The sequence below is a fragment of the Zeus faber genome, assembly GCF_960531495.2.
Source record: "Zeus faber genome assembly, chromosome: 7".
NCBI classification, from domain to species: Eukaryota; Metazoa; Chordata; class Actinopteri; order Zeiformes; family Zeidae; genus Zeus; species Zeus faber.
Window position 1 is genome coordinate 33563182 of NC_137203.1, and position 72089 is coordinate 33635270.

Consider the following 72089-nt stretch of genomic DNA (forward strand, 5'->3'; position numbering starts at 1 on the left):
ATTGAGCACGTATCTTCCCTCCTATTCGCTGGCGCTCGGCGCTACTTATTTGCATAGAGTTGAAATTTGCTCAACTTTTTTTTGGCGCCGTGAAGACGCCAGCTCGTCGCTCCGCCCCCTGCAGCTGGATGACGCCGAGCTCCGTTTGCTCCCCCGTCGCTTTGCAGCACCCCGTCGCCGGCGGTGTGATGGTACAGTCATGCTAGGGTCCCGCCGCCGGTGACTGGGCTGCAGCGTAAAGCCGAGCAGCTGGTCGCCTTTATGGTCACGCCGGCGACGTGGCACCTATGCCCTTGGCGTTTGTAGGCATTTTGTCTCAAAATCCACTGCCTATTGAATGCCCGCCAAACATTTCAGACCTCCCTCCTTTTCCATATTCAATATACATTACATAGATAGTAGTTTACTTAACGAAATAACCTATTCTTAACAAAATAACGTCATCTTGCCATCCGTCCCTTTAAAATGAAGTATTGTCCTTGTTGAGGCAACATAAAATGACGTGTTCCTTGTTTTAGCAATAGTTTAAGTGACTTTTCATTTCAAATTATAGGAACAATGCAGTGGTCCGAGCGTCCATTTTCCAAGGAGCAGCGCCATAGAGCGTATCTTCCCTCGTATTGGCTGTCGTCCAGCACTGCTCATTTGCATAAATTTGAAAACCACACATCGTGGGCCTGATCACCGACTGCTACGAGAAGGCCTACCGGGAGGAGGTGGTTGACCTGTCACTGTGGTGCCAGGACAACAGCCTACACCTGAACTTTAGCAAAACTAAGGAGCTGATTGTGGACTTTAGGCGAGGATTACAGTCGAGGACGCACACGCCCTTGGTGATTAATGGGTCTTCTGTCGACAGTGTGAGCAGCTTCAAGTACCTGGGAGTCCACATCACAGAGGACTTAACATGGACTTTACAAACAGACACTCTGGTGAGAAAGGCGAGGCAGCGTCTTTACCACCCCAGGCCGCTAAGGAAATTCCGGGTCTCGGTGAGGATCCTCAAGTCCTTCTACTCTGGAGCAGTGGAGAGCATCCTGACAGGCAACATCACTACCTGGTTTGGGAACTGCACTGCTCAGGACAGGCGGGCCCTGCAGAGGGTGGTGCGTTCAGCTGAACGTACCACTGGAACTACACTCCCCTCCCTGCAGGACTTATACACCAGGAGGTGTAGTAGCAGAGCCCACAGGATCATGAAGGATCCACATCACCCCAACAACAGACTGTTCCAGCTGCTGCGGTCAGGCAAGCGCCTCCGCAGTCACACAGCAAGAACAGAGAGACTGAGACTGAGTTTTTTCCCGCAAGCCACAAGAACTGTCAATGCTGACCTCACCAGGGGTCCTCACTGAGCCACACACATAGGCTCCACTACCTTCGGCACTGTATGTAGCATACTGTCACTGTTCTGGGTTGTTCGGTGATACCGTGTTGCTGCGCCATACTGTTGTATACTGTGCTGTCCCACAAACACTACCTCACTTTATTCACATGCCACTTTAATGCACATATCTGTATATACATAATTGCCTATCCCATATACATAAGCCTATTTCCTTTATCTATTCCATTTTATTCGATATATTTTTATTTTATTCTATAAGTATTCAACTTACTGTATTACATTTTAGGAATCAGTTAGTTGGTCTAAAAGAAATAAATTATTATTACCAGGTGCGTTGCATTACATTTCACTGCATATATGTATGAAAGTATGTATATGTATGTGACGAATAAACCTCTTGAATATTGAATCAAGGTTAGACTATGGGAGTGTGGTATATGGATCAGCAGAAAAATTTGTGCTTGTGGGGCTGGATGTAATACAGGCTCAGGCTTTGAGAGTGTGTTTAGGGGAAGTGAGAACACTGCCAGTGTATGCACATCAAGTTGTGTCAGGAAAAATACGTCTTTGTCGGAAACTGCTGCTTGTAAAGTACTGGATAAATCTCCAAAAGTGTGTTACAGGCCAGTTGGGAGGAGAAAGCACAAAAATTAAGTTTTGGCTGGACACAAGAGGCAGCAGCAAAAGACCTAGGAGTGCATTAAAAAAGTTTTGTTCAACGGTAATATGGCCTATGATCACTGTGGATACTAGAAACTAGTGGTAGATTTGAAATTATTTCAAATCAAGACAGGAAATAAAAGTGCAGATTTGGTGACTAAGTCTTATGGGTATGAGGAATCTAAGTATCAAGAGTATGCACTGTTGAGGTGTATTTCATCTTTATGGCTTTAGAATGGGTTGAACAAAACAAATCACAATTTGTAGTGACTCAGTCTCTGCTCTGTACAGTATCATGGCAGGTATGTCCAATAATCACCAGGAATTACTTTACGAAATAATATCGATACACGCAAGAATAAGGCAACAAGGCGCTGAGGTCATATTCATTTGGTGCTCATACAGGCATTCTGGGTAACGAAAAAGTGGACAAACTAGTCATGCAAGCTGTTAAAAATAAAACATACACAACACACACCTATTAGTCTCTCAAAATCAGAAGAAAAGGGCATTGTATGGAAGGAAATCATTTAAGAGTGGCAGCAGCACTGGGATCAGGAGATAACATGAAGACTTACATTCCATTCAAAATATAGTTGGTGTTGTAAGAAGTAGGGGAGGAAGTTGGAAGGGGAGACAATCATGACTAGGTTTAGAATAGGACACAGTAATCTGTACACTGTACAACATTATAGGGAAGCATCCAACCGGTTTTTGCGGCAAACAGATCCACTTCTGTTCATTGTCAGAGACCGGAAACTGTAGAGCATGTGCTTGTTAATTGCAGGAAGTATGTAGCAGAGAGAAAGGACATGATGGAAGAAATGAAAAGATTAGGGCTAACAGGAGTAAGAGTAAAGAGTATACTGGAGTGTGGTGGAAGTGGACAAGGCAGAAGATTCTTGGTCAGGTGCCTAATGAGGACAGGGCTGATGAGGAAAAGCGTACACACTGGCTATTGTAGGAATTAACTCCAGAAGATGGCAGTAGTGCAACATTTAGGATGTAAGCTGCCGTTAAACCCCAAAGAAGAACTGGCGCTGCAAAGCGACAGGCTGCAGTGAGGTGGATTGTAAATGCAAGGGGTGGATTCTCCAAAAGGGTCCAGCTGCAGACCTCTCTCCTGCAAGAGGATCCAGCTCTCTTGAGACCAGTTGTCCCTCCTGAGGCCCCTGGTTCTGTGAGCCAATGGGGTTTGAGCATCGCCTCCCTCCTGAGGCCCCTGGTTCTGTGAGCCATCGAGCCATTGTATTTTCTGCTTCCATGTCATAGGTCACAAAATCAAATTTAATTTTAAAAAAAAAAAAATTTAAACCTGTGCATTCAGCATTCTGGGCATACAACACAGAGTTTTTGTATGCCATTGCATCTAGGACAGAGTTAGTCTGCAAGTGGAGTTTGAGTTCTCAACCTGCAATGCAACTCTTTATCAATTCTTAAATTGTCAAGAACTGCTGCAACAACTCTGTCCTGTGGATGACCTGTAGAATGACAAGAGCACAGTTTTTGGTCATAGAGAACCACCACCAACTCCCCTCTTTGTAGAACTACAGTATTTATCATGTTTGAGTCTATAAACCATTGATCACTACTTCAAGAGGGGGAGAATCAGCACGGGTGAGAAACATAGAAACAAACAGCAATTACACAAAATCAAACATTGGACAACATGTATTGAAAAACAGTTATTTAGGTCCAGGAAAACTGGAGCTACAACTGGTCACGTGGCCTCTTCCTGTCAAAGTTATGTTATGACCGCCTGTGTGTGGGGGTGTGTGTGTGTGTGTGGGTGTGTGTGTAAGATGTCCACCAGTGAGTGTACATGACTTATCCCCATTGGTACTGGTGTAGAAGGTCGGCATAATGTCACAGCGACCTCGAAGCGGAAAGGGCCCCGAAGCCCCCCGAAATCGGTAGCCTTGTAGACACCCTACGGCTGCAGGAAAGCCCCAGTACCCTGCCATGCGGCCACAGAAGCCCCCAGAGAAGCCAGAGGGCCGTGGAGCAGTCCCCACACCCAGCCCCGAGGAGCATTACCCAGTCCCAGGGAGCACAAGGAGGCCCGGCACCCCAGGGGCGCACACATACAACCAACCCCCAGGTGCATGCACAAGATGCAACCGCAGGCACAGAACCCGGGCCGCGAGTCAAGGCACGGACCGCAGGCCCGGATCCTGGCCCTACAGCGACAGACTGACACCCGGTCCGAGCCGCCCGCCATGACGCAGGACTCCCATGCCCACCCACGCCCTGCCGCAAGGGGGAGGCCCGCCCCACCGCAGCTGACCAAACGCCCCACCCAGCATGAGCACCAAGTGACTGTACACTTTGCAGCGTGTGCTCAGCGTGGGGCACTTCGATGTTACTCCCTCCACCGATGCCAGCAGGCCACCAGATATACAGGCCCTCCACCACCCTCAGCATCTGGGGCACCCGGCGCAGAGAAGCCGCGCAGCAGAAGCAAAAGGTCTCCCCCCCACACCGGCAAGCAGTCCCCCCAGGAGCCCCGGAAGGCACCCGGCGGCGGTCTACGCTGCTCCGCCAGGTCGGCGCACGCCGTATGCCACCAGGCGCAGGGGCCCACCCGACCCGCCAGCAACCGGCCACCCCAGAAAACCCCAGTGCTCAATGTGTGCTGTTGGTAAGTGCAGTTCAAATGGCGGGGGTTGGGGGCGCGAGTCCTTCAGGCAAATCAAACCTGAACCACTCGCACCCCTCCTGCCCCGCAGACCCTGGTCCAGTGGAGTGTTGTTCGGAGTAGGATTGGTGTGCGAGTGTATGTGTTCTAAGTTAATATGAGTGGGATTAAAATTTCAGGATGGACGAGAAGCACGCTTGGGCAGGAGCGTGACAGGCAAGATGGCAGCTGCCTGCAGCATCCCCACCTACATGGCTTGCACCCCGCCCATCCTGGAAGCTCGGCCTTGTGTGGTGTATGTGCTGAGTATGAGTTTTGGCACTGGGAGAGATAGGTGAATCGCGACTGGATCGATGCAGAGGCTCAGCAGGCCGGGGAGCAACCATGCGGACCCCCTCCCCCCGGAGCCGACCATGCCCTTGCACGCCCACCTCCCATACCTGGTGGCAGCCAACCTACAGCAATCAGCCACGGGCACAGAGCGGTCTGCCATGCGCCTCCGCCATGCCAGCTCCGCACCCCCATCGGGCCCCTGGTCAGCCCCTGGTCAGCCCCCGAGCATGCGACCACAGAACAGAGGGCGGCAGGCGATACCCCCACCCACAGCGACGAGCGCCCTGCACACCGAGAGCGCCAGAGGACAGGTACCCCGGCAGCCCGGTAGGAGAAAATATAATGATATAAAAACAATTTATTAGAAATCTAATTATAAACATATGAAAACGATATACTGTAATATATATTACAAATAAGAAATTAATCAATATTAGTTATTTAATAATTGATCGCAAAAACAAATGTATTAATTTCATTAATATAGTTATATGTATGAGTGCCTTTTCAATCATTCCAAACTACAGGGGATAAGTATGAGCTCTGAAGCTCCACAAACTTCCATTACATTGATAATTGTCACCCAGTTATTTAAAACCTACCAGATTAAAAAAATACAAATTCCACTGTAGCTGCAAGCAGTGATTGTAGGGGTCCAAAGAAAAAACGTTTTCAACACAGTAGGTAGGCTATTGATTCCCAACAATTTTATTTTATGGCCTTTTAAAGCATGTGCACACGGGAATGTCAAGCGTTTCTAACGTCAGACATGAACAAATCAGTCATCTTGATGTTCAAAATCAAACAAAAAATTCTCCATTGCCCTCTGACCTTCTTCATCATGTTTTCAAGTAGTTTTTCTATGACTTCCTTTTGATGTCTGGATCCCATCATAAGATAGAAGAGTTCATCTACTTTCCCTTTCACCTCCGGATGAGGTTGTTTCTCACCCACTCAGCTCCCAGGAATGTGCTCTTGCATAGTCTACAAGACAAAAACAATTTGAAGTCCTTTTACAGTGTTCCATTGCAACAGTTCTACAGCTCTAAACATTTCTCACCAAAAAGGTTTTTTCCCTTTGGTTACAATTTTCATGCAACCTTTGACCTACGGAAAAATGCAAGGTCACAGTTTTCATATAAAGTGCTATAGACAGAGTAATACAGTACTGGTGAAGAGAAACATACCAATGTTGTCTTGTTATCCCATGTGAGATGGGCCTCATCTGTGGAATGAAACGTAAATAAATCATTCATTCATTCATTAATCTCTGAATATGATATATCAATACATGCACAATCATCGACTATATAGCATAACAAAGACTACGTTCACATTGCCTAGGTGTCGCAAGCGGCTGGACGCGAATGAGTTCTGAGAGATGAACGCCTGGAGTTGTTGGAACGCTTGGACTTATACTGCTTTCCAACTGCACCAAAAACCCGGTAACACCCGCTAACATCCAGCATTTGTCATCAGTGGGAAACAAAAAACCCGGGTCTCAGTGCCGGGTTAAACCCGGCAATTGACAAGTTTTAATCAGCTCCACCTCTGATTGGCACTGATGTGACCAGGACACCCAGGTCAACCCACTAATTTTGGCCCCTTTACCCGCGCAATACGACACACGTTGAACTTCCGGACGTTAGCGCATAAATTCAAATAAATAAATTCCCCTTCCCGACATGTTCGTGACATCAAACATGACACAGAAAACTGCATTTCTCCCGGCATTTCTCCTGGCAATGGGCAAGGTGTCATTCGGCTATTGTTAGCGGGTAAAAATAAAATTAAATAAATAAGGGGTTAACCCACTCACTTTGGTGTGACAACGGTATTATATTACTTCGGATGATGATGTCACAAAGCCGCTCACTACTGAAACTCATCAAATTACGTCAAATTAAATTTGTTCACTAATTTCTACTCCAAATATAGATCGATATTGATCAAACTCGAACGACAAGACCGCAGCCCCTAATAAGAACAATAATTATAATGATCAGGAAAAATGAAGAAAACCGTATGGTGTTTTAGTTATATAGTGAGTTGCTGATCACACATTGTACGTTTATTAGAACAGCATTTGTTGGAAAGCTAATGCTGGCGGCTAATGAGCTACCACAGGCTGTATACAGTAAACGGCAAGCTAATGTTAGCTTACTCGCTGACCTCAATGGGAAATTATAATAGTACACTAACAGGCTTACAGTCGGAGTTAATGCATTTAACTACAAAGCGTTCATTCTGAATACAAATATGAATCAATTACCAGCATTATTGTAATATTTGATTACATAAAAGTAGTATTAGACTAAAGTTACTTAGACGTGTAGTCGTTTGGGGCTTTGCTGCTTCGCTTCAGTGCCCCCCACAAGCTTGAAGCACGACCACGAAAGTCGGAACTAACTTTTAAATTAGGCTTTGTTGATCTAATTTGAGGGAAGATTCAGCAACTGCATTGCTAATTTCTCACCTCAAATTTGTTCAGAAACGTTAGTTACCTACTGTAACTCCAGATTCTATGACTATAAGCGCAGCCATTTAAGGCTATCGTTGGGTTTAGCCCTCTCGCGCACCCGCAGCACTGAAATCTTTTAGTCCACGCCCACCTACTGTGGGCCTCACTTACGGACGCACCTTGCGTATAAGTAGTGGGTGCGACCGTCAATCAGCTCCCATAAAATAGCTTTTTCTTCAACCATTTTCCGGGGCTAGTGAGACCCAAAGCTTAAAGGGCTGCACTTATACCCATAGAATCTGGAGTAACAATAGATAAATAACGTTTTCTTTTGTATAAGCTCCGCCCTTTAAGGCTATCACTAGTTTGTTAAAGGCAGAGCAGGATATAGTCTATGTCTCACTGGGTCCGCCCGGTATCATAAGCACAATCATACCTACTCCAGTAACAAATCACGCTCCATTCCCAGCCACTGTGTCATGCGTAATGACACACCACAGGACTCATTTCAGCAGAAGAATAACTTTTCTATAGTGGTATACCGGCTGGGAACAAATAATCCTCCTGCTGTGATGAGTGGAGACGAGGGTTACGTACTGTAACTGTAAGGAGAGCGCACAAAAGATCCGGGACCAATCACTCTGACAAAATATTCAGTCCAGAGTGAGTCGTAGAAAAACGGGAGACATCCTGCAAATAAAAGAAGAGGTACAGTGCAAATGTCTTCCAATGACATTCCTCCATGCAACACGTGGAGGATGAAATTCCCCTGGGGGAGTGTGCTCTGATGCTCTCCGTGGGATCCGTCCCAGAGGAGAGAGATGCCTGTGAAATAGCCTCACACAGTAGTGTGTGTCTCTGTAGTGCAAGAACAGGCTCTGTGAATGGTGGAGGTGGATGAGGGTGGGGGTGATGTGCTGCCAGGGCTTGGTGTGAGTGAGAACCCTGGGAGCTGAGTTCTGCACATACTGGAGCCTGTCCAGGGCTTTGCTGGAAACCCTGGACAGGACTCTGTTACAGTAGTCCAACCGGGAGGCGATGAAAGCATGGATGAGGGTTTCTACCACAGAGAGTGAGGGACGGAGACGGGAGATGTTTTTGAGGTGATAGAAGGCGAACCTGGTGATGGTGATGTGACACTGAAAGGAGAGGGTAAAGTCCAGGATAACATCCAGTTTACGGACCTCGGGAGATGTTTTGATGGAACACCCGTCAACGAGGAGGAGGAGCTCTCCAACCTTCCGCAGCAGCGGCTTTGGGGCCACAACCATGAGCTCTGACTTTTTGCTATTGAGTTTCAGTAGGTTAGTTGTCGATCAGGTTTTTATGGCATGGAGGCAGATGACCAGAGACTGTGGGGGAGCTGAGTGGATGGTGAAGTGCTGAGATAAAGCAGTGTATCATCAGCGTAGCAGTGGAAGTTGAAACCATGGTAACGAATGATCTGGCCGAGGGGGAGCAGGAGATGAAGAGTACTGGACCGAGCACAGAGCCTTGAGGGACACCATGGTTGACTGAGGCGTGAGGGGAGGAGGAGCCGTTTATTTTGACAAACTGAGTTCTGTTTGATAGATATGATTGAAACCATGCTGTACCGGTGACGCCAAGGAGGTCGGATAGGCATTTGAGAAAGAACTGTGTGGGAAACCGTGTCAAAGGGAGAGGTCCAGGAGGATGAGGATACTGATGTTACCGGAGTCTGCAGCGAGGAGGTCATTGGTGATCTTCATTAGGGCGGTCTCTGTGCTGTGGTGTGCTCTGTCGGCTGACTGCAGGGGTTCGTAGAGCTCATGGTTGGACAGATGTTGATGGAGCTGGGCGGCCACTGCTCTTTCCAGGACCTTACTGAGGAATGGAAGGTTAGAGATTGGCCAGTAGTTGTTGAGATCGTCAGGGTCCAGACCATGCTTCTTTAGGATGGGAGTGATGGAGGCAATTTTGAAACCGGGGGTAACTGTACCAGATGCGAGGGAGGAGTTGATCATGTCTGTGATGGAGGGACAGAGGGTAGAAAGGCAGGATTTCACCAACGCCGTTGGCATAGGGTCCAGGGAACAGGTGGAGGCTTTGGCTTTGGTCACCAACCTTGAGACTAGTGAAGCATCCACTAGGGAGAAGGAAGAGAGAGGGGGGGGGCAGCTGAGGGCACACTGCCCAGTGTCTGGGACACGTTGGGAGGAGAGGGGGCAGGGACCAGGAGTTGTTGGTGAATAGTGTCTACTTTAGCCTGGAAAAAGTCCAGGAACTTTGGTGCAGAGGTCAGGGGTGTCGGCATTGTGGGAGGCAGCAAGGGAGTGTATATGGTGGTGAATAGTGTTCTGGGGTGGTTTTGCTGTGAGCCAATAAGGGTGGAGTAATATTTGATCTTGGTCTTGGAGAGTTCCTCCTTGTAGGACCGCACATGGTCTTCAAAGGCCAGACGGGCGACAGTTAGGCCAGTTCGGTTGTAGAGCCGCTCCAACCGACGACTGGTGGCCTTCATGGTGCGGGGGTCGGTGGTATACCAGGGGGCGCGGCGGGTATAGCATACAGTCCAGGATTTAAGGGGGGCCAGAGTGTCCAGGCTACTGGATAGAGCAAAGTTATAGTGGGCGACTAGGTGTCAGGGGGAGCCAGGGCCATGTAGGTCGCAAGCAGGTTAGATAGAGCTGGTGCACCCACTGACAATATTCCTGAAGGTGATGGTACGACCAGGGTGCTGCATGGGCAGGGGGACACGGACGGTGAAGAGGACGTTGTGATGGTCCGATACTGCCAGGTCCAGGCACCGCAGATGGGGGGGGGGGTAACGGTAGAGCAGACTAGGTCTAAAGTGTGACCTTTAACGTGGGTGGGGCCTTGGACATGCTGCATGATGTTAAAATAGTCCCAACAGTGACAGGAATTCAGCGGCGAAGCTGCAACTGGAGGAGTCGACGTGGATATTGAAGTCTCCCAGCAGAAGGTTAGATGGAGACTTGGGGACAATAGCTCCGTAAGCTCAGACATGAAGGTGGTGGAGGCCTTTGGGGGGGGGGGGGGGGGTGTATATGACGACAATCTGGAGTTGTGGAGACCCAGAGAGTGAGAATCTAATATACTCAAAAGAGGTTCAATTTCGGTATGGGGATTTCTGTGACCAGGATGTCAGTTCGGTGGATGACAGCCAGCCCTTGGCCCATGGCCTACGGAGCGGGGTTTCTGAAAGTACACATATCCTGGGGGAGTGGCTTGGTTGAGTATTACAAAGTCCTTCTGATTTTGCAATGTCTCAGCAAGACATAGAAAATCAAGTTCTCTGTCAGTGATAATATCACGAATAAGTTGTGCTTTATTATTTAAGGAGCGGGTGTTGAGCAGCATGAAGGAAACTATAGAGGAGTAAGGCAGGATGGGAGAAGTGATACTGTCAGCATAGACCAAGGGCTTCAGACAGCTAGTGCACACGTGATGTGCTGCGCTGTGTTGTCGTAGACGTGCAACACGGAAATGCGCAGGGGATGATATTACAGGAACAGCGTTAGCGTTATTGGAATCCGAATGAATAAACTTGTGTCGGAATGCTCTGTATATATAGCAGGGGCGTTGTAAGAGTCTGAGTGATTTAATAACGTCCAGACAGATAGGCGCAGCTGAACATGAAAACATCCGAAGGATGAGAGAGGAGTATTTGAGCACCATATCGACAGCAGCAGATAGCCAGCAAGCTACGAGCCGAGAACGAGAAGCCGAGCCTCGGACAGCCGCAGCCTGCAGTGCAATGACAGGAGTAGGAGAGAAGTCATGAACAGTCCAGGTAGTGTGCCAAAAATCAATCCATTGGGGGATAATCCAAGTGTGGAGGGAGGAGGAAATCCGAGCTGAAGACCCAGGAGATGAAGGAATCGTGCTAGCTAGCAGGGATAGCTTGATAGCTGGGCTGCGGATGCTAACAGCTGATAGGCAGCTAACATTACCCCCTGACAGCTGATCGGCAGAGAGGGTAAGTACCGTAACGTAAAAACAGAAATCCACGACCTTCATGCTGTTGTAACAGGATGGTGGTATGAAGTAGTGAACTAGCATAGAAAGAACTTTAGGAAAGCAGCGAAAATACTTAAATTAAACCTAAATGAACCGACTAAGAAGCGGCGACATAAACGCCAGCATCCTCTCAGACCGGAAGCGATTAGATTAAGATTAACCACTAACTCGCTTCCCAGATGTCAGAGCTGCTGCAGGTGTGGGAACCATGATGCGCCCATGCACTCCGGGGCTATCAGAATAGCCTCCAGCCATTCCTCTTGCACTCTGTCATAGAATCAACGGGACCGGTGGGAAAGTGTAAAGGATCATAACTGGGTCATAACTGATGCGCAAACGCGTCCACTCCCAGCGGAAGATCGTCTCGCGGGCTCAGTGAGAACCAGATAGTCCACCGTGTGTTTCTGCGTGCGGCAAACAGATCCACGTCTGTATCAGCCCTCTTGTTCAGTACGGCCGGAATATACACTGTTCTTATGGAGAGTAAGTGTGTGTGCGTCCACCACAGCAGCTGTCTGGCTGTGTTCAACAGCTGTGCTGAGTACACTCCTCCCGGAGTTTTATGTACAGTAGGCTGCCATCGCTGCTGATTCTGCAGCAGCGAACTGAAATGCTGGATCACTTTCCACACTGTGAGGAGTTCCAGTGTATTTACGTGGAGAGACATCATACCTCCCGTCTTTCTTGGGATCAGGAAATAACGGGACTAAAACCCCTGATTTCCCTCCATGGGGGACCCTGTAAATTGCATTTTTCCAAAAGGAGTTCCCGTAGCTCTCTTTGAAGAGCGAGACACTCTTGGGATGACAGAACTGTTTCCAGAATCCCATCGAGGCGAACTGCAGTGTGTAACCTCTGCTGATCAGCCTGTCCATGCAGTTGTCCAATATAAATAGGCACGGCCACTGTGAATAATGCGCTGAGAGTTGGCGTGCATTTATTTGATGCGCAGCGGTTGTTACTGAGACGAGCCAAGCTAGGGCCCCTGCCGCCGTCGCCTGTGTCGGAGTGTTCTCCAGAGTGACCCATGGGGAACTCGGACCAAAAGGACTGAGCAGAAGTCTCTGGTGATCACATTATGCACAGACTCCCTGCCAGGGAGGGGTCACTGACATCATTAAGTTGCCGTGTAGGAGGGGGGTGATCATAAACGTGACGCTGGGGGGCGCTCATACTCTCACACACCAAAGAGAGAGGAGCGCACACTGTGTGCGTTGTCCACACGACGCTTAATGGCACTCGTAGGTTCATCACTACACATATCTTTTGCAGAGAAATGTATGTGGCGGAGATTTGACTGAATGGCAAGGGAAAACTGTTGCTTTGGTGCCGTGAATCCGCGTTGCCTTTTAACTGAAGGGTCAATGGCCGCCAGCTCACACAGTGTGGGGGATGCATGTACTCTATAACAGCTGTGGCTGAGTCGACAGACTGAATTTCAACGGGAAGACAGCTTTAAGTTGATCTTTGTGTTTTTTATCAAAACAGTGTACACACAGAGCCCGAATTAATACAATCAGCACCCTCCAAAGAGTCACTGGTGCCTCCTTTGCTTCCTCGGCGGCTCCTGGGGCGGAATGGACCAGGTGCAAGCTGGGCGGCGGCTCTTAAAACCCCGCCAGGGAGCTGGCTGCTTCGCTGGGAGCGCTGTCCACGGAGGCGACGAAGGAGGAAGCGGAGCAGGAGGGCAAGACGCGGCCGTGGCGGTTGCCGGGGGGTGTCTGTGTGTGTCGTCGGCCCCGCCAATGACCAGTAGAGTGTTGAGGGTGCGCCTCAGTTGTATCTTCTCATCCTCTTTCGACGTCCTGTGCATTTGCTCGACCAGTTATTGAAGGTGGGACCCGATCATGCCGTTCGGCTCGATGGGGCCGTCAGGGAGCTCCTTTATCATGGAAAGTGCATTGGTGAGACCGGTCCAAAAATCTGGACGCCGCCTGGTTTCTGCTGGAGGGACGGGTTGGTCGCCGCCCACCAAACATACAAACGTTCTCACCCCGAGTACCGGCGGCAGGCATGGATTTAACGGAGGGAAGGGAGGAAAACCGTGCTCTTTAAAGTCTTCCACTTTATCAGTCCACATGGACTGATAAGCCCCAAGCCCCATTGGCTCACAGAATAAGAAGCTGTGGGTGGAGTCAAATGCAGAATTAAGGCCATGCTCAAACCCCATTGGCTCACAGAACAGGGACCTCAGGCTGGAGCTCATACTCAACCCCCATTGGCTCACAGAACTAAGGGTCCTCAGCAGAAAGGTCTGCAGCTGGACCCTTCTCACAAAAAGGTCTGTGGTTAACACAAGCTTAAGACATTTTCACTTTTTATCCATTTTTGCAGTTAATGGGGAAAGCCGGTGATTTCCTCGAGCTGAAAGACGGACACTGGCTTTGTGATTCAGCATTCGCTGTGGACATATTGGCACACATGAATTAGCTGAACGTGAAGCTACAAGGAAAGGATCAGTTTGTATACGACATGTAATCGAACGTGAAAGCCTTCAAGGTAAAATTGACTTTGTTCTGTAAACAAATGACAAACAAATAATTTGCACATTTCCCCACGCTTGCGCCGCTGAAAGAAGCCCCTCAACATGCGAGCAAATAAAGTAAATCGCTGGACGACCTTCATGGAGAATTCTTCCGTTGACTCTGATTTTGAAGTTTGAAAGGTCACTTAAGCTGCCGTCATGCTCCCTGTCTTTCGATTATGAGGCAGCACCGCAGACATTACAGTTGGAGCTGATTGATCTTTAGTCTGACTCTGTACTAAGGGAGAAGTTCAACTCCGTCAGACTGGATACGTTTTATGATTCACTGAATGAGACAAATTTTTCAAACATCCGACAGTTGGCACAGAAGATGCTGGTGTTATTTGGCTATACCTGTGTGTGTGAACAGATGTTCAGTGTGATGAACATAAGCAAAACAGGCCAGAGCCCAGCTTACTGATGAACACCCGGGCACTGAATTTCCACAAAAAAAAAAAAAAAATGGTACCAGATTTGGTTGCGCCGGCAAAACCAGGTGACCAGCAACAGTGTTCTCATTAAATCCATCAATGGTGAGTTATTAATTAAAAAAATGGGATAAGAAGAAATCAATTTCACATATATTTTACACTTTATGCTTGCTCATTCTTCACCTCATCTACTAATGGTCTGGTCCACCGGTCAGTTTTAAAAACAAAATGTGGCCCTCAAGCCAAAAAGTTTGCCACTTGTGGTTTATAGCCTAACCTTAGCTTTTTACTTCTGGCGATTGCATTTGCGCTTCAAAAATCATAAAAGTGGTGTTCATTTGTGAAGATTATCTTGCTGAAGGAAACGTGTGATACTTACACATTTCTAAACTTTTGTTTGCCACACAGCTTATTTTCTGCACTATTCCAAAATCCAGTGGAGTTTTTCCATTGGATTTTGGATTATTGCAGAAAATAAGCATTTTGTCAAGGGAACCAGGGCGATGCTAATTTCCAGGTTGGCCTACAAAAACACGTCATCCCTGCAGCACTCTATTAGAGCAGTTAGTACAGCCTTGCAATTTTGATCTGTCAACACAAGATGTTATTTCCCTTGTAATTATTTTAGGTGTGAACACTATATTATAACAAAATTATGATTATGTTATTAGGAGGATGGTGAGCATTAGTATTTTTTTAAATTTTTTAAGATAAACACCAGCTACTTTATTAGGTACACATTGCTAGTAGCGGGTTGCCTTTAGAACTGCCTTAATTCTTCGTGCCATAGATTCAACAAGGTGTTGGAAACATTCCTCAGAGATTTTGATCCATATTGACATGATAGCATCACGCAGTTGCTGCAGATTTGTCGGCTGCACATCCATGATGCAAATCTCCCGTTCCAACACATCCCAAAGGGTCTCTATTGGATTGAGATCTGGTGACTGTGGAGGCCATTGGAGTACAGTGAACTCATTGTCATGTTCAAGAAACCAGTTTGAGATGATTTGAGCTCTGTGACATGATGCATTATCCTGCTGGAAGTAGCCATCAGAAGATGGGTACACTGTGCTCATACAGGGATGGACATGATCAGCAACAATACTCAGGTATGCTGTGGTGTTTAAACCATGCTTAATTGGTACTAAGGGGCCCAAAGTGTGCCAAGAAAATATCCCCCACACCATTACACCACCACCAGCCTTGACACAAGGCAGGATGGATCCATGCTTTCATGTTGTTTACGCCAAATTCTGACCCTACCCTCTGAATGTCGCAGCTGAAATCGAGACTCATCAGACCAGGCAACGTTTTTCCAATCTTCTATTGAAGAAGAGGAAGAAGCATCTTTAATTGTCACGCAACACACCACACTACATGCATACACACACACACACACACACGCTTTGGATGGTGGCCGGTGAAATGAGGCCTCTGCATTTGACCCATCCTGGCTTGTCCTTCCTCCAACTGGGCAGCCAGGAGCAGTGGGCAGCATTCGTCTACGTGCCCGGGTACCTGGCACCAAGTGTCCATCGCTGGTCAGACGATGATGTGTGACCAGCGGAGCACGGTGCCAACAGCGCCCCAGGCGGGTATCGAACCGAGGACCTTCTTGCTGTGAGGCAGCAGTGCAATGCACCACACCCAGTGTGGTCTTCTGCTGCTGTAGCCCATCTGCTTCAAGGTTTGACATCTTGTGCGTTCAGAGATGGTATTCTGCATACCTTGGCTGTAAGTGGTTATTTGAGTTACTGTTGCTTTTCTATCGTCTTGAACCAGTCTGCCCATTCTCCTCTGACATCAACAAGGCATTTTCATCCACACAACTGCCTCGCACTGGATATTTTCTCTTTTTAGGACCATTCTCTGTAAACCCTAGAGATGGTTGTGTGAAAATCCCAGTAGGTCAGCAGTTTCTGAAATACTCAGACCAGCCCATCTAGCACCAACAACCATGTAACATTCAAAGTCACTTAAACCCCCTTTCTTCCCCATTCTGATGCTCGGTTTGAACTTCAGCAAGTCATCCTCACCATGTCTACATGCCTAAATGCAATGAGTTGCTGCCATTTGATTGGCTGATTAGCTATTTGTGTTCACAAGCAATTGCACAGGTGTACCTAATAAAGTGGCTGGTGTATATCTCAATATACTCTTTGTGCTATTTTTCTGTATTCCATTGTCTATACATACTGTATATATTCCACATCCACTAACAATTATTGTCATGTATGATCTGGAGGGCCAGATTAGTTGAAAGTGACCTGGAAAAAAAAAAGAGAAAAACTTCCAAGTTGAAGTTCAAACTGACTGCACCAACTATACTGAAGCATTTGTAGTTGATTTGAACATTCACAATCGTATACATTGTTTTCCATTACGGTCCGTGGCACACCCTTTTGGTAGACATTCCATACTGGAGGAGCTGGAGACCATGGAGGAGGAGACATCCTTCAAATGTAAATTTGGCAAGTGTATTAACATTATACAAATAGGAAATATGACTGTTGTGATGTTGACTATTTAATATAAAAAATTGTATCATAAATCTGGAAATTTGTCATTTAAAAAAATGAGTATAACTCTGAAAATACATGGATGGCACAAAATACAAATAAAAAAATAATTTCAGTAATGGGACGGCAAATAAGACAGCAAATCTCTTCCATTTAATATTTTACTATTTCCAAACAGTAAAACATAAACACATTATTAAAAAATAAAAAGCTGCACACTTACACAAAGTAAGCAGCGAGTGCGGCCATTTTGTCTTTGGGCTTTTTGGCGGTGCCCCGGCGGCCCCTTCCACGGCCCCGCCCGCCGCGCCTGGACACCCCGCCACCGTGCATGGGGTGCCTCATGTTGGCATGTTTAAGCTCCACTAGGTCCTGAAAAACCCGGTCGCAGAACACGCAGCCTGCGTGTTGTGTCTCGCCTGCGGGCAGCGGGCTCCGCGTCTTGTTGAAGTCTACCACCACCAGAGAGGCATCGCACGCCTCGCAGCTCTCCTGTGCCACCTAGTGGGGGGTGGGTGGGGTGGTGGTTGAAGCATGGGGGGATATTCACCATAAATTGAGCTGTTTTTAACTTTTTGAAGCAATCTGCTCTACCAAAAAACAGTCAGAGATAGCTGTTTAGCTGTTGGTCATGGGATTGTTGCTGAAAAGTAACAGTGGCTGGGATTAAATTCAGTTACTGGGGGCAGATACAATCATATTCTTACATTTACTACCATGTTAAAAGGAAGAAGTTATCATGCGCGTCTCATATTAGACTTTAATTTAAGTATTGAATATTTTACGAATTTTAATATTTTATTTCAACATTTGACATATTGAATGTTGTTTTCATTTAAGGCCATGGGAAAATTCCTTGCTTTACTGAATAAATGGAATTTTTTCTCTTTGGTGATCTGAACAAAGATTCGATCAGTGGTTCAAAACTGTGATACGATCCGAACCGTAAGTTTTGTGATCCGTTGCACCCCTAGTAAAAAGACGATGGGGGAAATATCAAGACTGTCATTTCTGACTCAGTAATGGACACACTTTTGGATAAAGCAAGGACGGGTGATCACAGGGAATCACACATTTTGGGATTCCAGCCGACACTGTAGGAGCTAAGACTTGAGATAAACATTTGGTTAAGTTTCTCTTCAATAATAAGTATGTATCTCAGTTAGTACATAAGTTAGAATAATAAGTACTTTGGCACACACTAGGGATACAAGTAATGCTGCCAAGAAGCCAAAAATCCTCACATGCAACGGACAGACAACTAAATTGATAGTTTTATGTGCTTACCTGCACCCTGTGTGCGTGCTCGAAGAAGTGCACCACCACGTTGCATTTGTTACAGGCCATCCTCCACTTTGGGCCCGAGGTTGGGTCCAGCACCAGGATGCCACTCTCGCACTCCACGCACTGACCGATGCCCAGAGAGTTGAGTGAATGTTGGCAGGACGGATGGGTGCATTCATTACACCCCATGCCTGAGAAATAAGGCAGGTGAACAATTGTACATGTATGTATGTATGTATGTATCTTTTGTAGAGCAAGAAAACACACACACACACACGCACACACGCACACACACACACACACTATCAGATCTTCAGATGTTTTGTTTCTGACAAAGTGTAATTAACTGATGTTATATTTCTGGATCATACTGTGAGTAAATAATGTACGATTTAAACATGTATGTTTGCGGTGAAGTTCAAATAAACTTGAGTAAGGAACAGTTCTCATTTCAGGTTCATTCATGTCTTATGTCTTCCCCAGTCTCCCGAGTGAAAGTAATTGCTGTGCGGTTCAGATAATAAAGGGTAAAATGGTATTTATTTATATCAAATATGTATATATTTAAAGCAAGAGCAAGTGTCATACTTAGGCGCACAATTATGGTTAATGCACAGCAGTAGTTAAAGCATTGATATGTAACGATATGTAACAATTTTAACCATAGACTACACATTGTGAAGGGGTGTGCCTAGAAGTATTTCTCCATTTTTATAATGTGAGCTCGTTCTCATCTAGATCAGTCAGTCATCAACAGTACAAAGGACTTATGTCTGTTTACATAAACCCTTACATTGAGTGCAATAACAAAAAAAAAAACCTTTCTTTTAACTGCTTATATTTGGATAAGGAAAATAAACAGTTCACCAGTTAATTTACAGCTTATTACATGATTTTGCAGCCCAGCCACCAATTCACATAATCTGCATGACCTAATATAAACTAAGACCCACTTTCACACAATGTCCCGTACCTTGGGCATTCAATGAATAAAACCAGCCTGGTATAAATAGACCCAACAGGTCAGTCCAGTGTGCATAAAGCCCAGCAACGAATGCACAGTTGACAACTTTTCTTCCCACAATCCTTCTCTGATCACTTCCATTCTTACTCTCAAGCAACTGGTGCAATTACCCCAATATGCACGGGAGACTTGGTAGAGTGATCTGGCTAGAGAATAGATCAGGACCGTCACACATCCCCACCCCTGAAGGAGGTAGACCATTGCCATGGAAGGCGTAACTTGAACGGAAAATGCAAGGAAGCTCTCATTTACAGTATCCAATTCCAATACATTCATTTCAAATCTTTAATACACTTTTTTTCCCCCTCAACTGGTAACGTAACGTAGATTGTGGGATTTTGGCGTCAGGGGACCCAAAAAAACTCTCCACATTACCCTCCAGAGCCAAGGTCTTCATAACTTTTTTTCTGCTTGTCAGCCGAGGGGCAACGACCTTTAAATTTGAAGACTTTAGGGCTGGAAACTCAAGTCTTCTCATTACTCTCCTCCCGTAGAATGTCTAGGACTTTGCAGTGCTCAATTTCTTCCATTTCCTTCACCGAGGGGCAGCAGGCCTTAAGGTGTGAGACATGGACAAGGCTTGTGTCCTCACTAGTGGCATCCGTTATCGCTCGGTAGTTCAGAGGGCCCAGCTGCCCAACCAACCTATATGGTCCCCTCCATTTGGGGGCAAGCTTGGCTGAGAAAGCTTTTTCTGCTCTTGAATATGGATGGGAGTGTACTCACACCCGATTACGGACCTGGAACTGCAGTTCTCGTCTCCCCTTGTCATAGTTCATCTTTTGTTTGACAAGGACCTTCATGAGGTTCTTACTTACGAGGGCCTTCAATTCATAAAGCTGAACCTGATCGTAGGATGCAGAATCAGGAGGAACCTTCTAGGGTTGCAGAACAATATCCAAAGGACATGGAACTGGACGACTCAGGTGCAGGAGTGACTCCTGTGGTCTCTTGCACTGCAGAATTCAGGGCTGGGTCCCTACGTAGAAAGCAACCATTGTCTTCAGGGTACGATTTACCCTCTGTGAGATTTTTTTGTGGGTGATAGGCTATCGCCAATTTATGTTAAGGTTCCATCTTTGACAGGTCTCTCTAAAGATATCAGAAATAAAGTGTACACCCTGGTCCAACAGGATGTAGTCTGGCACTCCCCAGTGGGTCAGGATCTCTTTTTTGAGGATGTTGGAGACTGCCCTCGCTGTGGCCTGGAGACTACCAAAAGCTCCACAGACTTGGAATAGTAATCTACAAAAATCAGTCAGTACTCGTTCTGATTCAGGCCCCTAGAAAACAGTCCCATCAAATCCACACCTAACATTTGCCCAGGTTGGGAAACCAGTTTGTTGTAGCATACCTGCAGTTTTTCGGCCTTCAGATTTGTATAATTGACACACCTGACAGTTATGGATGCGTGCCTTAACATCCAGGCAGGGATTGGTCAGTACAGCAGAGCTTGCAATTGCTTGTCATTTTTGAACCTGCCCAAGTGTCCAGCTATTGGCTCTTCATGGAAGTGTTGTTTCAATTTAAGTCGTATCTGTTTGGGTATGTACACCTTAGCGTTTTGTGGAGTAGCTGCACTGCATGGTAAACGTTGTCCTCAATGACAGTCAACTTTTTGGAAGTGTTGATTTTCTTTTCTCTCTCTTTCCAGGATTGTCTGGTACGAAACCTGCACCTCTGGATCATTCTGTTGGGACGTTTGGGGTGAATCTCAGCTGCTCGACAGGACAGTAGCATATGTAGGATCCACAGGCCATCTGGACAATGCATCAGGGACAGTATTGTATTTGCTCTTTCTGTACTCCACCGCAAAGGTGAATTCTTGCAGACAAAAAGCCCATCTGATTAGCCTGGTGCTGGGTTTATTAATTTTGAATACCCACACAGGGGAAGAATGATCAGTGACCACAGTGAAGTACCAACCTTCCAGATAGTACCGCCAGTTTTCAAAAGCCCAGACAATAGCAAGACAGCCTCATTCAATCATTGAGTAATTTTGTTCTGCTGGCAAATGCCAGCACCTCCACACTCCAGAGTCCAGTCCGTTGAAACAGCACAGCACCCAGTCCGACATCACTTGCATCAGTATATACCACAAAAGGCAAATCAAAGTTGGGGTGTCCTAGAATGGGCGAAGCAACAAGATTTGCATTTAAGGGTTTTAAAAGCGGTCTGGCACTCAGCTGTCCATCGAAACAGGGCCCCTTGCGGTCAAGTCATTCAAGGGATCTGCCACCTGTGAAAAGTTTGGAACAAAATGGTGCCCGCCTTTCCCAGAAACCTTTGTAGAGCCTTGAGATTATTTTAGATTATTAGAAAAAGGGTAAGTCCAGTGCGCATACAGTCCAACAATGAATGCACCGCTAACACCCTCCAAAATAGATCAAAATTAAATCCTAAATAATGAATCAATATACAAGAAAAATGAAACAAAAGTACCATAAAATAAAAGGAGATTGGTCGGTTAGAGTCCAAACTTCAGTCATTTGATTACTTTCACAGAAGTTGCGCAGTCACATCAGATTGTGGAGTGGTCCAGGGACCACAGACAGCGTAGTCACACAGGAACCTTAGACAGCAGACACGCAGGAACCTCAGACAGCGGAGTCACGCAGTGACGTCAGACAGCGGAGTCATGCAGGGATATCAGACAGTGGAGACACGCAGGAACCTCAGATCGCCGATCACTCTTTTTACTCTTCTTCTCTGATCACTTCCACCTTTTCTCCCCACCAATCTTCCGTTCGCTTCCGTCTTGTCTTCCCACAATTCTCTGATCACTTCAGTTTTTACTGTCACACACCTGGTGCAATTATCCCAATACGCAATGTAGTCTTGGTAGAGACAGACGGCTAGGGAACAGAACGGGTCAGTCACAGTATAACAGCACAATATCCCGTTACTCTGTGTTATTGATGTACTGTATGGTTGTATTATTGGTGCATTGATGTTGTATGTGCCTATAACATGTTTTCCCCCCCAACCTCAAGGTCCAACCTCAAGTGGCCCTCGCTGCTTGCCAGGCTGCCACTTGAAATAGGAATTTAATCTTAAATATATTTCTGTTGCAATATATTTCTGTTTATCGTCCCTTTTAATGAGCATGGAAATGCAAGCGTTGCATATGCAGGGGTGAAATAATAACTGCTAAAACAAAAGAAACAATAAAAATTAATATTGACAAGTAAGGGTAGTGTTCTACATTTTCATTTTGACCCGTCACTCACTATCACCCAAAATCAATGAACGTGGTAAACAATTAATGTGTTCCGACTGGACTTGAGGAGCGGTTATCTTCATACGCTTGTAGAGGGTAAATTGTTATTTAATATTATTCACTCACCTGGTAAATAGCTACACTAGGCACACTTACACAGTGCTTCTTTAACCCAGAAAAAATAATATAGAACAATCACACACACCTTTTTTCATGTCCCTGAAGGGGGGGTTGCTGAAGCAGTAAGGGCATAGGGGGTAGCTCTTGCCCCGGGCCCCTGAGGTCCACAGCAGCAACTCAAAGTCATCCAGCGGACAGCGCAGCTCCTTGTACAACTTGATCACTCCGTTCTGGGAGAGGCTGTATGTCTCGTCGCAGTGCGAGCAGTGCAGCCGGCTGGGTTTGGCCTGGAGAGTGAGTGATGGTGGTGATGAGGAGACGATGTTGAAGAATTGGTTTGCTGTTATTCAGCCCAGACCCTCATAGCACAACCTCAGTGAGCACTTAACAATTGAGAAACTTATTACCACTCTGCTGCAGTTTCTCACTGTACATAAATGCAAAAGTTTAACCCTTAAAAACATGTTAAAGTCCTGTTAGAAAATGGGAAACTCAAAATAAAGCATTCGGCATGGTTGTGCTATGCATGGTTATAAATGATGGGAACAAAACTTTTAATAAGGCCTGGGTTGAACATAAATGTTAAGCCATTGAATTTAATTGGGCAGCTGTCAAGATTCCGCCTCACAAGTGAGTAAGGTTTTAACATTTGCACACCACAGCAGAAAGACACGCTTACACTACACTTTCCCCACGCAAATCTATTCGACATCATGACGTTGACATGATGGCAAACGTCCATGAAATATGGTAAAAATAAATATTGAATATCCATAAAAATTGCAATTAATTTAGGATCTATAAATACTGAATATAAAAATAACAATTTCACCATAGGTATAATATGAAGGAAAAACTACACCGTTTAGCCACAACATTAAAACCACTGACAGGTGAAGTGAATAAAATGTATCATCTCTTTCCAATGGCACCTGTCAAGGGGTGGGATATATTAGGCAGCAAGTTAATAGTCAGTTCTTAAAGTTGAGGTGTTGAAGGCAGGAAAAATGGGCAAATGTAAAGACCTGAGGGACTTGGACAAGGGCCAAATTGTGATGGCTGGATGACTGGGTCAAAGCATCGCCAAAATGGCAGGTCTGGTGGGGTGTTCTCGGAATGCAGTGGTTAGTACCTACCAAAACTGGTCCAAGGAAGAACAATCAGAGAACCCCCCCTCAAAAACATGCACACATCATCGTCTGACCAGCGATGGACACTCATCACCTGGTCCCCGGGCGCGCACGTATGCTGCCCACTGCTCCTGGCTGTGGCCCCGGAGGAAGGACAAGCCAGGATGGGTTAAATGCAGAGGAACCATTTCACTGGCCACCATCCAAAGCGTGTGCGTGTGGGCAAGCATGTGTTGTAGTGTGGTGTGTTGTGTGACAAATAAAGATTGTTTCTTCTTCTTTCTACTTTGACACGTACCATATACCTAAACATGGTTGCAGACCAAGAACATCCCTTCATGGCAACGGTATTACCTGATGGCAGTCGCCTCCTTTCCAGCAGGACAATGCGCCCTGCCACACTGCAAAAATTGTTCAGGAATGGTTTGAGGAACAGGACAAAGAGTTCAGGGTCCTGACTTGCACTCTAAATTCCACAGATAGCAGCTGTGGGTTGTGCTAGAACAACAAGCTTGATCCATGGGGGCCCAACTCACAACTTGCAGGACAACAAGCTTTGTGAGAGAAAAATGCATACGATCCTTTTGAATAAGGACAAAGGCCTCTACCTGTAGAAGAGGGGTTTTAAAACATTGTCTCTGTTTTCCCAGGAGCCCCCCAGGGTTTATGTAAAGAGAAATGTTCTTTCTCTTTACAATGTCAATTCTAACATGGAAAAACCAGATCACATTTTGTCCTGTTTACCTCGTATGGAGATGAAGAATAACCACAGGCGATCCATTGTAAGAGATTGTAATTGTGGTCTGCCAAGTCAAGTTTACAAGTTCCTGTGAATTCACTGTCTAAGGGGAACATCCAGGGAAACAGTTGGGGGGCACAGACTTGTAAATGACTTCTGACCCAGGCCACACCCTCTGTCTTTGTATAAAGCCCTCTTCATCAGAAATAACACCAGACTGGTCAGAACACTGCTTTGGAGCAGTCCTAAACCTTTCTCTTTATTCTGCAGAATAAATATCTTGAATATTCTCAGTTTGTATTTTCTTGTAGCGGGCAGATTAACCTCACTGATCTCTGCAGAAGAATTTCTTCCACAGCTTTGGTGTTGTCGGCAGGATTTCTGCTTGGCTCTGTTGGACCTCTTCATGCCTAGGTTGTGTGCACAACGGCAGGCAGGAACCGATCGTAAAGACATCCGAGAAGGAGTCATCTGGTCATGACGGGCAGATCCAGCGGAGACAACACAAAGTCCCAAACAAATTAAGGTGAGGACTAACTGAGATATTGTACCGATCAGAGAAGATCGAAGTAAAAGCTATTGTGGAGGAAATAGCTCTGTGTAAGCTTCTTTGTTGTTAAAATCCTCCCCCCTCAGATAGATGTTTGGCCTGTTTGCATGCGGTGCAAGTAGGAAGGGTAGTGGAAGTGGCCAATATTGCATCGATCAAGAGAATCATGGTTTTTGTTTGTTTATCTTTATTTTATATATATATATATTTTTTATTCACTAGTAAGTCAACATTATTGTATACATAATATTGAACAGCATTGTTGATCCTACCTAGCAAAGCGTTGGGAATAGTTTAAAAACTAAGTTATTAGTCAATAACTTAGTTAAGAAACTGTTATTGTCAAGATTACATTAGATTAATTAATAAATTAAGTCAAAATGTTTCTCTCTCTTGTTTCTCTCTCTTTCACCAAACCTTGGTGAAAAACTTTTGACGTTGTAGAAATACAATAAAATTAATTAGAGTAAAAATTATTATAAAAAACAGGGAATAAAAATAAACTCAAAAACAATAATAATAAGTTATTATAATGATTCTAATTATTGTTTTGTTTATTGTTTTTACTATCTTTGTTTTTACATTTTATTTTGGAGGTCTTGATAATCCAGCTATGGGACTTACTTTCCAACTAGTTTCAGGAAGTTTTAAATAGTTAGGAAAAGGACAGAGTTCAAGGGCCCACTGTGTGACTCTATTTGCAGTATAATACACTTTCACATGAATCCTGTGTGATCAAATTGGTGTGTGGCTGATTGATCACTCTGGAACATGTATGGATGAGATGAGTTCAGAGAGATTCTACCAGTTTCTTGGAATATGTTTAGGCCCCTGGCTGATAAAAATCTCACTCTCAAGTAGCATTATAATCTAAAACATCTGGTAGGATTGCTAGAAAGGATACTCTAAGGTTTTAAATTGATTTTGGGAAAAAAATATAAAAATATTTTAATATATGACAAGGCGAGAGAGAACTGTAAAGGTAATGATAGACTGAACAGATTAGGGAAGTTGAGATGTGTAAGACAATGACAATGAAAGTGGGAAAGTTTGCCCATGATGCATCTGGGATTCTTTGTTTAGGATGGAACTTGGAGCAGAGTGAGTGTAAAATTAATTTAGTAGGATATTGGTTCCGCAGAGGAAGCTGCAGGACTGAATGATTTAACTAATTGTCAAATGGTGTACAACAGAGGTCTCTGCTGTGGTAGTGTGAATAGATATTGAATGGTTTGAACTGTTGGATTGTGTTTAGAGAGATGATTGTGATATTGATAATAGTGTTGTGGTGAGTTGAAGCAGGTTTTAGTTGCTGGAAAGTGTCTTTGGTTCATTTAAAGGGACTTTGGTTAGGTTAGGAGTACGGTGAGTTTTTGTTTTTTTTAGCACTATAGTTTGTTAATAGATTCTATGGCAAAGCATTCCAAATTTATAAAAACTAAATTGATCAATATAAATTAAAAAAAAAATTGCTTCCAAAATATGTTTTAAGACATCGCGGAGAGCAGATACGATGCATAGTAGCAGCAGAAATTTATTCGTTTTTGGTTTTTGAAGAGGTATTTTTTTTCCCTTTTGTGTTCTTGTGTCAAAGTGATCTGCTGGTTGAGATAAGATAATCCTTTATCTATCCCACAGAGGGATAGTCTGCAGTGTTACAACAGTAACAAATTGGCACCATGGCACAAAGCATTAGTACATTGGAAATTCTAAATCAAAGGATATGATAAATAACTAAATAGTATAGATTAAACACTATACATTAAAACATGCTGTTGCATGAGTGAATTGTTAGTTTTGGTGTGATATACAACTGTGTTTGTATGTTTCAAATCCTTACCGGTTACTTTTTGTTTTTCTCAGTAAGGCTGGTGATTGTTTAAGTATAATTAAACAAAATTATTAATATTATTAATTTTTATTTTTGTCTTACTCTAGAAGCAATCTCGTTTTGACATTGAAGAAGGTAGATGTTGATATACAGTATAAAACTTAAATAGTTTAACAAAGAGGAATAATTGTTTTGTTTTGTATACAAGAGAGGTAATGGATTTTGTACGTCCACTTACTAAAAATTTAAACACTTAAATAAATGTGAAATACGTTGGCCATTTAGATGTTTATTTTATTTTTTTTATTTGGATATTCAAAAATTTTAAGTTTAAACTTGAAAGTATCTTTTGATTCGATTAATGTTGTAATTATGTATTGATGAATTAACCAACCCATTTATTCAGTGTTTTATTGCCGCAGTTTTAAGCAGGAATCCACTGACTGCAGTTTTGAACAGTGTAGATGTGACTGCGTCTGATTGGGAAGACTGGGAGGACTGACAAAGAGATCAGATCAAAGAGAATTGCTCTACAATTGAGGCCATAACATGACCAGCATTCAAAGGTCCTTGTAAATTATTGATATTATTACTATTTGTATTTAACTGATTTGCAAATTTTATTATTTAAAAGGCTCAATTGGAATTATTATAGCTCTATATCCCATATTGAGCTCCATTGTTAAAATGTATAAAAGCATCAGATATTATAGAGTGCATTATAGAACCAGAATAATTCTTGATTAGTTCTTATTTTAATATGACATTCTAGTTGTCTAGTCTAGTTGTTGAAGCAATCTTCAGAAGCTGAGTTAAGGATTAGTGTTAACACTGTTGTCAGAGCACCCCGGAGTGATTATCTCTATGATACTGCTTCTTACAGTGGTACACCTCTCCTTTCATTTTATGATAATGTATGAGAACAATACATTAAGCACCTTAGGGTTTTCCACACAAGCCCAAAAGAACATTCCTATTTTACTGATATCCTGCTGAGAGACATGCCAACTCCTGCAGGTCTGTGAAAACCTTGTATACAAGATCCAGTTTGGCCAACATCAGGCTGAATAACTTGGGACATTTTCTGAACAACAAAAAAACTTCTGTTATGGGAAATCAAATGCAAGCGTTGACTCCTGCTGATCCTTCCCTCCACCAATGAACATGAAGTACAGCAAACACACAATCGAAAAAGATGTGCACAGTTGAGGAGCCTAATCAACTGTGCTTCTTTGGACCTGCATTCGGTGATGTCACTGCATCAGATAAAACATGAAACTGAATGACTGCAATTGGAATTTGTACTCCAACTAAGAGCTATGGAATGACTGACCACCTGAAGTCCTGCTGGAAATGATATCTGTGTGCTTACCACTGGGACTGCTTCTGTGTTTTCTCAGCCATTGTTTTATCAATCTGTTTATCCTGATAGTACACAGATTATAGATGAAAGTGATTGCTTCATTGATTGACAAATATTTTATTAATATGGTTTATGATATATGGTTTTAGATGGTCTCAATTTGAATGCTGGCTATGTTATTGTCATTATACATATATATTTGTTTTAAAAAGGTGTTAACTTGATTGGAATGCCAAATAACCTCTCCATTTTTCTGTAATCAGGCTGCAGAATGATGGGACTTATAGTTGAATACTCCCTGTCCAAAAGGTAAGACTAGTATTTCAAAGCTTAGCACATAATAAATGTAATTTTTAGGAGTTGAGTAACGTAAATTGACGGTGAGATAATCGATAGTTGATCAAATGTTATTTATCAACGCCAGTTAGGCTCGTATTAGATTGATGACGTTAGGGTTCTATTAGATTGATGGCTGCTGACATCTCAGGCTTATTGTTTGTAGTTATTAATTGTACCTTTAAGGGTAGAAGTAAGAATTATACAAATAAATAAATAATACATTACAATAGGAATATACTATTGAACGCTAAATATTAAAATGTTTTCGTATGTGAATCACATTTTTCCCTACCCTCTCTAGTTGCTTAACTCATTGTTGAAGTTATGTGGAGCCTTCGGTAAATGTTTTCTTCTGCCACATTACGGAAATTTATTTTGACTGGTTTTGAATTTATCAATGGCAGGACACTTATAAGAATATTGTAGTTTATTGATCTGCTTCTGTCGTAGATACACAGGAATTCCTAAAATAGTTAGAACAAGATGTTTACAGTTTATTTTTTCCCTTATAACTCCAGCCGGCACAAAAGAACGTTCACTATTTGAGTCATGACATTTATTTTGTCTCCTCAGGGTCGCACCCTGGCATGGCCTTTCTTGGCTGTTGTGGTATTGTTGTTTTTGGATCATGGAATGAGGCAATGCTTGCCCAGCCATTAGACGGTTAAACCTTTTGTTGCTTTTCGAACAAGTTTTTTGCACCAGCTCCATGTTAGGTTTGCTGGATTACTTTAACTGTGGGTGAATGAGATGGTTTAATGTTAGCTGTGTTGTTGCAATCTTATGGAAATTGCATATGCAATATGCTTGGAAACTTGGTACCGGGGTCATTGGGTTGATTACATGCTGTAGCCTTTATCTTGCTACGAAGCAAACCGGCCTGTTTCTCTCAGACATCACCTCTCCATCATCAACATGTGCAACTTTCACTTTGCTTACACCAACTTCTCTTCTTCACTGACATGATTGCTTGACAGCGATAGCCGTTGTGGCTTCGCCCCTTGCTATTGAAGTTCTTGAAAAGTTCAACTACAACGATTTAAACTCATGAGTACAACAAAAGCAGGGTTTTTGTTTGGTTTGTTTGTCCGTCATCTGTTTTTGTATAAAACAGTTTGTGTCCATCGTTGTACAACTGGTTGTGTTCAGTTTTTCTAAACTGTTTTTTGTTTATATTTTTGTTTGCACGAATATGTACAGGCAAGTATGATACAGTGTGGTGTAGCGGATTGATGAGACGTACAAAACATCTGTTTAATGTTGTGATGTCATAACCGCCGCCCCCCATTTTGATCTTCCTATTTGTGTTGTTTACATTAATGTACTTGACCCCATCTCTATAGGAAATGTTGGAGCCAATGCAGCCAACAAAGTCGCCGGACCCAGTTTTTGCTCTGTCTAATGATGGTTGTCTCCTCCACAGATGAGGATACAGGTTCACTAACTTTGTTTTTTCCTCTACTCAAAGGCATCCTGCACTGAATTATTGTAGTGGCAGAGCCACTTGGTACTGTATGTACTGAGCTGTATATTTCCCACTATTTTTTTCATTGTTTTACTTGTTTGACATATGGTAGGTACCATTTGTCAAAAAGGAGGGATATAGTTAGAGAATTAAGTAAAAATAATGATTGTGCTTAGAACAATGCAGGAACCTCATGATGGATTTATCAAGCTGACGCTTTATCATGATTGAAATATTGTTTGGTGAAAATTTACATGTTTTCGCAGTCAAGGTAAGCTCAACTGAGTTTCATTCCTGTCATTAGTGATGACGGGAATGCGAGGATGATCACATGGTGCGACAGGACTGTCCAGGCATGAAATTTGTCTGAAACGTGGCTAACGGACTCATCACCTAACACTGCATACCTAGTACCAGATATAATGTCTTTAGAACAGACTGAAAACTGGGCAGGAGCGGTGGACTGTTTATGTACGTGAAAGACTGCATAATCTGTAAAGAAATTGAATTCAGCAGTTCTATGGATATGGAATGCATTTCTGGAACAAGTATTGTATCCCAACGCATGTCCTTCACTGTTGTTGGTATATACAGACCTCTCTCATCAAAAACCATGTTCTATTAATGTCTAAGAAACACCATGAAAGAACACAAATAAAGAGTTAATTCCGGTTGGGGATCGAAATATTAATTTGGCTGAGAAGTCAAATAGGAAAAAGCTGAAGGACATAGCAAGGAAGTTTGACCTAAGCCAAGTAATTCAAGGCCACTCGAATCACCCCATCATCTTAAACCCAGACTGATCTAATATTCAGCAATAGACCAGAAAGAATAACCAAATCACTAAATTTACTGACTGGGCTATCATATCATAATTTGACATTGGTAGCAAGAAAGGTAACAAAACACAGGTTCATATATGGGTTTATATTATTTTATTTTAGTTTATTTATTAATCCCTCTGGAGGAAATTAGTTCTCTGCATTTGACCCTTCCTATACCTAGGAGCAGTGGGCAACCACAATACAGCGCAAGTGGGGGTGTGGTTGGTGCTGTTTTCCTTCATTTTTAAAAAGGCCTGTGATACAGTAAATCATAATGTTCTTTTATCGAAATTTTGGATTTCACAACTAATGCATTAACATGGTTGGAGTCATAACTAAACTCAAGAAAACAGTGCACAAGAATCTGAATTCTGATCAATCCTTGGACCAATTCTATTTAGCTTATACATTAATGAACTGCCCTTGATTTGCCCAGAGGTCCACATCCAGATGTACACAGATGACCGTTATTTACACCCGTGCTAAAACAAGAGAACAAGCTACTTCCAAACTCACTGCAGTATTGAACAAAGTATCAGACTGGTTAACTCACTGTTGTCAAACTCTTAACGTGAGAAAAACTGTGGGCATGTATTTTTCTATCGCGAGAAATGACGCACATCAACCTGAATTCAAATTGTTCGGTGCGGGGGTTGGGGGGGGGGGGGGGGGTTAGAGACCTGTTGTTCGAACCCTCTAGGGCGACCCTTTGTGCATGTGTCTCTATGTGGATTTCTTTGTGTGGGTGTTCCGATGTGTGACCAGAACACAGGAACCGCACAGGAGGTGTGTGGCACAGTGCTGGAGGAGAAAGAAAACACACACACACACGCACACACGCACACCCTTGTTTACCGGTTTATATTTGAAGAGATACGATACATATAAAACATGCTCAGAATGTTGTGGCTCTGGAAAAAAAACAAGCTTGCTGAACCGGGAAAAGGAGGGGATTGAGTGACTTGGAAAGGGAGGTGGAAGTCCGTCCCGTGCCCTGACAACGGCATTTGGACCAATGGCGACAAGGGGAGGTCTCAGAACGAGAGAAAGACGAAAGGCAAAGTTTGCCCCAGGGGCTTGCGCAGAGAACACCGCAAGTACCCAGATCTCACGTCAATTTGTTCTTATCTTGTTCTGAACACGTTCTTTTGGTCAAAAAATTCTACTTCTTTTTAAGTGTACCTCCACCTTTAGACGCATGTTTTTCCTGCAAGATATTGGGCCAAGTTTCATGTTTCTTTTGTGACACGGCATCAGACAACGAAGAATAAATATAGCCGCAAGCAGCAATTCACAGGTTCAAACCTTTTTGCGCTCAACAGAAGGAAGCAGCCCATTCGGCCAAAATTAAAGCCACAAGCAGCAACGAGCAGGTTTCGGGTGTCACAAAGCCGAGGAAAGTCACTTCAGCTAGTTTAATTCTCACACTTGTGTCATCACAATGGATGTAGCGTTTCGATAATCACACACTCTAAGGTCAGCATCATGAGGAGAGAGCTAGCAGGCCCCTTTAGGGTCCCCGAAGGTGTGAAAATGACCTAGGCAAAGTATATAGAGTTTCTGACTGACCACTTTCTTCCATGGTACAAAAAGAAGAACCGTGCCTTCCACAGCAAAATCATCTTCATGCATGACAATGCACCATGCTGCAAAGAATATCTCTGTGTCATTGGCTGCTATGGGCATAAAAGGAGAGAAACTCATGGTGTGGCCCCCACCCTGCCCTGACCTCAACCCTATTGAGAACCTTTGGAGCATCCTCAAGCCAAAGATCTGAGGGTGGGAGGCAGTTCACATCAAAACAGCAGCTCTGGGAGGCTATATGGACATCCTGCAAAGAAATTCAAGCAGAAACTTTCCAAAAACTCACAAGTTCAATGGATGCAAGAATTGTGAAGGTGATATCAAAGAAGGGATCCCATGTTAACATGTAACTTGGTCTGTTAAGATGTTTTTGATTGAAATAGCTTTTGATTTCAGTAAACATGACCTCCTAATACTGCAAATTCAACAAATTACCATTTTCAGTTCTTTACAACCTATAAAATGTTTTGAAACTCTGTTGTGCATAATAATTTGGAACAGTGCATTTTGAGTTTATTTTTGAAAAAAAACTACTTTTACCATTGGGAGGTTTGTTCAATAACATTCAAATTATACCCTAAGGGTTGATGACTTGGAAATTATATTGACTGTCATTTGCATCGACTATTTAGGGAAATCAGAGAAACATATAATTTGCATAATAATTTGGAATGCGGTGTATTCCCTTCCCAAAAATGGACTGAAGATATCTACCAAGATTTATGATGACCGGACCAATGATTAATGATTTAATGATGAGCCAATTTTCTGTTAAGCCCCGCATTTTCAACATTGCTTTGGTTTGGTTGGCGGCCATGTTTTTGGACCTTCTGGCTCATTTATGTTAGAAATGTGAATCTCAGTCCCGCAATGTGGTATACCAAATTTGGTGTTGATACAGTCGAAATCCAAAAAAGGCTACGCACATTAAAATTGTTCACATTATGCAAATTAGCAAAACATCTATCATGGCTGACTTTTATGGTCCAGGAGGCTTTTTTGTAGAGCACATTGAGCTGGACTTGTGTCACATTTCAAGTCAATCGGAGTCACGGTGTGAGCTTCTTCCAGCTCACGGCAATTTGAGACGCGGCCTAAGACAACAAAGACGAACAATAAAGCGGCAAGAAAACAACAGCCCTTCGGGTTTGAACCCTAATGATTAAATGTGCATACATGTACAGTGTGACATGACTCACGGGTTGCAATCATAGGACTGGCTAGGTAAAATCCGGCTTTTAAAATCCTTGACGAAGTACATTCAATTTATTGATGAAAAACAGAATGGATGAGAACACGGTGCGCACTTATGGCCTGAAAAAAAAGGCCGCCATCACACCCACTGACATCACCCACTTAATGGTCGACCACTATGAGCATTAGGCAGACGACGGTCAAAAGATTTATTCATGAGCTAAAGCATCAGACGCTCGTGGACTTTAGCGGATGAAACCTTGTTCCATTGGAAGGCCAATAAACAAGGTCGGAACCAGAAACCTAGCCACAGAACGATTTGGTTTTGTGAATAGTTTCCTAATTTCCTTGAATGTGTTCCTCATTCGCTGTTTTTGTGCGAAACTGAGCAAAATAATGCAAATAGAGAACAGAAAATTACCCATCTTGTTCAATAATTATGTTGCTACCGTATTGTTAACCGTGTTGAAAAAAGCAGCCTGTATGCCAGTTAGGAATTTCTGAAAAAATCTTGAATGATAGTATTTGTAATGAATTTATAGTCAAGAGTAATTCCATTGAAGCCACATTAAATGTACTCGACAAAAATAGCAAACGGATGAGCAACACAACGTAATATCCAATGTCCGCTTTTAATCAAAACATAATCGATTTACAATATGATAAGATGGCCGAAACTTTATCTCAAACCGATTATTTAAGCAAACAAAAGTGTATACCAACAGACGTGACATTTACCCCCCCCAAAAAAATATTTTAGAAGCTGAAAATATGAATTCCCAGGTGTTAACATTGCTCTGATACCAAGAACCAGTACATACTCTTGGCCCATCGTGGAATCTTACATAGTGCCATCTGGTGGTCAACTGAAATCATAAAATGTTTTTATCATGTTTACGGTTGCGTATTTACTACAAGAAATACCGTAGTAGACTAATCTAGCACGGTCAGTTCTTGGTCTGGCCGCTTCCACTCACCTGGATGTACTTCATGAAGCGGTGGCACTTGCCGCAACGGGACATGGGCTTCCCAGTGGCAGCCAGAGGCGAGAAGGAGACTTCCATCAGCTCATCCATGCCTGATGAAACATAGCCAGGGCCAGTATTTATCGAGCGTGCTATGTCACTGTGTTCTTGGTTATGTTACTATTTACTACTACTACATTACTTTTTTCTTTTTGTTTTTACAGAAACTTTACTCGCTTGAGTCCCTTTCACTGTCTCTTAACAGAATGGTCGCACATTGCAAGTCAGCTGCCACAGAAAGTAAACAAAACAATGTGCTAAAAAAGAAAAAAAGTGCTGCGTCAACTGTCATTTAACGCATTAAACATTTCAAATTAATTGCAAAAGTGTATACTCTAAATTTTCCAAGCACTAGTTATTTGGCAAGAATGTGGACAGGTGACTGTGGGATGGACAGATTGCAGCAGGGAGTGCGCCAAAGAAAGAGGCCTTTACTACTTTTGCAGTCTCTCTCCTGTGACTTACTGCCGATGGAGTCAACAAAGTAGTGGAACTTTCTCTTGAAGATATCCAGCGTGTGCTGCAGGACCTGCTGGAAGTTGGCCTTGCCAAGGGCAATGAGGGTAAGCTGCTTCTCTACAGCACTACGTATGGTGGGCAGCACCAACTCCATATCTACAGAGAAAAAGAGTCTCTACAGAATTACAAGCCTGAGCCATTGTCCCTAAATTAACTTTCTTTCCCTCCGGAACTGCCGCAGTGGATCACAGCGGGTCAAATTAAAAACGCCCACCTGTCTTGTAGTAGCCGTGGACAAGCACAACGCCTAGGTTGGTGGGCTTCAGCCTACGGCCAGTCTCCACGGTCACGTAGTTCCTCTGGCAGATATTGTTGATGTGCACAGGTATGCTAGCATCAGTGCCTTGCCATGAGAAACGAGGGATGGTTTAAAGATGTGGGCCGATTTCACCTTGATAACACACACACACACACACACACACACACACACACACACACACACACACACACACACACACACACACACACACACACACACACACACACACACACACACACACACACACCCCCTCCTACCTACCTACGCCGTGTTTCTCCATGAGGGTGATGAGTTCAGCCTCCGTCAGGTAGTCGGGCGGACTGGTCTGCTTCTCTACCAGTTTGATCTCATCTACGGTGAAAACATCCCCACACTCACAATCTGGCAGGGCCTCCTCAAGAGGGATCCCTTGCCATGGCATCACCGTCGTGTAACCTGGTGATCATTTAGGAATTCGGTGTACAGCATGGGTCAGAATCGAGAAGTTTCTGCGATAGGTCATTCATAGTATTGTGATATTCAGCATTTTCCATTTCGGAGGGCGTTCTTCATTCTCAATAGCTTTGTTTGAAAGTGATGACAAAAATATCGGTGTTATTTCCCCACCTTCTTTCATTTATCGAGCTGTTAATGCTAATGTATTGTTTGACGCAAGTTGTGAGGTTATGAGTAAGGATTATGTTATTTTTTTAAATCAACACATAGAATAATGCAGATTTAATTTGTTTGTTTGCTCTTCCTCTCATAAAGAATGTTACCAATAGTGGAACTGATCACTCGTGAAGTTTAAGGATAGCCTTGGTGTGTAGGAGAGAGAAAGAAAAAAAGGCAGTAAAGGGCGTGTCAAATGTCAAGACAAATAAAGTGGGGAAAAAAAATAAACATTTAGAGGGGAACACTGGCACGCATGATGTGCTTGGGCCGTGAAGGCCTGAGGCCTTTAAAGAGGCAATAGACAACTTTTGCGTCGCTGCCGCAAAGACAACCGGATCACTGTACTTTCACTCTGTTCGCTCCGTGGAATTGATCAACACCACTTAATAAATAAGAGAGAAGAAAGAAGCGTGTTCACTGAAGAGGTAAATTGAAACTTTAGTTCAATTTTATTTATTTTGATTGCGCAATCATAGACATATATACATCGCCAACGCATTGACTGCTTCAGCTCATTGGTGCCATATTGGAACGGCCGACAAGGGCATGTAAACAAATACAAGTAAAGGGCGGAGCTGTGGTGTTTCTGGAAAAAAAGCACCAAAACAATTAAAATTCTCAACCGATTTCAATTAGTCGTTTTTAGATTCAAGTGTTGATCTACCTGCAATGGTGCATTGGTTGACGCACTGCCATAAATCGATCATTTTCTCGGGAGTTCCTACCCGGCGGCAGTCCGAATGCATTGTGATATTAAGGCTTCTAGGGAACCACGGCGGCAGTCCGAATGCATAGTGGTATTATGGCTTATAGGGAACCAATCTAAACGCTGGTGTCATTCTATAGCCATTACATTATGCAATCGACATTAACTTCATAAGAGAAAAAAAGTTGTCTATTGCTCGTTTAAAGGATACCATTAAAGGACAAGATATTATTAAATGTTTGTTTGTTGCTTCTCACTGCCCTTTAACATTCAAGCCTTAAAAAAAAAAAAAAAAAGTTGAAACACTTGTGAAAACTGGAAACATGCATTATAACATGCATTATAATCACAAGTGTTACTTTTTTTTTAAATATACTGTATTTTGAATGACAGTGATATATTTTATTTCAAACTATTTTCACTTAAAATTGCCACAATACATCCAAAAACATAATCTTGGTTACAGAAGATTGCCTTCACTCTTGAAGCGATGCATCTTCCTGTTTCCAGTCTCTTAAGTTAGCAAGGATGAAGTCAAAAGAGTTGATTCACAGAAGTGCAAAAGTCAATAAAATCCAATTGCAACCACCTCCGGGTATAATATTTAAAAGCTGACAATATTGTGAGCTTTGTGTTTTCAAAAAGCAGATTTAACGTGTTTTTTTAGACTTGAATGTCCCATTGCATTTATGCGCAGAAGTCTCTCTCTCCCTCTCCCTCCCCCCCAGAGAGTCATACCAGGAGAGGTGAGAGTCTTGCCACTACACGAGAAGACCTCGTTTCGAATAGTGAAGTCGATCGTGGTCTGTAGGTACTTGCAGTCCTCGCTGACCGTAGCAATGAAGTGACGCGTGATGTAGTCATACAGCCGCCAGCCGTCACTTCCTGCGAAACAGGAAGCTCTGGGGTTAACAGTCAAAGACGCCGAGCTGGAGAACAGTTATTTAAGTAGGTTATTGTGACAATTGTTTTCAAATTTCAAAAAGGCGTAAAACTTTATTTTGGAGACTTATATGATATCAGGATCTAGTCTGCTGAGGGAGTCCGGCATGAATGGCTAACATTTGACCGATAAGGTGATTACTATCCAAAGCGTCGGTGAAATAAAAGTAATTTCTTATTTTTGGCGAAGCAGATTTGGACCAAAGCTGAGAGCATATACAGAGTGGATGTATCTGACTTTCCTTTTTATTATTATTCTTTTTTAAATAAACTACATTTTAATTTCACTTGGATTAAAATCAAACAATCATGAGTTTAACTTTTCTTCAAAAACACAACAATCTTCTTTCTGCTTTTCGGATATCAAATTTTCCAAACAATGTTATTTTGTGCTCACCAAGTTCTGCCTCAGAGGCTGCTCGCATGGGGGTGATGGGAGGATGGTCCCCTGCATCCGTTCCTTTCCTGGGCCGGTTCAGTCCGGCTGACAGCAGAGCTTCAACCTGGGGGGGGGGGGGGGGGGGTGATTACTCATTCAAGCACATTCTGTGCTCTGAGTGTCTGCGTTTACATGTGCACTTCACCTCCTCTGACCAGTGCGGGTTGTTGCACTGCTGTTTCAGAGCTCCCTTAAGGTCGAAGTTGTCTGGGTAGTGGGTTGTTTCCGTGCGGGGGTAGCTGATGTAGCCCTGTGTGTACAGCCGTTCAGCAATCTGCATGGTGTGCTGCGGGCCCATTCCTGCGATGACGACATGGCGTCATATATAGTTTGCAGTCAACAGGTTCAACAAAAAAAACGAGGATGATACAATGCAGTTTGTGGCTGTACCACAAAGGGAAGCAAAAAATATAAATCTTCCTCCTCTCTCTCTCTCATTGGCCACCTTATTCGGTATACCTATACACCTGCTTGTTAACCCAAATACCTATCCAGCCAATCATGTGGCAGCAACTCAATGCATAAAAGCATGCAGAGAGGGGTTCAATTGTTGTTCAGACTAAGCGTCAGAATGGAGAAGAAATGTGATCTAAGCAACCATGGAATGATGGTTGGTGCCAAACGTGGTGGTTGGAGTATCTCAGGACCTGCTGATCTCTTGGTATTCTCATAAACAACAGCCTCTATAAAGTTTAGAAAGAATGCAAAAGGTGTAAAATACTGAATGCACAACAGCATCTCTGAAGCGCAACTGTAAACCAGCTAAGAACAGGAAAGTGAGGCCACAAGTGGGTACGGGCTCACCAACACTGGACAGTGGAAGAATGGAAAAAGACATGCAGATTATAGGGTCAGAATTTGGCGTAAACCACATGAATCCATCATGCATTGAATCAGTGGTGTAATGGTGTGGGGAAGGTTTTCTTGCCACACATTAGGCCCCTTAATACCAATTGATTATCATTTAATTAAATGCCTCAGCCTACATTGAATATTGTTGCTGATCATGTGCATCCCTTTATAGCCACAGCCTACACATCTTCTACTTCCAGCGGTGTAACACATCATGTCATAAAGCACAAAACTTCTCAAGCTTGTTCTAAAAAGTGACACATTCTGTGTACTCAAATGGCCTCCACATTGACTGGACTTCAATCCAATCCAGCACCTTTGGGATGTGGTGGAATGGGAGATTTGCAGAATAAATGTGCAACCCACAAGACAAACACTGCAATGTACTACTAAGAGGTAAGACAAAACAGGTGAGCAATGAAATACTTTATACATTAAAGCGACTTGTGGTTGATGATGTAAGCAACAGTTTTCCTTCTTTTTAAAGTGGCCAAGTGTGTGAGTTTATAGGTTCTAGTCTTTGGCCATTTGATTTCAAAATTAGGGTTTTTGAACTATCTTATTTTTATTTTTAGTTAAAATAATTGTGAAATATCACAACAGCCTCTCTGTCGGAGAAATGGTCCCCCATTTGATAAATAAATTTTCAAAATTCCAAAAAACAACAATGACAATAAAAATCAATCAATAAAAGTAAATTGAATAAAATCTCAGTGAAAAGCAGGTTGATTGCTCCATTGGAATGTGGAGATTTTCATCAATGGGTCTGCATTTGTATATTGTATGTATGGGTTAGGCATTGGGGCTTACAGACCTGTTCGGTGACACAATGATCAGCTATTAAGTGCAAACAATGAGATGGCCCAAGGCCTTACCTGTGGTCTGCTTCGGTAGTAAGTAGTAGGTAAAACAGCAAAAACATGTGATAAACAATAAAGGGTACTACAGCAATACAGATAAAAAAGATTTCATACAATAAAGTCAGAAAGCACAGATGGTCAATTACACTTGTGTGTGCGCCTGCATTGAGGTTGTTCTGAAAGGCAACGGGAATCGATAGATACTTATAATATACTTCAAATTAGTATGTCCATGGAGTATTAGTAATAAGTATTAATAACTTATAAGGTGCGCACACGGCACACTTAAGTACAAAAAAAAAGAAAAAAATCTGCTCCAATTCTCAGAGTTGGGTTAACTGTCAAACAATGAGTTTAAGACAAAGTGGTGAAGATGGCATGATTGTAATCATGAATTTATCAATTTACAATAAAGCAGTGGAAATGTACATTATGCTGAACCGGCATATTGTACACATGCTGTATAACAGGCATCAGTTCATCCTTGGATTTTCCCCTAACACTGGTCTTAATCTGAGGTAGGGCTTAGGCCTTTGTTTGTGTTGACCACACCCCGACATTTATTAGAGGCCCGGTTTTTATTTGAGCAACTGTTTATATTTGAGGAAATATGATAACTCAAATATATGAATTACCTTATCTACAACTTCAACCTTGGCTGGTCCGCACCCAGAGTGATGCGACTCGACCGGGCGAATCAGTCCGAGGGACCTTGGTCTCAGGTCTGGCCCCATCACCGGCACTTACATCACTGAAGGCTCCTCTTGTGCCGGGCAGTCCCTGCCCTGAAGTAGGAGCTAAATAAGTTGCTCAAAATGGAGTTCTAAGAACAACTATCATTCCTACAGTGTTCCTGTAGTGCAGACATAATTAAAGGGACGGTTCGGCCAAAAAGTCCTTAGAACTATGAAAAAGTTCCTGCAGTGCAAAAATGCACGATATGGGGAGCTTTACGTACATTAAGTATGCGATTATATTTGTGGAATATTTCACATTTTATGTCAATTAAAACACCTGTTACACAGTTACGCAGTGTTTTCATTAGTTTCATTCAACATCTACAATAAAAAAAAAAAGATTAATTCATTAATTCTTTCAAACTATTTGTTCTTTAAAATCAGATGTATATATTAATTCTGTTAGATGTACAGAATATATGTTCCATTCCAAAACATGTATATTTTTCATTAAACAAACACAAGACTATCCCATACACGTGAGTTGCTTAACGTTTTGAACCACAAATTTTTTTTTTTTTTTTTTATAATCGTCATCGTATATCAGTAGGAGTCACAGAGACCCCTCCTTATGGAACAAAACAGTGTCCCCATTGAACACGTTGCTTGTTTCGTTCCATAAGGAGACTAACCTAAATCTAAAATATAAACACACTGTTTTGGCACGCTGATGAGGGGCACCCCATCACAGGCGCGCACATCATCAGTACCGTCGGAGAGGGAGACAGGTGCGAAAATTGTGCCACGATTGCTCCCTCTCCACGCTCTCCTTCGGGATGCTGCCCTAGTCTGCTGCCTATCTCGCCTATAGGAAGAGCTGGCCTGCCTGCACCTGCTTAGCTGGCGGATAAAAAAATAATAAAAAATAGAGCACACAGAGCGGCGCACAGAAAAAGCTTATTCACTTATGTGCACAAAGAGGATGTATGTGGACTCATGCACGCATTTCTTTTTCGAATGTTAATTTTCAGATTTGAATTTCTTCTTTTCTTTTTTTAAATTCAAATAGCATTGGAATATCAAACCATCGTTTGACAGTTTGTGTGTGAGAATGGGAGAGAATTGGAGAGCTGAGGCTCTCTTCATTGTTGTTAATGACAGTAATGAACTGACCAAATACTTTATTTACATTTGTTAATTTATTAATTGGTGTGTAGGTGTGTAAAAAAGCACAATTTAACTTAATTTTTTTTCTGTTAAAGAACTACTTCAAAATTGTGACTTTACTTTGAAATAAAACGGTATATTGTTATTTCTGTAAATTGTCTATTTATTACCGAAGCATTTATCACCAACACAGATAAGATGGAAAAAATATGAATGTGTTCTGTTGCATGTCGATTTCAGTGGTACTCCTAAATTTTGTGCTGGTGCTCCTAAAATTTTGAGTAGGGCTACTAGTGGAAAAAGTTAGTCTGGAGCCCTGCCAATGTCTCCTTTACAACTTACATTTTTTTTTTTTAACTTACATAGCCAAACACGTATCACATAGTGTACTTTAGTGAGTAGAGAGGACACAGAAAACATTTAGACTAGTCAATGCAATTCGATATACCGTTTCCATATGAGCAGAATCGCAATGCTGTTTTGTTACCTAAAGCAGAGCTCGCCACACGCAGCATCTCCACAGTGTTCAAGGCCTGTGGCCTCTGCTTGACCTTTTCCTTCTTTCTCACTGATTCCACCTACAGTTCAGGAGGAAAATTGCACAGGTCATCTGACTCATCTCAGAACAGTAATGGATAGGTTCACTTTCATTTCAGGCTCCAGTAAGCTGATGTCAATTAATGTAATACCACAATTGACTTAGAACTACCTTTTGCAAAAGATTCATTCGGCATAGCTAGAGTCTTACCCATGCTTCTCTGGAAGTCTTAGTCAGGTTGACAAACATCTGACCCACTTCCCTGTCGAAGGTCCGCACTCTGTTCCAGTCCAGTGTCAGAGGATTGTCTTTTCCTTTGAACACCTGGTGCACAGCAAAGCAGAGTGCAGTCTAAGGCCTCTGCTGGTTGTGTATTCAATGTCAGTGTTATCAGTATCTGCATCAGCTTTGACAATTTTCATGCATGCTTGAAAATGTCAAAGCCCTAAAACAAAGCTTGTGTAGTTTGGAATAGCAATAGGAGCTCGGGGACGAAAGCAGCAGCGAACAAGCCAACAGTGTGAGAGAAGAGCCGACAGTGTGAGAGAAAACCCAGGGGGAAGAGGAGTAATACAGAAGTGTATATAGAAAGCATGTAATGTATATTAAAATAAAGGAATATTAGATATTTTCTTTGCACTTCACTGTTTCAGACTTAATTTATAATATATTTAGAATAATTTACCTCCAAACGCAGAATTAATCCATGAAGTCCACATCTCTCCACCCACTCCTCCAAATTTATGTAATGTTTCTTATTTTTTCGCACAAAAGGAATGAGCAAGACACGCAACTACAACAGCAAACCTTTGGTTCATTATAAAGCTCCATTAGTTATTTTTGTTTACTTTTGGCACGTGGAAGTCACGCAGAAAAATACTCAAGTCTCCGTCACGTCTTGTGTGTTTGCACGAGACATCGGCCGGCTCGCATTGCATGTAGGATCATGTAGCACAAACAACCCCTATCTTGGTCACATTGTGTAGTTTGAACACTGCTACTGCAAAAAAGAAAAATGTTAAAGGAGAACTTTATGACCATTATGCTTTTCCTTATTTTCTGTCATAGATACGTTACAATATCACCAAAATGTGAAATAATGACAAAGTAATCGCTGTGAACAAATCGCTCAGGCTTCCGACCACTCTGAATGCTTGGTTTTCTCAGGTTTTGCTCTTCTTTGTGCACAAGCTGACATATTTCTTTATATGGTCATCTCGGAGCCGCTGTGCGTTTCTCTAAACAAAAGAAAGATGGTGTGTTTTGTATTTATTGTAGATGTATTTATTTATTTTATTTTCCGACGTTTACATGAAACAAAAAATCCCTGCGTCCGAGAGTCCTGGTGCGTCCAGCTGCGTTGTCCGTGTCTCCCACAAGCTTAGAGAATGGCAACGAAAGTCCGAACAAACTTTTAAATTAGGCCTTGCAGATCTAATGAAGTGAAGATTCAGCAACTAGATTGCTTATTTCTCACCTCAAATTTGTTCAGAAACAGATTTTAGTGTATTTATAAGGTGAAATCAGTCAAAGTTTACAGAGAACACAACAGAATCTAGAGTAAAGCCCAAGCCTCATTGGCTCACACAAACCGTAACTTATGCTCAAAGCTCATTGGCTCAGAACTAGGGGCTTGGCAGCTCATTTACAATTAAAGCTACACACTGAAACAGCCTGTTTTGGAACACTATGGTATAGCGACATGTCACAATGGTTAGAATGCATAATCTGATTGACATTTTCAGCAAAAAAAAATTTAAAACATGTTTTAGGGACCTCAAAGACCTATATTAACATGTGTAAAAAGGAGCATAATACTGTAGGTCCCCTTTGGAAAAAAGGGGTAGTGTGAGCACCCCAGTGACATCAAAAGTTGTGTAGTCTGTAAAAATATTATTATTAAAAATATTATTTGTTTAATATTACATTATTATTACATCATCATTTAGCAGACGCTTTTTGTCTAAAGCGACAATTATTCATACAGCAATGGCCGCATCAAGCTCAGGAGCAATAAGGGGTTAAGTGTCTTTTCAAGGACATAACAGCATGCTATCTATCAGGGGGAGCCTGAAATCAAACCAACAACCTTCAGATTACCACTAGACGCCACGCCACTCAAGTGACGTTTACAAGGACCTCCGGCACAGAGACACAGACGACGAGGTTGTAGACACACCAGTTTATTGTAGTGAGTGGGCTAGTTGGAGTAAGCCCAGGAGCGGATGGACATGGTCACGACAAGGGCTCCTCTCCTGAGTGTGTGTGGCGATGGGGTTTTTACCTGCTGCTTGTTACACCAACCAACGAGCAACAGGTATGCAGCTACTCTGACCCTGGGCCTCAATTACCTAGACAGGTGTGGCTGCTCAAACCACACCATCTGCACACCACAGCGACCCACTCTACCCCTGAGCTATGGGCCCCCTTTACTATATTTTTTGAAAAACTAACCTCATATGCATGCAATAGTTTCAATGCATGTTAACGGTTTAAAATGAATCAATGAAACAAAGGCAATTCTATACGTGAGTCAATGGGTGCACAACTGGTACATTCCACTTTTAAATATTAAAGAGGACCAATAATGAAAAACTCACTTTTTCAGTGCTTGTGCACGTACATTTGGGTCTCTGATGGGCCTACCTATAGACAAACTGTGAAATAAGACAACTCAGTCTGACTGATAAAGTGAAATCAGTGAAAGTTTGCGGACTAAATACAACAGAACCCGGAAGTCAAGGTTAAACTGACAGAACCTGGAACTTGTGCTCAAACCCCATTGGCTCACAGAACTAGGGGCCTCAGGATGGTGGCGCCACCCCACAGAAACAGAGCGTCCTGGAACAGGATGGTCTAGAGGCATGCTAGAATGTCTAGAACACATAATCTGAGTGATATTTTCAGCAAAAATAAAAAAATAAAAACCTTGTTTTGGGGACCTCATAGAGACCTCTATTAACTTGTTGAAAAGGAGCACAATAGGTCCCCTTTAATGGTTTCTGTGATAACTGCAGGCACGAGGACTACAAACTCTACCAATCTTCATTTTTAAGTGGAAAGGAGAGGTACTATTACATCAGCATTACTTACATGCAGACACACACCATCCTAAATATCATAAGATTATTTAACTGTGCAAGCAACCATCCCTTGTTGGAGTGTCAAATTATTATATTTTATGCAGAGATGTGTTTTAAGTTACTTAAGCAGAAACTGTTACACAAAATAAAGGCAGTGTGTTTTGCAGTGAATTGTGAGTCAGGAATAGATTGTATTTATTGTTTGTTTCCTTAATGTGCAATTTAGGAACGTACGTATTTGCCAAGCTAGCTAGCTTGCAATTAAGTCATATAGCTTCAGTCCCAGTACCACCAACATCGCAAAACATGAAAAAGAACCTCACACAATCAATTTCTGGTGTGAACCAATCCTGGGTATAATGACGGTTATGCAACTCAAGGGAAATCTCTAAATCGCACCCAACCTGCTGCCCTAGCAGCAAAGGTTGTTAACACAAGTCTCACCTACCTTACTAGATCTTACCTTTGCCTGAAGGACCCAGTATGTCTCCGACTTGAATGATTGGATCTTATCATGGCGCTCCACACAGAAGCCCAGTGTTGGGGTTTGGCAGGGTCCAAACGAGATCAGGGAGGAGTCCAAGTTTCCATATTTACCCTGGAAGTACTTTGTCTGAAACCTGGCAGGCATTCACAATTGAGAAAAGAAAAAAATCTCAACAATTAAAGGATTTTCTCGTATCAAGTTGAATGAAAGTCATACAAGCTGAAAAAAGAAGATTCAGATTGGGTCAAATATGCCAGAGAGCTGAAGAGTGGCAGCAGTTATAGTTACTAGGCTCGACTGTTTAGTTAGTGTACCTGGTGAAGGCACAGCCAATGCGCAGGTCCAGCTCTTGGCGGGCGTCCACTGATAGAGCCTCATTGCGGTTGGGCTCTCCAAGGCAGTTCATGGCGTTCCAGATGTCCGTGTCAGTGATGGAACTGAATTTGGCCCGGTAGACAGTGTTCTCCCTGTAGTACCCCTTGTTCATCACCGGTTGGATGGCGTCCAATACCTGGTAGGTAAGCACAATCGATAGAGCACCAAAAGATCTTTAAAAATACGTATCGATATATTTGATATATTTGATATATTTGAAACTTTGCAGGAGAGCAAAAACGCAAAGTTGTCAAATTAAATAGCCTGGCGATATCAGCTTTGGGTCTTGACAATGTAAATTTGAAATTTACCTCAAAACAGATGTTCTCCCCCTCTTTGTCGCAGTCCAACCACAGGACCACGTAGTCACATCCTTTACCTTCAACCTTAAATGTGATCACAATTATTTTTGAAAAGACGTTAATTTAGGGTATGTTCCAGAGATACCATTTTTGAAACACCAATGTCTTTATCCATTTACCATGTCTTTAGCCATCATAGGGTGACTGGAAAGTGACCGTAAAAATTCATTAAATTAATTTGATGAATAGGCAGGAACTTAAATAATTTCTTTAAAGATATAATCATAATAAGAATCTCCCTGTCCCTCTACCTCCCCATGTCCATTGAATAGCACACTTAAACAGATTCTCAAATACAAGCACCCATATACAGTATACAAGAGGGGCAATGGTCTATTTCACCCAGTAGTCCATCTCCCCTCTCATTAGGTCAGGTTAACTGGTGAGAATTTTGCTAAAACACTATTACTGCATCCAAATGGCCTACAAGCATGTGTTTCATATGTGTGACATAGTATGACATTTTGGACAGGGGCATATCTCAAACATCTTTAGAGCTCTGTCCCCTTTGGAATAATACAATGACACACTGACACACTGATGCAGACACACACACACACACACACACACACACACACACACACACACACACACACACACACACACACACACACACACACACACACACACACACACACACACACACACACACACACACGTTAGGTTGTCATATCAATTGACACTGTACAACAACCTGGTCGTTTAAAGAGTTATTGCATGTAAGAACTTGTTTTTGAGCAGTAAACTGATATGATCAATGATGAATGATCAATCCTGGTCATAATATTTATGCTTCTTTACAAATGTGATTAAATTGACATAGTAAGTGTGGCACAATACACCATCTAATCAGCACAATGTGTTAAGGCAGGATGCTGATGAAGACAAGTACTTTGCTGTTTAAGTGCAGAGTGGGGGGGGGATTACTATTATTAATCCTTTGGTGGCCGAGTCAATGAACTAACCTCCAATCATAAGGATACAAAAGCTACCTGGAGGAACTTGACCATGTTGAGTTTTGGGTTAGCTTCCTTCTTTTCCGTGGGGGCGTTGCTGAAGAGCTCGGCAGGGTCCACTTTGTCCCAGTTGTTGTACTTCCCTTGGAAAATGAACACCGGATACTATGAAAACTATTATACGATCTTAATCCCTAGAGGTGAACCATTGACCAGCCTATCAAATTAATCCAGCAGGCATACATAGAAGTGTATCCACACACCAAATACATTTTTATGCATCGTAAAAACTGTTGTCATATGAACTAAAGCCTCACTTAAACTAACCAGTGAACTGAACCACCTATTGGGTCATTCTCATGAAACGGCCATAAAACATGTCCGAATGAATTCATACATATATTCACAGAGAAACTGAGATAATTCATAATAGTAATTAATCTCAATATTACAGTACACACTGCCTACTATATGGCCCACTTGGTTGTTTTTAGCTATGACATTATTTAAGTGCTTTCTCTGTGCATCTCTTATCAAAAAACTCATTACCTAAACGCATCCGGACAATTAAAGATTACTGTAATGAATGCACTTTGACTTAGCGTAAAATGGCGGAACACACTGACAATGCAAAAATGTTGACTCCATCACTACATTCTCACTACTCTTTCAATTGTAATGTTTAAAATTAATAAACTTAATATTACATTTGAAATTATGAGGTACTACATTGTTATGGTGATGTACATTTACATTACATTTACATTTAGTCATTTAGCAGACGCTTTTATCCAAAGCGATATTAGGGGTTAATTGTCTTGCTCAAGGACGCTACAGCATGCTAGCAGGAGGAGCCTGGGATCGAACCAGCGACCTTTAGATCACTAGACCACCAGCTCTACCTCCTGAGCCACCATCCCCTACCTTTCCCCGCTACCTTCATGTAACAACATCATTTTGCCGAGATGTATTATGGTAATGATTTCTTTGATAAGAAAACAACAGAAAGAACACTAAAGCAATACCATAGTTAACACAACTAAGTGTGCCATATAGTAGGCATTATTTCACATTCTCTGTGAATATGTGTATCGATTCATTTGGCATATGTTTTATGGTGTTCATGAGAATGACCCTTTTGTTTCTCCGTTTCCCGCTGACTACCTTTGTTAGTTACAAGCAACATTGGCTCCAAGGTGCAAAAACGATATACCAGGATATTTCAATTGTCAAATGTGTATAGAAAATGTAATGGCTCCCTGTTAATGCGCCTGACAGGACTCTTAGCATGCTACAGCTCCAGTTACAGATAAACCTATCACCAAATGGTATCATACACGTTTTTTCCCGTTTTGATCCCATAGGGTTCAGATAAACAAGGTGCTTCTGTAACTTCCGTATGGACAAGATTAACACTTTATTTATCACTGGAGGGAAATTTAGGCATTATTACTGCAAAAAATTAACAGTTAGAATCGAACTATGCCAAATAGTGAGGCCGATATGGGTATGTGGCAGCTAGTCTACAGCAAGTACAACTTACAGTATTACAACATTAATATAAAAAGTGGCATACAGTAGCAATGGCAGTCAAAAGTAGCACATCGTAATAATTAGGGTTAGACCGATATATCGGCTTTCCTATTTATCGGGCCAATATTGGCTTTTTCTTAGATATCTGTCCATCAATGTCATGAACCTCTGATATGAAAAATAATGAAAAGAGGGGCGAAAGGGCCGGGCAATATACAGACTTTTTACAGTTTATCAATATATTTTCAAACAAGATATAGGATGAGACTAAGCCGTGCCAACGTCTCTCCTCTCTGTCCCTGTGAAGTCACTTGAAAAAAAATTCATGGGTCTGTTTTTTTTGGGCTCGATTTAAAAAATATGGTTGCTTGCTACAAAAATCTGACAAGCAACTTTGTTTTTTTTTTTTATTTATGGTTGCTATTTCCCCCTAATGCAGAGGTTCACAACCACCAAGCTATTTGCCACCAGGTCATGAGAAGGTGGGTGGGAATTTTTTCAGAAGGATCTCTGCTCAGGAGCTGCTCTTTTCTCTTTCTCAGGGGAGAAAAAAGAAATGTGTGAAAATCTGCTCAAAGACTAATTGGTCTGATTACAGTTCATGCACTTTGACTTTGAAAATGCACTTTTATTTTCTTTGCACATTCTATTTATGAAAATGAAATAAAAATGTAACTTCATTTAAAGGCAGTAATGTATCCGGGAATTATTAATTCACTTATTTAGAATTGTTTTTGGCGTAAAGAATTGTGAATTTAACGATATTGAATATCGGTAAAAAATATCGGTATTGGCAGCCTCAGTCAAACAAATACCAGTATCGGCCCTTTAAAACCCATATTGGTCGAACCCAAGTAATAATAGCAGTAAAAAAGTAGTGGCAAGAGGAATTGGAAGCAACACTAGTAGAAGGAATATTTTGTAAAAAGTTGGAATAGGATGTAATAATGATGTCACTCACCGATAAAATCGAGGCTCATCACATGGCCGCACACAGAAGTCATCTTAAAATACATATTTTGGCCAAGAAAGCTGCCCATGTACTCATGCACTGAGCACGCTCCGTTGAGCCCCTTACGACTTGAGCAGTTTCCTGGAAGTCAAGGATGATAGATGAGATGGTAAAGCAAGTGAATTTAATTCAACTCTTCTTGGGCCTCAGTTTAGTGGGTGGGATGTATCCTACGATTTCATCATTATCTCATTGATTTTTTGGTTTTCAGCTACATAGTAGCTGGTTAACTTGTAGCCTCTTGGTCTGCCTATTTGTTTAAATTATTGCTTAGTGAGCAATCAACATCAACAAATATCAAGATATTCAAGAAGTCAATTTTGTTGATAATAAATAATGTTTCTCTGAATTTCAGTGTCAAGCTTGTTTTGACTGAAGAAATCAAGTATAGGTGAAATACTGTACATCTTAATGTTTACGGTGTAAATATCTTGCTAAGCTCTACTTTTGGAAGATAAATTAAACTCGCTATGCCGATAATCATTACATAGAACTCATTGACTGGCTGTTGACCACAAACTCCTTTCACCTACACAACATCAAAATGTGTCAAAATGTATGTATCCAACGTAAGCAAGAGGAGATATATTAAGAATAGCATTACAACCATGGTAATTAAATAAGATCATTACCCATGATCTAAGAAAAGTTGTTTCTGTGTCATAATGACTCAAATAATATCTGGTATGGTAACCATGATAATTAAATAAGATCACGGTGCATGATCAAGAGATATTTAAGTTGTTAATTTCGACCGCTGTAGTTAACAGTAAAATCCAAGACTCCATTGAAATATGAAAATAATTAGTTGAGGAACGATCTTGATCCTTTACGGTCTTAATTTATGACCACCAATCTGAAAATTTGTATAATATTTACCTTTTTCCTAAAATGCATTTTGCTAATCGGATTTTATTTCTTTAAATGCAATTTTGTATATCTACTTTCATTATTGTATCCTAACCCCGTTTTCAATTTATTTCATTATTTCAATTTGCCTACCTTGAAAATGCATTTTGCTTGTTTGCTTTTATTGTTTTTGCTTTTATTCAATGACATTTTAATGAAAATCACTTTGAGTTACATTTCATATATGAGGGGTGCTATGCAAATAAAGGTGAAAACATCAATTCACCTTACTTCACCGGACAAAAGCCAGGAGACAATAGCACACTTGGGATTTTGGAGAAAAAGTTGTTAACGCACAGCTATAGTTTTGAGCCTACAATACATTTTTTTCTGCCTGTCAACCAAAAAACTGACCCGACACTATTTGGTCTGTGAGGTTTAGGATATAGAATTCTGACCTTTTGATGATTTCTATCAATTCTATGGCTAGACTTAGCTGTGTGGCAAACATGGGCCTTTTACAAATATGAGACAGTTACTTGGGCTAAATGCTGTGCTGGGCAAATGGAATGGCCCCATCAAGGTTGAATGCTAATGCCAAGTAAATGGAGGGAAGAAAATGTTGTAATGGTAGATAAATTAACTTTAATTACCTTCATCTTCTCACCCGACCAATTTATTATTGCTGCGTACTTGGAACCCTCCCCCAGTGACGTCCTGAAAAGACCACTGTCACCCCCCGCCCCCAATTAGGTCCACAGAGTATAAATGCAATCCCGTCCGGGGTCTATGAAAAGTTTAACTTCAAGCCTCAAGAGAGCCCACCTGAGAACCAGGGCCAAGTTCCCGCACAGAAGCGACTGCACTGAACTTAAAATCCCGTCTGAAACCGAACCATGGAGCATCTCCAGGTAAAAAGCCCACTGCCATAATCGTATGGTGGTGGAGGCAGTAATTTGTTAAAGCCTTTTGAAGCGTGCTGAATATTCTATGTTGTTTTCCAACCACATACAGAATTTTTTTAAAGAGTGTAGTATTTATGATTGTTTTCTATCCTTTATTTTATCCAATATTTTATTATGATTGTATGTCGTGATTGTTATTTTGTTTATGATGTAGGATTTTAAACTCAATATTTCTATTCCAAAATAATGTATAGCATTGTGTTGGTATAGATATGGCTTATTTTTTTAACAATAGCAAGCCTCTGTCCGTGAGTTTATTTGTTTCCTAGAATTTGGCAAATGTGGATTGTGACCTAAAATGAGTGATTTGGCAGTCACAAGAACTTTGGAGACATGTGAATGTCTGTCTATGCGGATCATTTCATTATATTATTCTTACTATTTAAAGATGCTTGAATAATAATCTTTAAAAATGTGCTACAAGAAAGCGATAGGCAGCTTGTGCACTAATTACTATATACTTGTGCAAAATAATGTAATTTACATCAGAATACCCACTCTACCAATAATACTGTTAGCATAGGTAGCTGCACACAGGGTTTCCCCCAGAAAAGTTGTTAAGCCCGATGGCAGTTGGGGGGGGGGGGGGGGGTGCTGAGAGTGTCCCCGTTAGGCACTGTGCTTCTTTTTTGTTTCATTCAATAAAATAAAATGCATCTAAAAACAAAACAAAACAAAACAAAAAAACAACATAATATTTGAGGGCTTTAATCGAAGGCTTGGTCAGAATGACAGATTAATAGATCTGGGGCTATTTTTTTTCTATTAATCTTATTTTTGTTACGTACTTTTCACATGTTGCTGGCATAGTGTGAAAGGGGCTTAATTATGTACAAATAAAATCGATACAATAATGATATACATTAGAAGTGTATTCTTCAACTCCTGTTGCAATTAATCCCCTGGGTGATTAATAAAGTTTGATCTAATCTTATCCTACTCCTACTTCATAGCTTCTTCGTCTCTTCCTTCTGTGCCTATTGGCCCTGCACCAGTGCCTGGCAATGCCCTTGGGGAGTCAGTGTGTGGACGAGTCCTTCTGCACCAGCAGTCTCCAGGATTACTACAGTCAACTGGTCAATCTTCCCCACCGGATCAATGAGCGCAGCGTGGCTGCTTGGAGCTATGTGTGAGTACCACAGCTCAGCTTTATAATCATATCAATTGTGATGGATAGCAAAGATCAATTTTAGAAGTACCATAAAAAAAATTATATATATATATATATATATATATATATATATATATATATATATATATATATATATATAATACATGTTTTCCTAGAGTAAATTCAAATCTCTTAATAACTTGATATGGTTTTCGTATCAAAAAAACTAATGTATCCAATCCATTCCAATGTTTACCATAGAGCAGTCACTGCCATAATGCATAATACACTTTTCCTGCTTGCAGCGAGCGAAGTTTTCAAAACCAAAGAGTGGGGAAAATTGAACTTATCAATTAAACTTATTTGTTACAGTGAATATCACATTAAAGGAAGGTCAAACTTTAGGCTATATGACAGTATATGCTAAATAGTAAACACTCAAAAGTTTAATTACATTTGAAATTTGACTTGAACTCAAATCTTAATTAAATCCAGGCACTTAGCAACCTACCCAAATATTTTTCAGTCGTTTGTGGATCGACGGCGAATTTGGCCATCTTCAGGCCGCCCTAGACGACAAGTTTGAAACTGGCATTACCGCCAGTGGGACACGCCGAGTCTTTCAACTAATCGCACAATATGAAAGTAGATTGGATTTGACGCAAACAAAATACTGAAAATGTCAGAAACAATACTTGGCGCTAATGCTACAAAGCTGCCAAATGGGGAAAGCATTTCTCTGACACGCGCCTGTTCACCATCTCTCACCAGGGAGAACATTGACTTGAATCGGGTGCCCCAGATTATCCACGAAGCCAACTGCCACACAAGCCATTCCTGCATGGGCGTGGACAGTCCCTACCGCCTAGAAACCATCCCCATCTCCCTGAGGATGCCGGTCCTCAAGAAAAACCCCAGCTGCTACCCCAAAGCCAGCTACTCTCTCGAATTTCAGTCTCTCAACATAGCATGTATATGTGCCACTTCCAGACACAGCTGATTCGACCGGTTTGAAAGTACCTATTTAGTATTTAGATGAGTATGTGTGTGTTTGTCCAGAAGGAGTACTGTGATACAAAGTCGCAAACATTATTTTTTTTAAGAATACGTTTTAAAAAGTATCAGTATTTGACACACACCTGTCATCAAGTTCAAGAGTTTATTTGTCATATACATACGGTCATACTTAAATTCAGTGAAATGTCATGACACCCGGTGATTACGCATAGTTGTAACCAATTAAAAATATTAATACTCTTGTCTTTGTGTATGAATTCTTAAGAGGCTAATTTGAACCAAATCAAATCAAATCAAATAATCTTAATGACCCTCAACGGAGTTCGGGGGATTTCTGCGTGGACTGGATGAGTGAAACGAATACGTGTTCTTGTTTAAAGGCAGTCGGAAACGAGGTGATTGTTGCTTATCGAAGCTACTTTTCTTATCTTGGGAGGGGATCAAATTAGAAGAAAAAAATTCTGCCTGCTATTTCACATAATGCCGTGTCAAATAACACGAACCTTGACTTTGGACCTACCTTTAGAGAGGATCTTCGCGATGGACTGAGCCAAGGACGGCTTTTCTGCCACCATCAAAACAGTCCTCATTTTGAACAACGCGTATTGTTAGTAAGTACTAGCGAGGAGTTGTGCTGTTTTAGCTCGAGTGTGGCGGTTAACGGGAACTGTTTTCTTTCTATTGGTGATGGTCGGGCCAAGCCTTGTGAAGCTTTGGGTTTTCTTCCGGTTTGTGTCGAAAGAAAGAGCGGAAGCTTCGGGGCATTGGAAATCCAGAGCACAGCGACATCTGCTGGTTAGCAGGAGTCACAGTTGCTATGTGCGTCCATTGAATACTACAGACGGGTAGAGATGTTACGTCTCACCGAAGCTCCAATACGCGCAATGAACTCGCCAAGTAATTCCAACTGAACTACTGCTTCGGAGCTTTCTTTGTTATGGAAATTATCACGTGAATTATGACAACAACAACTACTGCTTCGTTCCCTCAGTGAATAACATGACTGCTTTGATTCTCCGTGTATCGGGTTTGACAGGTTTTGAAGCTGATGGGCTAATGGGGCTATAATAGCGTCATGTATTTCACAAAACATCCCCGAATCACTGAATTACCTCTGGCAAATGACCGAATGACAGTCTGGCCATAAGCACTCTCCGTCTCCGCTTGAACCCTTTTCTTCTTCTGTACTTGCATTTACTGTCAACAAAAAAAGTCACTCCCACACTCAAGATTTTCTTCTCAATTTTGAAACATATTGGAAAAACACTGAACAAGTATGAATAGATAACACAAGGGGAATTTAACCCGGGTGTTCTGCGTAGGAGGGTTAGGGTAAGGGTTAGGGTTAGGGTTAGGGTAAGGGTTAGGGTTAGGGTTAGGGTTAGGGTTAGGGTAAGGGTTAGGGTTACCTGTACCTCTACTGTGTTTCATTCTCATTGCTGTTGCTGCTGACACCTGAATTTCCCTCAAGAAAATAAGAGTTTATTTTATGTTTGCACGCAGATTAAAAAAAAAAAAATACAAAGTATATTAATTAGAAATATATTTTAAAAGTAAATTGACTGTCAAAAATGGGCCAATATAAATTTTATTCAATAAGTCTTTACATTTACATTTACATTTAGTCATTTATCAGACGCTTTTATCCAAAGCGACTTACAAGGGAGAATAACATTCAAGCTACATTGCGACAGAGAATAGTGTAACAAAAAAGTTTAAAAAGTTTTTTAAACTTTCTTTAAAAAGTTGCCAATTCTTTTGAATATTTTATCTAATGTTTAACTTTTTTTTTATTACACAATTTCTTATAAACAAATTATTAAACAATGTGAATAGGCACTGGAAGACCTTTTGAGCTACTGACGAAACACAGTCACCCTTAGCACTTTTATTGCATCCCCTGTTGTCAAAATCTAAATTAACCCAGATATTATCTTAAAATAAACTGACATGTTTTATGATTGGAGTTAAATTGACTCCAGCAATTCAAACCTACAAAAAATGACCCTGTTTTAAAGCGTTTACACTTCAGAACACCGGCAAGGAACACATAGTAGTTTGTCAATAATGGAAAAAACACCAATAAAAAGTATAAAAAGCCAATAAAACTGTGTGTCTGGTATAGCCTCCCAACATCCAGGATAAGGCCAGACTCAACAGATTATCAGAGCAGCAGAGAGGATCCTCAGCTGTGACCTATCCACCCTTCAGGACCTATATACTTCCAGGTCAAGAAGTTGCTAATAAGATGATCAGTGACCCTTGTCAGGGAAAAAAATTATCCCCTCAGTAACCTGAATTGATGAGTGGATTCAGATGTCTATACAAGTTTTTATTCCTTACACATTTTATGGAGTAAGGACTCTTACATGAGAATCATCACACATCACTACAACTCACTGTTATCCATTTATTCATTCATTTTATCAAACAAATGACCTGCAGTGCAATAACTATATTCGTTTCTTCTAGGATTGAAACTGTCTCCCTCTGGCCATGGTGACCTCTGCTTGGTACCAGGTTTCTCCTTGGGCCTCCAGGATATTGATGATAATTTGAAAACCTCTGAGCAAATTATCTAATCATTTATTGTGTTGTCTTAGTGCACCTTTTCCGGGGGGGGGGAACATTGACCGCACTAACCCTGCAATAACCTCCCATTTTGCAGTAAAATTCTTGAAGAGACAGTTCAAACAATTACATTATTACTTATGCACTAATAATATCTATGATAGTTACAAAGCTCTCACCGGTCTGGCACCAAATTGTATTTCCAACATGCTTGTCAGCTATGAGCCAGTCAAGTCTCCCTTACCCTGGCACTGGTCTTTTTTACAGATTCCATGAGTTAATACTAAAGCTGGCAAAGCAGCCTCCTGTTTATATGCTCCCATGCGTTGGAACAGCTTCCTAGTAGATCCGTGATATGCCCCCACAATTTACTGCGGGGGAAATAGATATTGAACACGTCAACATTTTTCTCAGTAAATATGTTTGATGGGGCTATTAACATGAAATTTTCACCAGATGTCGGTAACAACCCAAGTAATCCACACATACAAAGAAATCAAAACATATATGTCAATAAATTACGTTATGTGTAATAAAGTGGAATACTTGTAGAGGAATAACAATCAGCATTTATTAAGGGAACATATATTCATAACCATGTTACACTGATTCTGGATATGACTGACTATCAATCAGTTATTCAGTCTGATAGCCTTATTTTATTTATAGACTTTTCCAAAGCATTCAACACCATTGAGCATGACTTTATGTTTACAACACTCATAAAACTTGGTTTTGGAGGAGAGGTTTTGCAAGGTTTTTAAAATGCTCTATAATGATGTTTTTAGTTATATCTCCCTCAACCCTGGAATGACACCAAGAGTTAAGGTTCTACGCGGGATCAAACAAGGATGCCCAATTTGACCAAAATTGTTTACGTACCTAAATGCTAGCTTACTTAGTTGTGAACCATCCTCAAATAAAATGAATTGGCATGTTTCATTATGAATACCGAATTAGTCAATTTGAAGATGACACTTAATCTTTTTAAAAGACAAATTGAATTGAAAAATTAATTTTCACCTCTTTATCACTGTTGTGATTCAAATTTTGAATCCATTCCTGTTAAAACTGAAATTAAATAACTAGGTATAATAATGTCTAAAGATAGAAATAAAAGAGAACAAATAAACAGAAAAAGCAGGAGATAGTATGAGAAAATCTCTTAATCATTGGCTTATAAGACATCTTTCTATTTTGTGCAGAATTCGTTTCTCCTCAAATTATTGAAAAGGTGGACTCTGTAACTTTTAACTTCATATGAAAAAATAAAACCCACCATGTAAAAAAAATCTCAGATAATTAAAGAGTACAACAGCGGTCCGGAAGCCATTCAAATAAACCAGATAAAAGCTTATTTGGCACAGCCTGATTCTATATGGTTTCTTACTCCAAAATGTTTATTCCAGAAAGTTGGAGGGTTGGAATTTTTGTTGAGATTTGACTTTGAAATTTCTAAACTGCTTATCAAGCTATCTGATTTCCACCAACAGATATTGCATAACTGGAAAATGATATTTACCCATAATTTCACACCGCATGGCTTCACCTTGTGTAACACCAGAATCACTACAGTTATTTGGAAAACCTTATTCAAACAAAAGTGGTATGCGAAAAAAGTTGTTGATTTGATAGATGAACATGGCCAATTTATGCGGTTCAACTCACTCATCGAAAAGTTTGATTTAAATTGCTACTTCAGAGAATTCTGTCGCATTTGCTAAGCCATTCCCGTTCCTTTAAAACACATGTTACAAAATACCTCACATATTCAAAAGTGTCTGTTAAGTTGCCTGAATTGAAGATTGGTGAAGTGTACATTGGTGAAAGAAAATGTAACAAAGTAATTACTGATGTCCTAAAATGTAAACAATTTTCTGGTTTTAAGACCATCAAAAATAATTGACAACAATGTTAATTAAAAAAAAAAGTTAATATCTTACATGACAAATTTTACCTAAAATAAAAGATTCAGTTTAAAATTATGAACAATACTTATCCTGCTGCAGAACCCTTGCGGAAATTATTTCATTTTGAAGTAGAACCTTGTGGATTTTGTTTGACAGAGCCTGAAACTATTGAGCATTTATTTTTTCCTTGCTCAGTCACATTGCCGTTTTGGCAGGATCTTTACAGTTTGCTTAATACCGGAACTGGCAGCCCTGCATTTGATTTATTTCAGGTTTTGATCTATAGAGATGGTCTCTGAAGGAAGGTGTCGGTAAATGGCAAACATAATTATCATTATGGGTAAATTTCATATGCATAAATGCAAATAGAAAAACAATAAACCCACTGTAATGGGTGTGATTAGGACCCAATTGCAGCACAGAGACAGGCAGGGATATTTGGTAATGTCTTTTATTTGTAGAGCGGGCGGAAGACAGGCAGGATACGTCGTCAGGGACATCGTCGGCCGATAGGAGAGGGAGATATTGAATCTGGTTAGGAAGAGCGCCCAACGAGCCTGACGGGAGTTCAGCCTCCTGGCAGACTGGATATACTCCAGGTTCTTGTGGTCAGTCCACACCAGGAAAGGCAGCTGGGTTCCTTCTAGCCAGTGTCGCCTCTCCTCCAGGGACAATTTGACGGCAAGAAGCTCCCTATTCCCGATGTCGTCGTTCCTCTCGGCCAGGGTCAAACGTCTGGAGAAGAAGGCGCAGGGATGAAGTTTCTGATCGGAGGCGGTTCTCTGGGACAGGACAGCTCCGACTCCCACGTCAGAGGCGTCCACTTCCACCACAAACTGCCGTTCGGGGTCAGGCAATACCGGAATGGGGGCTGAAGTGAACCGTGCCTTCAGGGCCAGGAAGGCGTCGTTGGCGGCGGACCACTGGAACGGCACCTTAGGGCTGTGAGAGGGGCAGCCACCTTGCTGTAGCCTTGGATGAACTTCCGATAGAAGTTGGCAAAACAGAGGAAGCGCTGGAGTTGTTTGCGGGAGTCGGGGGCGGGCGAGGTGGTGACGGCGGAGACCTTGGTGGAGTCCTTCTGGATGGTCCCCCTCCCTACGACGTACCCCAGGAAGGAGACAGATGGGACGTGAAACTCACACTTCTCTGCCTTCACAAAGAATGAGTTTTCCAGGAGGCGCTGCAGGACCGTCTGGACGTGCTCAGCTTGGGATCGGGAGAAAATCTGGATATCATCGGGGTACATGAAGACGAACTTGTTGAGCATGTCCCTGAGCACATCATTGACTAGGGCCTGGAAGACAGCGGTGAGGCCAAAGGGCATCACCAGATAGTCTTAGTGACCGGACCAGATGGTAGGCGTGGCCTAGGTCGAGCTTGGTGAACACCGTGGCTCCCTCCAGGAGTTTGAAGGCTGATGAGATGAGGGGCAGGGGATAGCGGTTCTTGACCGTAATGTCGTTGAGACCACGATAGTCAATACAGGGGCGAAGCGACTTATCCTCCTTCTCCACAAAGAAGAAGCCAGCCCCTGCCAGGGATGAGGAGGGACGGATGATTCCTGCCGCCAGAGCGTCGTTAATATAGGTGTCCATGGCCTCTCGCTCTCCGGGGCGGACAGGGAGTACGGGCGGCCCCTGGGGGGGGGGGGGGGGGGGTGGAGCCGGGCTGGAGGTTGATGGCTATCGTCGTATGGCCTGTGCGGGGGAAGGGATGTCGCCTTGGCCTTGCTGAAGACCTCCCTGAAGTCGAGGTACTCGGCAGGGACCCCCCCAACATGTCGGGTGCGGAGCTGGAGGATGGCTGAGGTGCGGCGGCTTGCGTCAGGCAGACCTGATGGCATGCAGGACTCCATCCCAGAATAGCCCCTGTGGTCCAGTCGAGGTGTGGGTTGTGAAGCCGGAGCCAGGGGAACCCCAGGAGGAGAGGGTGACAAGGTGAGTGCAGCATGCAGAACTGTATCGTCTCGTGGTGGTTCCCGGACAGGAGCATGCGGATGGGAACCGTCTGATGGGTGACTGTCCCCAGGAGGCGGCCATTCAGGGCAGTGGCAGGAACTGGAGAACTCAACCAACACCCAGCTGCCGTGCTAGGTTATCGTCGATGATGTTAACATCGGAACCAGAGTCAATAAGTATGGCGAGGGAATGTGAGCCTTGGGGCAGCAGCAGCCGAGCCTGGCACAGGCTGGAGGGGGTTGGAGGGGGATTGTAGGTTGTAGGTTGGAGGGGGATTTGGAGGCGTGGCTCACCAGGACCTCCTCCCTGGCGAGCCCGGCCTGTTTGCCAGACACCCGGAAATGTACTGTCCAGCTAGACTGCGACTCGGGGTTGTGTGCTCGGTCCATTGTTGGCCAGATTGTACTGTAACGGGTGTGGTTAGGACCCAATTGCAGCACAAAGACAGGCAGGGATATTTGGTAATGTCTTTTATTTGTAGAGCGGACGGAAGACAGGCAGGGGGCAGGCAGGATACGTCGTCGGGGACAGGCACGTTCGATAACGGGGAGTGCAGACAGAAGACAGGCTGGGGGGCAGGCAGGATACGTGGTCGGGGCGAGGCAGAGTCGATAGCGGGGAATCGATCCGGAGAATGCTGGAGAGTCTGGTGCAAGCATCGAAGACAATCTGGCAATGGGTGACTGATGAGAGAGGCATATATAGTGGTTAGATTGCAGATCGGGAACAGCTGTGTGCGCAGGTGAATTTAGTTGGACTAATGAGACAGGTAAGGAGAGGGAGGGGAAGGTAGAAGAAGGCGGAAATCATGACACCCTCCTTAACTTGTTTTAAAAATGAATGTATTATCCCGAAAGATATTATTCAAGAATAATCAATGTCTAAATGAATTATATGAGGTCATGTCGAAGTCTCTTGCATTTTGAGTTATAGTCCTTGATGCTCAAGTTTATATTTGGTTTTATTGGTACCGTCAGCCCCTGAGATGTTTCGTCTTTTTTCTCTACTTTTCTACTGATTGTTACAATGCATATGTATATACATATATCCACGAACTATATCATAATTAGGACATGTATGTGTTTATGTGTATATCTTCTAACTAGTATTTATTGTTGTATGCAAGCTTCTGTTGTTGCAAGCTGTCCTTCCCGCCCGACCTCAACTCTATCTGTCCTTCCCGCCCGACGACCCTACTGTCTCGACGCGGATCTCGGATTGTCTCGCTGACATATCCACATGGATGAAGGATTATCATCTGTAACTAAATCTGGCGAAAACGGAACTGCTGGTCTTCCCGGCCAAACAAGGTATTTATCACAACATTGATATTAAAATCGACTCTCTATCTCTTGTTCCTACCAAGGCTGCAAGGAATCTTGGTGTCATTATCGATGACCAACTGACATTCTCGGACCATGTTGCCGCCGTCTCCCGGTCCTGCCGCTTCGCACTACTCAACATCCGAAAAGTCAGGCCGTACCTGACCCAATATGCCACTCAACTGCTGGTACAAACCTTGGTGATGTCCCGTCTCGACTACTGCAACGCCCTCTTAACAGGCTTGCCGGCCTGTGCGGTGAAGCCACTTCAGATGATACAGAATGCGGCAGCGCGACTGGTGTTCAACCAGCCAAAGAGGGCACATGTCACTCCGCTGCTCATCGAGCTCCACTGGTTACCTGTAGCCGCCCGCATCAAGTTCAAGTCTCTTATGCTGGCCTACAGAGTGATTGCTGGGAATGCTCCCACCTACTTAAGTGCTCTTGTAAGAGCACATGTTGCCCCCCGGATGCTGCGCTCGTCAAATGAGCGTCGCCTGGCTCTGCCGGCCATACAGCCACGGCAATCCAGGCTATTCTCATTTGTAGTTCCACGTTGGTGGAACGAGCTGCCAAAAATGACCAGAGCGGGGACCTCCCTCTCTGTCTTTAAGAAGCACCTGAAGACCCAGCTCTTCAGTGAGTACCTCCTGTCCTAATCTACAATTACTTAGCACCACCTTGCAGTATTTATTGTTACACCAATGTTGTTATTACACTAATCTCTGTCGCAATGTAGCTGAATGTTATTCTCCCTTGTAAGTCGCTTTGGATAAAAGCGTCTGCTAAATGACTAAATGTAAATGTAAATGTAAATGTTCCCTTTTTGAGTCTGAAAATACAATTTGAATTAAAAAATATATATATGAAACTTCCACTGCTGCCTGCGAACGTACCTGTTGTGGACATCCGCCATCATGTTGTCTATTTAACGTGCGCGAGTGGTGCCAATAAAATCAATTAAACTTTTTTCATGCAAACGATATCGATTACGAGAATTACAGAAAATACCGCCGTGTCGCCGTTGTTTAGCGATTATGAATGCGTAAACGTCGCCATGACAGTTGAAATGTTCTTCCGTTTTAATGGCGGTTGGAGAACCAGGTGCACTACCACAATCCAATGGACTGGAGTATGATAAAGTATGTTTGGCAGGAATAATACTGTACATCCATCCATCCATCCATCCATCCATCCATCCATACATACATACATACATACATACATGTGAATATAACTATATAATATCTACCACACCAATTTATTTTATAAGTTAATATTGCAACAAGATCATTTGCATGATGAAGACCTGCTCATTAGATGTCATTGTGTTTTGCTTCCTTTAGGAACGAAAACAAATGAATCCCTACCCACGCAATACACGGTGGAAGGAAATCTATACATATATAGGTCATACCAGCAGTATTTACATAACTGTCCACTATTATTTACTGTAATTTAATTGACCATATCAACAGAATATATCATATACAATTAAAAAAAAATAATATATATATATATATATATATATATATATATATTTCAAGAAAGTTTTAGAAGCCTATAACCCAGTGCTCCTATTCTACTGGATACAACTTTAAGATTCACTTTCAAACCGCTATAGTCGCTAATAGTCAGTCAGTTTATGATAGTTGTGGTCGTTATATATTTTTGTGTATTTATATGGGCTATTTTTTTTAAACACATAATTGCACAAACAAACATCAAAAGACCGTTATCAAAGGCAAACATAACAACATGCAGTATGCCGAGAAATGCACCCCCTTCATGGGAGCGCGCATACAAGCCCAAACTAGCGACTCAACGGTCGACTCAGGTGTCGACTAAAGCCCACACCTGTTAAATATGCTAGACGGACAGAATATGACAGACAGACTGACAGACATACAGACAGACAGACAGACAGAGAGATAGACACATAGACAGACAGATAGACACAGACAGACAGATAGACAAACAGATAGATAGATAGATAGATAGATAGATAGATAGATAGATAGATAGATAGATAGATAGATAGATAGATACTTTACTGATCCCGGAGAGGAAATTAAGACGTTAGAGCAGCTCACATCACACAACAACAACAACAACAACAACAACAACAACAACAACAACAGCAGCAGCAGCAGCGATGACATCCCCCAGCTTGACTCAGATCACCCTGATCGAACCAGATAGAGGAGGAGTTGTGCAGTCTTGCAGCAGGCAGAAAATATGTCCTATAAGATGTCCTCTTTAGTGCAACGTGGTTGTAATAGTCTGCTCTGCCACAGTGTCATGTAGGGGATGTGAGGGATTGACCATGATGGCCAGGAGTTTGGTCCACATCCTCCTATTGGTATAAATGACATGGCTTCATTAATTGTGACATTCGTGATAATACGTTCTTTAATAGAGGGAAGAGAATTATGTCTTCGACATTGCATCCGTAAATAGGAGGCCCACTGCGCACTTCCGCAAAGGGGGCGCTTTCTCCGCAGGGGTGCATTTCTTGGCAAACACGTTTCGCAGCATCGAAACTGAGTCAGTGCGATCAGCTGTGGTTGTTCGATTGCTGCGTGGAGCGCATGGCGGGGGAAGAGATAGAAGTCTGAACAAGACCCAACACATACGGTCTTGTGATTGCCACTTAAATGTAAAATCAACATAAAAAAACAATGTGTTGATTATAATAATTTGAGGCACTGGTATACATTGGTTTTGCAACAAAACCGGCATCGAGGCAGGGAAATATATGAACACAATGCTAATGGTATAACAGGATCAGGATATTGTTCACTCACGCCTGTTTGGTATCGCATGCTATTGCTCATATTGGCCACTAGAGGGCTCCAGGTGCCACACATACAGTTCATGAATTTTGTCACGAAAATCCTGAACAGCTCAGGGTAAACCACACTGTCAAAACCTCTTTCTATTTTTCCTTTTATTTTTTTTTAACCTGGAGGGAAAAGCAATAGTTGGGTTTATTTGCTCCGTGATGCGGATCGCTTAAAAATACAAACCTTAAGTAACTTCTTTGTCACTATTAAGTGAGCAGTGTGTATCATTTAGTGGCATCTAGCGGTGAGGTTGCAGATGGCAACGGACTGAATACTTCTCATGGCAGTGCAACATGGCGGCCTCTGTGGAAGAGATGAAAAACCCAAAAGGCCCTCTCTAGAGCCAGTGTGCATGGTGTCGGTACGGTGGTGCAGTGCATTGCACTGCTGCCTCACAGCAAGAAAGTCCCGGGTATGGTTCCCGCCTGGGGCGCTGTTGGCATTGTACTCCGGTGGGTTATCTCCCAAATAGGAGTCTGCATGTTCTCCTTTTGCTCACATGGGGTTTCCTCCACCTAATGTCAGTAAGGACCCCCGCCAAAAACATGCACTCATCGTCTGACCAGCGATGGACACTCATCACCTGGCCACTGCTCCTGGCTGTGCCCCCAGAGGAAGGACAAGCCAGGAGTCATTTCGGGAATAAAATAAAAACTAATAATCCTGTCCTGCGCATGGTAGCGCGTCATTTCAGTGTTACTTTTCGCTTGTGTTTTCGTTTTCGTAGTTTCGAGACCCGACTCGTCTGGGATTCCTTCTGGTGAAAGATCTTATAATTATTTAAGATTACATTTCACTGCATATATGTATGAAAGTATGTATATGTATGTGACGAATAAACCTCTTGAATCTAATGTGTGACCCCCTGTCACCGATCAGTCATGTAGTGTGCAAACCACAAGACTGCAATATTCCCAATCACAAGAAAGAAAGTTCTGTCGTGTGTCCATGGCATAAGGTATCGCCAACATTCTTATTCTTATTTCCATGGGATTATAGACAAATTAAAACTTATACTTGTGAATATTATATTCCATTTCTGCCATGTCTGTTCGATAAATTCTACACACTGCACCTTTAAGATCAAACCTAACACAAAACATCTTTATGGATATTCATTACCCCCCATCTTCCCTCAACCCCCCTTGGGGCTTGGTGGAGGTCACAGGAGAGTGAGTGGGTGGGTGTGTGGGGGGGTCATCTTTTTGCATGGTGATGGGATGCTGACCCATGGGCAGATGGGTTTTTTTGGCAGATGAGTTTATTTGTTTGTGTGTATGTGCGTGTGTGTGTGTGTGTGGGGAGGGGGGTAGGCTAAGAAATCAGTGGGTGGTTTTTTTTCTCCAGCACTATATGCAACCCCACCCCTCCTCCTCCACTTAGAAGTGGCTAATCAATTACATACCACCCCCCCCGTCCCCACCCCACGGGTGTGCTCAGCCGCAACTGAGTCAGCAGATCACCCCCCCACCACTGAGGAAGGGGCCCACACTGGGGTCAGCAGATGTGAGCTGTCTGTATATGAACAGCAAGGGCTGTTTTGCATAGAGGGCGGGGGGGGCTGGTTGCTTTTTGCAGATATCCATATTCCTAGTTGACTGAAACATCAAATGATGGTTTTTTGTTTGCCCCGAACGTGAGGGTGTGAGGGAGTGTGTGACGCAAATGACGTCGCCAGGGGGCGGTGCCTCACATCCCTCACACAAAGTTAACAAAATCTTGGAGGTGTGTGACCCCGCACAGATCTCCATACACCATGGCACCACCCGCTGGTGACATCATTTGCGCCACGTTCTTCCTTGCGTCCTCGTGTGTGGGGCAAGCTTAAACCTAGCTTACCACAGGGGGAACAAAGTAGTCCAGCCTTCGCGCCTGCCACTCTCCTAATACTGTACAGAGGCTGTGCCAAGCGCCATTGCCATGGCGACGTGTGTCTGATTTCCTCCATGTGTGTCAGATCCATCCGGACTGTGAAGCGCAGACAGACGGAAAGCGATGAGATCTTGTAGCTCGTTTCCAGTTTGTGTGTGTGTGTGTGTGTGTGTGTGTGTGTGTGTGCGTGCATGCGTGCGTGCCAATGTGCTGTATTTATTTATTTATTGATTGATTTATTCTATATCAGGATGAAACATGCCTACAGAGTTGAAGAGGAGTGGGCTGCCTCTGTGATAGTGCAAGGGGGAAGCAAGCTTAGAATTCTATGCACGTGCCACACGAACATAGGCATCCAACACACACACACACACACACACACACACACACACACACACACACACACACACACACACACACACACACACCTGCTAATGTCTTGGTGCCATATACCACAGGACACCTTCAGAGGTCTTGTGGAGTCCATGCCTCTACAGGTCAGCTTTTTTACGAGGGGGAGCTACATAATGGTGGTTATTAGTGGTGGTTTTAATGTTGGGGCTGATTATGTATGTTGCATGTAGCTGACCCTTTGTGGCAAAACGAAAGATGAAAGGTGTACAATAAACATACGCATATGGGCTGATGAGCACAGCTCGTGAGAGAGGTGGGGGTGTGGGAGGTGTAGTTGGGGCTCAGTGGTGGCTACCGACTACAGGACTGTGGAGAACTTTATTGCTGACTCAACCTTTTTTTTTTTGCCACCCCAACCGTGTCCATGGTCTGAAGATGGAACCAGAGGATTGGCTGTCAGCACACCGTCAGGCCATTCGGTGTGACAGAGTGTGCGTGTAAAGGGGAGAGTGAGAAAGTGTGTGTCTGTGTGTGTGTGTGTGTGTGTGTGTGTGTGTGTGTGTGTGTGTGTGTGTGAGAGAGAGCGAGAGAGAGAGAGAGAGAGAGAGAGAGACAGACAGACAGACAGACAGACAGACAGACAGACAAAGAGAGAGACAGGGAAAGGGGAATCCTTTGAACAAATTGGGACAAACGAAATAATAGGGTAAATGTATTCAGATCCGGAGGGATATTAAAGGTGTAATCCATTGCATGGTGTCAATCAGGGCCAATTACGTGATGGTAGCTGAAGTTAGCGCACCTGTCCAAAATGAAAACTATAGTTACATCCGTGTGGTGTGGGGATGGTCTGGTTGAGCAGCCACACCTGACCTGGATCTAGGTTATTGGGTCAGAGTGGCTGCATACCCGTTGCTCGTTGGTTGGTAAGCAAAAGGTAAAACTGCCATCCCCACACTCACTCAGAGATTGTAGCCCTGTGATGACATGTTCGATCTGCTCCTGGCTAATTCCACCTAGCCTCCTCTCTACAATAAACTGGTGTCTGCAACCCATCGTCTTCTGTGCTGGAGGGCCCTTAAAACGTCACTTAGATGGCATGTGGTAGGCAGAACTGCCACAGTGGCACCTGTACGGGGACCTTCAGTTGTAGTCTTCATTTATCACACTTGTGCTTTATGGAGACGTTTCCAAGACAGAATGCACAGCAAATGGCAATAAATAACCGTTCTCCATAAAAGAAAAATAGTTAGTAGAGTAAAAGAAGAGCAAAACAAACAATAATGGAGTAGAAAAAAAGTTTTGAAAAAAAAGTAACGTTGAGATCTCTGACATCACATCCGGTGTTCCGTGTGTTGCCCCGTAAGTTCTAGCAGTAGAGTGGGTAAAGAGCAGAGACAAAGCATAGACAGGCAACCTAATGAAACAGTCAGTTACCAACATTAAATTAACATTACATTTACGGATTTCCCTGGGTTTGAAAATTGTTGGAATCATTTGGGATAATGTAAATACACAACTCAACAAAACATATAACATAGGTCTAGTCGTTTTTAGACATTTTAATGCAGAAAAGTTACATATTGTAAAAATAACTTTTAAAAGAACCATTCCTGGTTCATTTTCAACTGAATTGTTTCTTCCTACCCCTGCTCTTCTTCATTCCCTTCCTTCTCTAATTCACAGGCCCTCATGAGGTATGCGCCATGCGTCAGGAGGGAGGCCTTCAAAGGAGTTTGTCGCATTCCGCTGCCAGTGAATGGATTGCAACACCTGCCTGTGGGGGGTGGGGGCATTTTTAGCCCCAGGGATGACCGGGGTCTGTGGGAACTTCGAGGCAGTAAAGCAAAATAAGTGTCAGAAAATCACTTTTGACATAATAGCAATAAGGTTTTGAAAGCAATTGTTGGCTGTGGAACATGATTGGTTTAAAGCAACCCCCTGCCGTGCAATTTTGTGGCATTAATTGTATTCCAGAATGGATTTATGTGATATCGATATATCGGAGATCAATCAAACCAAACAGTATTTGTTTCCAGTTCTGTTTTTGCCATAAAAGCACCAGTCGTATAAAAGGTCTGTCAATAGTTCCAAATGCCTGCATACAAGTAACATTGCAGCAAATGTCTTTGTTGTTAATATTAGTTTGAGTTTTAAATGATGTTCAAGAAAAGACTGATTTGCATGTGTGTGTGTGTGCAGTAACTGCAGTGTACCCCTCATTGCTTTTATTAAGGTTTATCTGACGTATTAAGTGTTAAGTACTGTATTATGTACTAAATTAAAACCTGTCAAAATAAACAGCAGTTATGGATTTATAAATTGATTTATTTACAGTCCTTATAGTGGAGACCTTTCTGTAAATATCAGCGAGAATACAAGATCTCTCTCTCTCTCTCTGTCTGTCCATCCACCTGTCTCTCTAACGGTGTCGTCCACATAGGGGGAGAAGTTAACCGTCCCTGTGTGATGCCCATCACCAATCCATTGGGACACACACAAGCAATCGTATGGTTTAGTGAGTCGTTGGCAGCTTTCTCATCTCATTCGTGCCTTTTCTTGTTAGCATCTCTGTGTATTTATAAAATGTGGACATGCAAGTGTTTGTTGTAAACCTGTTTGACTATATTTTGACATTCAGTTTCTCATTATCATTGCTTAAAAACCAAAATAAATATTTTGCAAATAACTAAATCAATGTCTTGTACCTGAAATTATATGATACTGCTTTTGAAAAAAATAAAAAAATAAAAAAATAAATATATATATATATATATATATATATATATATATATATATATATATATATATATATATAATATATAATATAGTTTTTTGTATACAAAACAATCAAGATAGATATGGATATGGATCAAAACTACTTTCATTCCAAATCATACATTTAGTAGATAGATAGATAGATAGATAGATAGATAGATAGATAGATAGATAGATAGATAGATAGATAGATAGATAGATAACAATTATTATTATAATTAAGTAAAATAGGCCTACAAGCACAAAAATGGACCCAACGAAATTATGAAGCTATCAAAAGGGACATTTTATATTTGTTTCACATTGTTTGGTCAAAACCATATTGGGAAATTTGTGCCATGTAATTATATGGATGTAACAAATACATTTTCTGTACACATTCCATTGAATTGCATGCACATACATATGTATAAATTACCCATATTTTGATCTGGCTTACTTCTAAATTTCAAGCTAAATTTAAATTTTCTAATTTTCTAGAAGGAAAGACACATGGAGATGAATATCTTTTAGCTACATGTTAATGTAATTGTATTTATGGAAATAATTGTTCAAATTAAATTGTTGAAATCAATGTAATATTTGCATCAAATGTAAACAAAAAAGGGCGGTTTTTATAAGATAGAAAAAATATTTCGGCCACATCGTTAAGAACAAATTCCCTCCAAATCCAGTACCACAAATATGAATTACATCTATAGCTTACTGAACGAATCGTATATTAATATAGTCTTTAAGAAATAGAGAACCGGCGTGCTTTCGGTGTTGGAGAATTCGTTAAGAATAATTTAATTTTAAATATTTACGCTGAAATCACCTCGCTCCGAGCCTTATATCTGGGGTAATTGTTGACATTTCACGGGTTTGTTAGTGGCGTGAATCCTGTTCAAACCCATTCGTTTAGCCTATCGGTTGGTAAATGGAGCTCGGGTGGAGGCAAACCGGTTTGCTCCGTCTAGAGCTCCCAGCGTGTGGGGTCCGGTGTCCGCAAATGAGTTTAACCCTTTCCGTGGGTTGTTAGTGAGCTAGCCACCCCCTCCCTACGTGCCCCGTGCCCCGTCCCTCAACAACCGCATCCCCGTGCACGGCCAGGTGAATTCTCGCGCCGCGTCCTCGCGTCACTGACTCGCAAAAACACAAAGACTCTAGTCTGACGTCATAGGCGACGCGGACTGACGTCGCGAAACATAGTGATGGAGGTAGAGAGAGCACAAATATAGCGTTAGAAGGGTCGCGTTTTACCACGTGGCTGCCGCGGACCAATGAGGAAAGCGGGTTTCAGAATGTAGCCACGCCCCTCCCAAACGTTAACGCGCTATAGACCGGGGTTGCCAGTTCCGCGTCTTCCGCCAAAATGGGCTACTTTGAATCCTGGGGCGGGGGGGGGGGGAGTCCTACTCCTTTTTATACTTTTTCTTTTCTTTTATTATAGCTTAGGTGGGTTTGGAAACCACTTCACTTTCGTAAAAGTACCAGCACTTTGACACTCAAGTAAAAGTTGAAGTACCACACTAAGGAAAAGTAAGAGTACTTTCTCTTAAATGTACTTAAAATATAACAAGTAAAAAAATACTTGTTGTATCTGGTGTCTTGACATAACAGAGTCTACAATAGGGCATAAAGTGCCTATTGTACCTTTTTTGCAGATGGGTATTCATGCAGATCCTAATTACAATTTATGATTAAAGAAATAGTAGGGGTGGTGTCAAAGTAATTTATATGTATATGGACTTAATGAATCATAAACAAACAACCATAAATCAGCAGTTCAGTGGCTGATATTCATAAATACCAATCTTTATATAAAAATGTTTGAACTAAATGAACATAGCTGTGTTTGATATGTAATAGATCGTAGATATGCGCTTCATGTAGTTTTAAATGTAGTGGAGTGAAAGTCAACAAGTACAGTATAAATTGAAAATACAAGTACTTTGCACAACTACTACCGCAATTGGGTGGGTTTTGATGAGCCTCTTTGCTGAAAATTTCTTTCATGACCTGGCAACCATGGCATCTTCCCGATGAACGTCATTCGTGGCTGCTGCCTTTAAACACGTTCAGCTATGTGAACAGGGAGGGGTGGTAAGAGGGCAGAATGTTGCAGGAAAAAAGACATATACATTGGCAATAGGAATTTGTATGTTATAAAAAAAAATGTACGTTTTCAACTATGGTTTATATCTAATTTGGAATGGAAGACTGGATGAATGGTTTTTTCAGAGAATATTGAAAATATTTAAATTGTTCAACACATAAATGTGCAAAAAATACAAAGTTCGTGAGCAACGGGAGAAAAAATGAAATAAAATTCAAAGTAAGGAATCGAACAAACGTTGTTATATGAAAGCAGATTTAAGATGTCATTCTAGGAAGCCTCAACAAAACAGAGAAGGGGTCCAGAGAGCTGGAGGGAGGGAATGAGAGTAGTCGATCCAGCATCGGGAACCATATCTCCGCTCGACAAAAGTGACTATGTGAACCGATGTTAGATCTCTCCA

The 72089-nt window shown here is 42.3% G+C and overlaps 1 protein-coding gene across 4 annotated transcripts; it reads right to left on the minus strand.

Annotated features, from left to right (window-relative positions):
• Positions 1-5551: 5551 nt before the first annotated feature.
• top3b (DNA topoisomerase III beta) lies at positions 5552-54684 on the minus strand. Of its 4 annotated transcripts, XM_080004639.1 has the most exons (20): positions 54495-54684; positions 49982-50113; positions 47524-47630; positions 46481-46555; positions 46109-46305; positions 45771-45927; positions 42435-42548; positions 42174-42264; positions 38276-38430; positions 38089-38194; positions 37488-37634; positions 35651-35824; positions 35345-35473; positions 35077-35226; positions 34564-34664; positions 22653-22854; positions 18207-18394; positions 17143-17420; positions 6167-6204; positions 5552-5963 (listed from the first exon to the last, which is right to left on the minus strand). In XM_080004639.1, exons 1-19 carry the CDS (start codon positions 54562-54564, stop codon positions 6201-6203), a joined length of 2577 nt encoding a protein of 858 aa, XP_079860765.1. In that variant the 5' UTR covers positions 54565-54684; the 3' UTR covers positions 5552-5963; positions 6167-6200. The 4 variants fall into 4 exon arrangements, with proteins under 4 accessions (XP_079860765.1, XP_079860766.1, XP_079860767.1 ...); XM_080004640.1 differs by lacking the exon at positions 35077-35226; XM_080004641.1 differs by lacking the exon at positions 17143-17420.
• Positions 54685-72089: the final 17405 nt, after the last annotated feature.

What these genes read in the sequence shown, in the direction of transcription:
- top3b (XM_080004639.1), bottom strand. Translation starts at nt 54,564, where the DNA reads ATGAGGACTGTTTTGATGGTGGCAGAAAAGCCGTCCTTGGCTCAGTCC. An exon ending in CCACGGCTACTACAAGACAG is followed by an intron (nt 35,227 to 35,344) that starts GTGGGCGTTTTT and finishes TTTTCTCTGTAG; the next exon opens with ATATGGAGTTGGTGCTGCCC. An exon ending in GCTTCATGAAGTACATCCAG is followed by an intron (nt 22,855 to 34,563) that starts GTGAGTGGAAGC and finishes CTCACTCTCCAG; the next exon opens with GCCAAACCCAGCCGGCTGCA.